The 62,292-nt window shown below is 34.1% G+C and overlaps 3 protein-coding genes and 1 pseudogene across 21 annotated transcripts; all 4 read left to right on the top strand.

Moving 5' to 3' along the window:
- The first annotated feature begins 4,858 nt into the window (after positions 1 to 4,858).
- LOC132301625 (uncharacterized) lies at positions 4,859 to 14,854 on the top strand. Of its 8 annotated transcripts, none has more exons than XM_059798876.1 (15): positions 4,882 to 5,228; positions 6,417 to 6,607; positions 6,716 to 6,776; positions 6,941 to 6,989; positions 8,499 to 8,553; positions 8,630 to 8,717; positions 9,515 to 9,569; positions 9,657 to 9,733; positions 10,913 to 11,038; positions 11,514 to 11,639; positions 12,416 to 12,502; positions 13,421 to 13,575; positions 13,716 to 13,758; positions 14,219 to 14,336; positions 14,483 to 14,854. In XM_059798876.1, exons 1-9 carry the CDS (start codon positions 5,036 to 5,038, stop codon positions 10,918 to 10,920), a joined length of 777 nt encoding a protein of 258 aa, XP_059654859.1. In that variant the 5' UTR covers positions 4,882 to 5,035; the 3' UTR covers positions 10,921 to 11,038; positions 11,514 to 11,639; positions 12,416 to 12,502; positions 13,421 to 13,575; positions 13,716 to 13,758; positions 14,219 to 14,336; positions 14,483 to 14,854. The 8 variants fall into 8 exon arrangements, with proteins under 8 accessions (XP_059654872.1, XP_059654859.1, XP_059654850.1 ...); XM_059798867.1 differs by having other exon boundaries at positions 13,652 to 13,758; XM_059798889.1 differs by lacking the exon at positions 14,219 to 14,336 and having other exon boundaries at positions 4,859 to 5,228; positions 6,752 to 6,776; positions 13,652 to 13,758.
- Positions 14,855 to 20,898: 6,044 nt separating this feature from the next.
- On the top strand, positions 20,899 to 30,199 carry LOC132301616 (wall-associated receptor kinase-like 8). The gene is made up of 3 exons (XM_059798858.1): positions 20,899 to 22,151; positions 28,017 to 28,199; positions 28,857 to 30,199. Exons 1-3 carry the CDS (start codon positions 21,179 to 21,181, stop codon positions 30,050 to 30,052), a joined length of 2,352 nt encoding a protein of 783 aa, XP_059654841.1. The 5' UTR covers positions 20,899 to 21,178; the 3' UTR covers positions 30,053 to 30,199.
- Positions 30,200 to 34,783: 4,584 nt separating this feature from the next.
- Positions 34,784 to 36,052, top strand: LOC132301606 (wall-associated receptor kinase-like 1; annotated as a pseudogene).
- Positions 36,053 to 42,350: 6,298 nt separating this feature from the next.
- LOC132301565 (uncharacterized) lies at positions 42,351 to 55,508 on the top strand. 12 transcript variants are annotated; one of them, XR_009480639.1, is made up of 13 exons: positions 42,354 to 42,608; positions 43,789 to 43,952; positions 44,061 to 44,121; positions 44,286 to 44,334; positions 47,366 to 47,420; positions 47,497 to 47,584; positions 48,792 to 48,910; positions 49,387 to 49,512; positions 50,278 to 50,371; positions 51,320 to 51,474; positions 51,551 to 51,658; positions 52,119 to 52,295; positions 52,428 to 52,778. XR_009480639.1 is itself a non-coding variant. In XM_059798830.1 (12 exons), the coding sequence occupies exons 1-11, from the start codon at positions 42,416 to 42,418 to the stop codon at positions 51,630 to 51,632; spliced, it is 1,122 nt and encodes a 373-aa protein (XP_059654813.1). In that variant the 5' UTR covers positions 42,354 to 42,415; the 3' UTR covers positions 51,633 to 51,658; positions 52,428 to 52,775. The 12 variants fall into 12 exon arrangements, 6 of the variants coding, with proteins under 6 accessions (XP_059654805.1, XP_059654813.1, XP_059654793.1 ...); XR_009480641.1 differs by having other exon boundaries at positions 51,615 to 51,658; positions 52,428 to 52,777; XR_009480637.1 differs by lacking the exons at positions 51,551 to 51,658; positions 52,119 to 52,295 and adding an exon at positions 55,045 to 55,308 and having other exon boundaries at positions 52,428 to 52,588.
- Positions 55,509 to 62,292: the final 6,784 nt, after the last annotated feature.

Genomic DNA, 62,292 nt, shown 5'->3' with positions numbered 1-62,292 from the left:
TGGATGGAACTCAAATGCCAGTTCAAATTTCAATGATGAGGAAGGCAAGGGCTCTTCCATGGACTTGGAAAAAAAAAGAAAAAAAAAGAAGGAAGTTCAAGTGCCAAAAGAGGGTTTGTATATGGGTTTGGGATGGAGTGCTACTAAATGGCTTCCAATTTTGTGCACATAAAGATATAGGGGCACTTGATCCAAATGTTTGTACTTCTTTTCTTGCTTCCCATCTTGTCGCTGGCTCAAACTTTGGATGGGCGGGCAATAGTTGTCAGTTATATTGGTAGTACGAAAAGTTCCATGACTTGTTTGCAATCACCCTCAATGACTTTCTTGCTCACTCATCGTTATTGAATGTACTAAAAAAGGAGTGTCCCTGAGGCTAGACTGACAATAAGCCTTAATCAATTCCATTATCATATTGATGATCTTTTTCATATGGATTTTCAACCAGATCAGAACAGACTGGTCAGCTTTACGATGACGCTGTAGAAGGCCTAGATCCCAAATGGGCTATTCAAGATGGAAGTCATCGCCTATAATCCCTTTTTTCAACTCAATTTACAAGATATTCAGCACAAAAGGCATGGTAAACAAGAACCAAACTACAGAGAATGACAAAATTTTAGCTCCATTATTCTGAATCTTGCTGAAGATTCGCTCAGAATTAAACAAATCATCATCCTAAGAACTAAATCTTAAAATCTTATGCAGACTACCTAAAGGAAGTGATTGAAATTGAATGGCTATAAACTCTGAAATCATGAAAAGGGTATACAAGAAACTCATCAAATCATCCTCAGAACAGGGATTCAGTTTCAATTGGGATCCATATATGTATATTAATAAATATATAACCACACACACATTTCTTCAAAAATAAAACTTTTTAACCTAAATGCTCAGTTCGGTAGGAAGGAAGAAAGAGGGGTGAAAAGAAAATAGGAGAGAACGAACAAAAAATTTTCGTTGGATAGGAAGGAAACACGGAGGGTAAGGATAATAGGAGGGATGTCTTATCCCTCCCTCTTAACAAATTTTCATCCGTCCAAATTTGGGCGTAAGACATGAGAGAAAACAAGTGGAGCTATTATAATACTATTAAATTACAATATTATACTTTCCAAATATTAAAAATTAAACCCTACACATCTCATCTCACGCAAAAATATATATATATATATGGATTGTTTGTTATATAATTTCCTTATTAGTAAAAAAAAAGGATTCAGAAGAAAAAATACATAGTCTACATAAAGAAAAAATACACAGTCTACATGATGAAATATGATTATATATATAAAATTAAAACAAACAATAAATTAGAGTGAAATTAATGGTACTATTTAAATGAGTAGTAAAGATGATGGCTATTTACCGGGAAAAAAATAATAATTATGAGGTATAATGATTAAAATAATTTTAAATTCTCCCTTCCCTTCTCTCTCCATAATCTCTTTCCTAGAGATGTTTCATCCTTCCCTTTTACTCTCCCTTCCATCCAATTTACTTCCTTCCTAACGAACGGAGCCAAAGAGATGAAATATATAGCAAGAAAACAGTCGCAAACATAAAATTAATAGTTTCAAAAAGAAATTGATAAAATAAGCTGTTGATTCCTTACTGACCTTAAATTCAAAAGTGGAACTGAGCTGAACAGCAAAAAGAAGATGAGGAATGCAGATAACACGGAAATATGTCCCAATCTTCTATTTTGGTTTAAATAAATTCTGAGATTTTACATCGTGTAAGCGACGTGGGAACTAATAATCTGAGGAATAATTCATTAATAAATTTATATTCGGAATATTAATCGAATATTCAATCCGTTAAGAGCTTTTTTTAAAATATATATATATATATATATATATATATATATATATATATATATTAATAATAATGTGAAGGGAGGATCCACAAACAATGATTAAAATAAATAAATAAAACATGAATAAATAATTGGTAAATGTAGATCGTGTCAGTTAAATTGGTATTTTTTTAGTTTCCTTTTGCTAAATAATAATAATAATAATAATAATATTGGTATTTTTTTAGCCCCTTTCACATTTTGTTGACTTGTCAATAAATTAACACTAACAAAATTGGGCACAACGAATTGATTTATTTTGATGGGACAATTGACAAACTCTGACAGAAGAGTGCGGTGTAATTTCTAAAAAATATAAGAGAATTTTTTATAATTAATGCTTACATGAGTAGAGTTTAGTATAATTTTTCCAAAATTCAAAAACCTTTCCATTTAACTTCATAGCTTGCACTGGTGTTCTTTTTGATTTACCATTCGTTAACAAATTTACCCCTCCATTGACTTCTTATGTTAGTCAACTTCAATTTTTACTAAATTAAAATTTTAAAATACCAATCTTTTTATTAAAATGTTTGTAACAGAAATGGAGGCTAATAAGCCCAACAATGAAAGAAGTTGCAATAGAGTTGGAAGCGATTAGAATGCCACATAGAGCATCTACTATTCAACAAAACTATGAAGAGGTTGAATTTGTGGTAGCTGACCACATTGGGCCTTGGGATGTTGCTTCAACTTCGACAAGCTTTTATCAAGATAGTAATGTAACATCATCGTCAGATGTCCAATATCTATTGTCAAAGTAAATATGGTGGCTAAGGTTTTGTTTTTTCCGTATATTACATGCCCTTGTTTGAATAATTGTGTAGAAGCACTGAAAGATGTTCCTACTTCTGGTGTTTAAGAAATCATGATCAGCAAGAAAATTTTACTGTCCTCTATATTATTTTCCATCTTGTGTAAACTACACGTGCTGAGAAATATGCTTAACATATGTTTCTGTGAAGTATTTATGGATATCATTTTGTATCTAAACTTGAATTCTATACAATGCTTTTTTTATTGGTTGAGTACGATACATCTCTTCTATTGTTTTCTGGTGCTCCAGTTAAGTCATGCCCTTTCTGAATAAGAATGGATGCATTCTCTTATTCAGGATCCCTATATAGACCAATACGGTAGACACAATACGGATGCACCAAATTCTACTATTTCCGAATCAACCACCCAAAAGAGATGGTCCAAAGACATTCTCCATTTGGCCATATCTAAGAAAAAAATAACATATTATGATTATTAAGAACTCAACGGGATCTTCTCCCTCAAATTAGACAAACACAGAAGGGAATCCCTTTGAATTCTTACATTGTCATGTATCTATGTTTATTTTCCTATCAGCAAGAGATAGATGATACAAAAGAAACAGCTCACAATCAAAATCTATTCCAAGAATTCTTACGTTGTCATGTATTGGTCCCCATCAACTCCGTGCTTCATCCATATAAAGGCAAAATGGCGCTCAGATGTGACATTGAACGCATTGATATATCTAAAAGGCTGGAACACCCTCGGATAATCAGTTATACGAGATAGCTGAAAATCAAAACACAGAAGTATGGCAAGGGGGAAAAAAGTAAAAAAAAAAATGGAAGGAAATTAGAGCACCATTTGAAATACTGCTGTACTCCAAATTTAGTGCAAGGATAGCAGATTACAATTATGTTTCAATCATAGGATTAATCATAATCTATTGAGAACGAAAAAAATGGAGTTAGATGAACTCAAATGACAGTTAAGAATTCAATGATGAGGAGGGTAAGGAAAAAGTCTTCCATGGACTTGCGAAAAAAAAAAAAACCTGAAGTTCGAGTGCAAAAAGAGGTGTTGTATATGGATTTGGGAAGGAGTGCTACCCTAATGGTGAAGGGACTTAATGGCTTCCAAATTTGTGCACGTAAAGATATATATGGGCACTTGATCCAAATGTTTATATACTTGAGGGCATGATTCAACTCAATTTACGAAAGGTAAGATTCAAAATTTGGAATGATTGAACCAAACAAGAACCAAAACTACAGAGAATGACAAAAGTTTAGCTCCATTATGCTGAAACTTGCTGAAGATTCACTCAGAATTAAACAAGTCAATATCCTAAAAACTGAATCTTAAATACCGGAAGGAAATGACTAAAATTGAATGACTATAAATTCTGAAATTATGAAAAGGGTATGCAAGAAATTCGTCAAATCGTGCCTGCCCTAATCCTCAGAAGACGGGCATTGAGTTCCATTCTGTCTTGGAACTCGTCTCATCTATACACGCAAATTAATATATAATACACAAATTTCTCAAGATAAATTAATGGTTTCAAAGAGAAATTGATCTGTTAAGAGCATATTTTTAAAAATAATAATAATAATGTCAAAAGAGATCCACAAAGTTACAATGATTTAAAAAAAGAAAGAAAAAGAAAACACAAGACAAATAAAACATGTTTTGGACTTTTTGTGTTGCTTCGATTGCGCAAAATATTAATAACATGCTAGTAAATATACTCCATAATCCGTACAATGTTACAAAAACTTAAAAAGAAACTGTTAAAATATATGTAGTAAATAGTAAATACTGAAACTTTGTTGACTTAAAATGAACAAAACTACTGAAATTTTAGAATATAATAACATTTTCTCTAGAGGATTTAATAATATTTGTTCATATTGAAATTTGGAAAATATTGAAAATTTACATTATTTATTATTTTGTTTTTAAATTTAATTTAATGTTGATTTTATAATGGGATTGATTATAAAACAGAGGGATATTGAGAAATCTAACCTAAAGTAAGTAAAATTTATTCAAAAATAAATTATTCAATCTTAATCTTATTTTATATAAATAATAGCTTTTAAAGAAATATAAAAAATACTCAACTTTCTTATAATCTAAATTACTTAAGTTAGTGAAATTTTGCCAAATGATAAACTTTTTTGGAAAAATTTAAACTCTTTTTCTTGACTGTGTTCATGCTCTTAAACGAAAATAAGAGTATTTCGACTTACCTTACAAAACGTACTTCAAAAAAGAAAAGAAAAAAAGAAAAAAGAAAAGAAAAGAAAGAGAGTTCACAAGAACAAGTAAAAAAATGACCAAAGTCATAGCAACACATCTGATAGACTGCAATTGAATTGAAGATGAGAGAGAATTGAAGTGTGAGAAATGGAGGAACACGAAGAGCCATCGTCTCCAGGAGTCAGTCCAGTACAACTCAAAGAATGCATAGAGGAGGTGCTCAACTTTACACTCGCGTCCTCAATCGACGAAACCCTAGGATTCGATATAGGCCTTTCAAACGAGTACTGTTCTAACCTCCTCAAGAACGACCCTGCAAACCCTAATTGCAATCACACCGGTACTTGTTTGATCATCAAAATCAAATCTTCACTATCTACAGTTGCACAAAACTCATTACTCAACACACACGCACACACACTTCTTCCCTACTCAAGTCCCCAGCTATAATGTGTAGTATGTGTGTGTATAATTCAGTTAATTTTGTAGAGCTTGTGTTATTTAGAAATGAATGACTGATCTATAGCTTAATTACTTTGTTAAGGTAGTGATTCGTGAAGCTTGTTGTGTCCATTTATTTATGCATGCCAAATTCAGAAGGGGTGGGGACGTGGTTTGTAAGTTGTGAATCTGTGGGCAGTTTGGAGGCCAATTCTGAGTCTGAATTTGTTTGTATTATTGAAATTATCTGAATTTGGACAATTGGATTATTATTATTTTTCAATTTTAGGCAACATAAATTTGGCCGAGCTTCTGTATAGTTAACTCAATTTTGAAATGAATCATTAAAACAGTACTAATCCGATTGGTGATCCAAGCTGAGGTACATTTACATACATACATGTGCTGGGCTGAATGTCATTTGGTGTGTAGTTGATGTGGGATTTGGGCAGGAAAAAGAGTATTGTTTTAGTAACTTGCTCAAATAAGTGAAGTCGGATAGAAGCCGAAGAAGAAGAGAGTAGGAATGAAAAAGAGGCAAACAATCTGAGACATATTTAGTACAAATCAAACTTGTGAATCCTTTTGTACTGTGGACCTTAATTATAAACCATTGGAATCTTTCTTGGCAAGTTAAAGAACTTTCAGAATCTATGCAGCTATACTAACCAATATAAGAAACAAGCAGCAATATTTTTTCTAAATAAATTATTAAGTTTGTTTATATTCATGATTTTGGAAGTTCTATGAGGCTAATTTTCTGTGGTTACAGTCTTTATTTGCAAGCCAAATATGAGTAAACAATATAAAAGTAATATCCTCTCGATCTTCGGCTTTAGAATGTTTTGGAGCTTGTCAATGTAAACACTCAGAGATGTGCATTTCATTTGTTTGCAAGTATATATGGATATGCAGTTCTAATGCTACTGGTGTGTGGAACTTGCCATGCACGTGGTAGGAAATGAAGCATTGGAAACGCCTTGTGTTGTGCTAGAATGAAGCTTAATTTTGACAATAGATTACACAAATCTGGTGGCCAATGCATTTATGATTAAGAAAAGACATTTTTCATTCACACTTGTTACAGATTTTTCCGGAGGAGTTTCTCAATATCCTCTACGCAAGCCTCTAGCATCAGCTTTGTACCAGTCTATATCTTCTGGAACTTTCTGCGGGACATATAAAGAAATGGAATTGATCCATGAAGACAGTTCCATGAAGCAGAAAGAAGAAAAGTGGAATCAATTGGTTCTAGCAAAGGGGTCTGAATTAGTAAATGTAAGTTAAACGTGATGATGTCAATCATTTTCTGTTTTCCTTCTTATTATATTTATTTATGATACATTGGTGTCATTGTTGTTAACATATTGTATGCCCTTCTATCAGGTGTTGAAAACTATAGACTTTGAACTTCATGTTCAGGAGCCTTTCTTTTCCCAGCTCAAAGGTATTGTGTGTTTGTATTAAGAAGTACATGGCGGCCCATAACTGGATTATATATTTTGATACTTAACTGTGGAAGTCCTAATTGCTTTTGAGCTTGATTTCTTGATAAATTGTTTCTATCTGGTGAATGATTATTTATTCATATTAACTTGGCATTGCTTGCAGATGGCCTAAAAACAACTGAAGGAAGATGTGCTGTTGGTGACTATAATAAGTATGGATTATTTTAGTCCTGTATATAAATTCTGTAATAATGCACTTTGCTGAATTTTTTTACGTTCTTTTTTCACGTTGCTCTCTTCTTTTGTGTCATAAATCAAATACTATGCAACTGTTACAGGTCCTACTTGGGTTGGTTTTGTTTGAAATTTGAATCAAGCTCAACGTAAACCAAGTATTTAGAGTTTCAACTGCAGCTCTAACAGAATTAACTTCTCTGAACCCCTAAATAGACATTCAAACAGATAATCCCTCTGACAACTCTGTCATTATGATTGATCGATGCGACAAATTTGAACTTGGACCTGCCAACGTACCCAAGGTAGATGGGTTTAGATTTTTCATCAAACAAGAGATTTAGTCTGTGTAATACAGAGTTCAACTTGATCGCACTTATTTGGGGTTTGGTTGAGCCTGTTAACTCCATGTATGTGTAAACACTGATTATGCCTCAGTTGTTCACTTCCATAACCGTATCTCCATGTATGTGTAAACAGAAAATCTGTGTGAAATTCCAGTTTTTTGTTTTTTTCTCTGTAAGACATGGGAGTTCAGAGTTCAAACAATACTGTACATTATATGTATATCTTAGAAAAGAAATTGGTTGAAATTTATAAAATACAATAAAAAAAAATCCAACCTTCGCTTAAGCCAAACCATTGGAAGTCACGAATTTAAGCCAAACCATGTAACTGTCTTCAACATTATTAATAAAAAATTTTGGGGTTTGGTTGAGTCTTTTAACTTTAATGGGGCTGTTTTTGTCCTGATTCTAAACCCCCACAACATCACTTGTTTGGAAAAATAGGTACCTTAAGTTACATATAAATCCATGGAGTTGCCACTGCATAAGTTTTATTGCAATGACATGCACAAAAGATGGAAATAGTTAAAAGAAAAAAAGAAGAAAGAAATGATGGAGCAGAGTACTCCAAGCTATAAGATGGAAGAAGGGAGTAGTGGAGTCCAACCCATGTAATAGCTCTTACTTAATTTCTGTGAATTAATACACAACTGAAACCCTATTAACCTTGTCAGGTTGAAGGTGTTAAACAATAACAATAATCTTCTCAGGGCTCAGTGGCTCACTAAGACAAGCATACTTCACTTTTCTTAAAGAGTTGAAAAAGAATGTCCATATAGAAAGAAATAGACTGTAGAAATTTGTTAGTGTTTCTTGTGTTTTCCTTTTGGGTGAGAAGTGAAAAATATTTTCTGGGGAAGATATGATGGGGTCGCAAGATAAAATTAAGTTGAGATTGGACAAGGAGAATAGTTGCTGTGGATGTGTTTGCTGCCTATTTTTAACCTGAAGGATTATGCTTCTCTTCCTGCTTATATAGTGTATCTAGTTCTCCTGTCAGGTTAAATCTGTTTCCCTGGTGTCAAACTAATAGCCTTTTATTTTTGAATTAGTGAATAATAATTAAGATTACTTAAGTATTCTTTATTGGGCTTTCCTATTCATTTTTTCGCTTTAATTTTGCCTTAATTTGATTATCAGAATTGGATCAGGAGCACTGCTTCTCTTCAACAAGTGTTTCGTGCTTCAAGTTCAGGTGATCAGATTTTCTTGCAGTTCATCTTTACTTTCTTCATATGCACTTCTGCACACATAGCTTTAATAGTTTTCAGGATGTCATCAGGTATGCTTTGTTTTCTGAGATGTTGGAAGCAGAGAGGCTAACAAAAGTCCTTACTGGAGTAAAAACCACAGAAGAAGGTAACAGCCTCATATTTTATTAGGAATTCAATTCAGGCTACTTTTTGATGTTGCTACTAATTGTAAATGATCCGCAATAGGGCTGCAAATGAGCTGAGCTATTCATGAAAAGCCTGGGCTTGGCTTGATTAAAGCTTGGCTTGAGGTTGTTTGATAAACAAGCCGATCCTGAACAATCCATGGTTCGGCTTGTGAACATGTTCATGAACAAGTTCGATAAAGGTTCGTGAACATGAGTTGTTTATTAGAATTTGTTTGAATATATAGTTATTTCTTCTTTCAAAGAATCTTAAATCTCAAAATATATGCAAAAGTACCTAAATTTCAAATGGACATTTCTTCTATCCGGAACATCCCAAATGATTTTTCTTTTTTTCCTTAAAACAAAGTACAGGATTGTGGACCTACTGCTCTAATTTTCAAAAACAAATCAGAAGGTACAGACACAGGCTGTAGGAATTTGTTAGTGTTTCTTGTGTTTTCCTTTTGGCTGAGAAGTGAAAAATATTTTCTGGGGAAGATATGATGGGGTCACAAGATAAAATTAAGTTGAGATTGGACAAGGAGAATAGTTGCTGTGGATGTGATTGCTGCCTATTTTTAACCTGAAGGATTATGCTACTCTTCCTGCTTAGTGTATCTAGTTCTCCTTTCAGATTAAATCTGTTTCCCTGGTGTCAAACTAATAGCCTTTTATTTTTGAATTAGTGAATAATAATTAAGATTAATTACGTATTCTTTATTGGGCTTTCCTATTCATTTTTCTCTCTTTAATTTTGCCTTAATTTGATTATCAGAATTGGATCAGGAGCACTGCTTCTCTTCAGCAAGTGTTTCGTGCTTCAAGTTCAGGTGATCAGATTTTCTTGCATTTCATCTTTACTTTCTTCATATGCACTTCTGCACATGTAACTTTAATAGTTTACAGGATGTCATCAGGTATGCTTGGTTTTCAGAGACGTTGGAAGCAGAGAGTCTAACAAAAGTCCTTCCTGGAGTAAAAACCACAGAAGAAGGTAACAGCCTTATATTTTATTAGGAATTCAACTCAGGCTACTTTTTGATATCGCTACTGATTGTAAATGATACACAATAGGGCTGCAAATGAGCCGAGCTACTCATGAAAAGCCCGGGCTTGGCTTGATTAAAGCTTGGCTTGAGGTTGTTTGATAAACAAGCCGAGCCTGAACAATCCATGGCTCGGCTTGTGAACATGTTCATGAACAAGTTCGATAAAGGTTCGTGAACATGAGTTGTTTATTAGAATTTGTTTGAATATATAGTTATTTCTTCTTTTGAAGAATCTTAAATCTCAAAATATAAGCAAAAGTACCTAAATTTCAAATGGACATTCTTCTATCCGGAACATCCCAAATGATTTTTATTTTTTTCCTTAAAAGAAAGTACAGGATTGTGGACCTACCACTCTAATTTTAAAAAACAAATCAGACAGATACAGGCCCTCAGGGATATTTGCACTTCTGAAATAACACCATAAAGTGGCCATCACCTGAATCTGGTGAGGGAGAAGATTTATAATTCTGCATTCAAACCTAACTTTTAAAAACATTTTGATGACTGTTTGTACAGCCTGATGTTAGCCAATATTGTGATGAACCTGGCAGTTACTGGTTTGCTACCGATAGGCCTTTCTCTGGTTGAAAATTTTCAAATATAATAAGCAGTTATACAGTGTGGAATCTGAAAGGATGGTGAACTGTTGAACTGCAGAAACTTTCAGGGAAGCTTATCAGAAAGCAAAAGGCAAAGAGATAGAAGATTCAATTTTTTTTATCCAAACCTGATGTTAAGAAGAGTGAGAGGAAGAAGTGATATGATAGAGGACTCTTTTATAAGTTAAACACTAAATGAGTTGTAATGAGCTCTAGTAATTAAGCAAATGAATTCGTGAGTATATGTCCTGAGCGCCCCCAGCATTTATAATGTCACGCTTTATTTTATAATGTCATGCTTTATTTTATTTTAAGTGAAGTTTAGAGAACATGCTTATTTTTTTAACCTGCTTGGTCAGAAATCATATCCTCTTCTTGTTGCTGCTTTGTTCTAAGTTAATCCTGCAATCACTTAACTTAAATGAAAGAATTACTGATGACCACTAGAAGCCTGACTTTGAAGTGATTTATAAAACTTATTATACTTGTAGCCCACAAATAATGGACATTCAACCTTTTCAGGTGTGTAGATTTACCGGAAGTTTTACACAGAAAAGAAGGAAAGGTCAAATGGAGTCCTTGCAATTCGTGTTACGATTCACGAAGCCAGCTGCTCAGCTTTACATTCCTTTGGCTAGCATACTTTTGGTAAGTGTATTTGCAGTTAAGTAACATAGATGTCTGGACATGGAACAGAATACTACACAAATGTGCAGAAACAACAGATGCTAGAAAAGTAGGATATTGTCAGGATGAAGACAAGAATATGAATATAATTTTTTGTTTATATACGTTTATTATATAAGTGACTATAGAATCTTGACTAATTTTCTATTTTTATTATGAGAATTGTATAATGTGAAAGATGAAGTTAAAGAATTATCAGATTATTATATTCTATATAAGTTGCTGCTCCACTGTTACATTTTATACTCCTATATCGTATGCATTTATATGCACATAATATGGTCAGGTAAGAATCTGCTTTGATTTTTTGCACGTGCATATAGGGTTCTCTTGTCTTCATTTAATTACCAAACATCTATATTATTTAGAGTAGAGATGTACGTTATAGTAGAAGGATCCTGCAGTGGTATGTTAAACTATTTTCATGTCTATCCAGGGATTGAGTTATGAGGGTGTTCAGAGGCTTTTGGGTCTCACTCGTACAGCAGGAACAATTCCAGAGGCGCTTCCTCCGCCAAGATCGACTCTGCTTTTGTCATTTTTGTTGCCTCATAATCCAGAGGTATAATGGTGACTTGTAATAATTATCTTATTAGTTATTATCTTTTCATTTTATTTGTAAATACAATTTTCCTTTTAATTTTTTTTAGTTCTTGATAGTGCAAATTTTCATGTTATTACAAGGAAAAAGGAAAACGGAGAGAGAATTGGGTTTGTTGATGATGTTTGGATTGTATTTAAAAGGTTTTATTTGGCTAGGAGGATGAGTAAGCTATTTTGCATTGTCTGCACCTTAGACATAGCACTTACACTGAGGAGGTAGGTCGAACAATTTGATGGGTCTCATGTAGAAGAAATAAAAATCTGACTTCCAGTGTGTCCTCTGGAATGTACAGTCAGAAATATATTGCAGAAATCTATATAGTGCGGATGGTACATTTCATCCAATTGCACTGACGACTTGACGAGTGACATCACTAATGATACCTACCGTATTGGACCTGAAAAACCCTGATCTGTACATTTACAGACTTGTGACTTGATATCCTTTACCCAAATGGTGGTGCACTTGTGATCTATATTTGTATTTTATGAATTCACATTGGGATGTCTGTTTATCAGAGTGATTGGAAAAAAAAAAAAATTCTTTGTATTGACATTGAGATGTTCTGTTTATCAGAGTGATAGGAAAAACATTTTCTTCTTGAGAGTTCTTTTTTATTTTTATTTTTATATACAAAGTTTATATGTTTATTTTCTTGAAGTCTTTAGGAGAATGATGATATGGTACCTTTTTCAGTGCTTAACTATTCTCATTTTCTTGTCTTCGGGTTAAAGGTAGCATCTTGACTGATGGAGCTAGGGCCTTAGCTAAGCACATCAACAGGAGCAGTGATGGATACTGGGGTAGTTTCAATGGAAGTGGTTGGTTCCTTTTTTTTGATGTGACTCTTCAATATAGATACGTTGTTTTTATTGCATGTAAACATAACGCTGATCGTTCTCATGCCTAATAACATGCTATTAAGAATAAAAGTTTCTTTCCTAAAGGAAAAAGGTGTGATGTCTTTGCTTATTCTTTTGGGCTGCTGACATACTCTTTATGAGCACCAACTTATTAATATAGGCAACTTGATCTCTAGTTTAAAAAGTTCACAATGAATTACTGTTTTGTTTGGAAAAAGAAATGTTGATGGGAACACATATACTCTCATGAGAGAAACTATATTGGATGCATATGGGAATGACCATGAGTATTCCCCCCTCTGAACTTGATTGTATAAGCCTAAAAAGGTCTTAAGAAACCCATCGTATCATTACGTGGAACAGCTAAGGGAGGATAATTAATTGAATGGTGGCTATCAAATTCCACACATTTGGGAGCATGACTTTTTAAACTTTTTAAAGACAATAGCAAATTTACCTCAATAATAGAATCCTCCATTTTGGTTAGAAATTTGTTGCAGATAATACGTAATCACCTTGTATTTAGTGGTTGGGGTTGAGGGAGGATAATTAATTGAATGGTGGCTATCAAATTCCACACATTTGGGAGCGTAACTTTTTATACTTTTTCAAGACAATAGCAAATTTAACTCAATCCTCCATTTTGGTTAGAAATTTGGTGCAGATAATACGCCATCACCTTGTATTTAGTGGTTGGGGTTGATATGATGGTGGATTCACCTTTTAAATGCTAAGGTAGTGTTTTTTTAGGATAATGATTAATGACCATTGTACATTTTATAAAAAGAAACGAAAAAGGTTTTTCTTAGTTAGACTCATCACTCTAATAAGAATCTTGATTGATCTTTTGTTGCTTTTTCTTTTTTCCTCCACTAGATTCCGATAAAAACAGACTTGCTGCTGATGTCATTAGTCGTTTAATAGATCATTGTTGCTGGCAAAATATGCATATTGTTCCTCCACATGGGGTGGTCTTTGAGATAAGGATTGTTGATGGTTATGGCGCTCGATGGTCTGAAGATAGAACAAAGGTATTAATGTTCTTTTTATATGCTTTTTAAATTATAACTAAAAGGACGGATTAAAATTTATGTGAAACTTCTACAGGATTTGCGGCTAGAGAAAAGCTAGAATTTTAAATAACCTCAGACTGAATCTCAATATTGTGCAGTTAAAATCAGATCTTGACAACCCAATCTCCAAAGAATTTGCAGGTTGTTTTTCTTTTGCATAATTAAGATTTTAGAAAAAAGATTAGAATGTTATTGCAATGGCATTTTGGTTCTGATTGTAACTGAAATGAAATTAATAATAACTTGATTTTTTTTTTTTTTCAAAATTGCTTTGAATTACTGCCATTTTATATGGTGGAAAATTTGAATTTTGAAAGTGACTTAAATCAAGATGGACTTTGTAATATTTTTAACTTGGTCTTATGAACATTTTGAACAAGGAAATGTTATTTTATATTATAAGTGTTTCTCTTTTGTCTTTTCTTTTCATTGTTTTTCCTCGTTCTCTGTTCATATTTGGGAAAAGCACAATATGGTTATTATATGCATCATTCCTTAGGCTGTGTTTGTTTCATTGCTGAATCGTATTCTCATAAAAAGGCATAAATACCAGTAACTTTAGGTGGCAAGAAGTATGTTAATATATTGCTTCTATCGACAGGATATTTGTGGTGAAAAAACTTCCTATGGATGTTGAAAAAAGTTTTGTCTCTCAGATAACACTGGACAAGACACAGTTTTGAAAAGATTCCCTGTAAAACAACATTGGCTGCCATCAGGTGGACTAAAATTAGCTTGTTCAAAGATAACACCTAGCAAACAATAGGAAATTGTTTAAACAGATAACCGATTGAAAAGGAAGTTTTATGTCAGGATTTGACTTTCTTTGGAAAAAATGGAGCTAATAGTGTTTATATTGTTGCAGTTCATTGGATTTCTTGAACCGTACATGATGGAAGGCCACTCAAAAGGATGGATGCACTGACTTTACTCCAGGAGAAAGTTACTTTTGGCCCTCTCAACTGTAAAAGTGTGCCTTCAGTGGGAATTGCTCTATTCTCACATAGTCATAACTAGAAGACATTAAGTATAAGCACGAGTCTCAACTCAATTTTTTCAGGCTGCATGTATGCTCCTTCCTTTTAAAACTGAAACCGAACATTCATTGTACTGGCAGGAATCCAGGATGTCTGTCCTTGACCAATGTACACCATCACGGTACTCAGTTCTGTAGTTGTGGTGTCGGAAATATGAACTAATCTCTTGTGATTTATATATATTAATTTTTCTGCTTGAATCATCTCTCCTCTTTAAATGCCTTTAATTCTGCAGTGCAACTCCTTTTCTATATTTTCATTGGATTTTATGCCATTTCAGTTTGTATCATTTATCATAGGTTAGTTTCTCTGTGATCAAAGGTAGTGGAAGTGGACTATGAGTACGAGAGCCACAATTTGAAAGATTCTATACGATGTAGAATTTCTCTGTGGTTGTAGCTTAATAGTTACTTCCATGTTTAAGTAATAAGATGTGCAGCAACTGTCAAATTTTCAATCTATTCACCTCTTAATAGTTACTGCCCAGGTTTTGCTACTCCTTGCCCAGGTTTAATGGACTAGTCTGTTTCTAGTCCGCCTAAATGGACTAGTTTGTGTCTAGTTTGGCTCTTTATGTAAAACTTAAATTTCCTTTCTGGCGAATACGGTAATATATTTGATTGTGGTTGTTTTGCGTATGTTAATCCCGTCAACTTCTTTGGTCAAAATTTGACGAGTTGGTTTTGTTTCTGTTAAGCTGAATGCTCTCTCCTGTTCTAGTGTAATATTACAGCTTCAGATCACAGTAAAGCACCCATCAACTAGTTTGAATGGAATACATCGGTCAGTACTCACTACTGAACTCGGATGGCTCACTCCCTTGGGCAAACGATCTCTTCAACCTCGATTTTCTTCAATAGATGACACAAGGTAAAGTAGACTGTCACTTTGAGGTTTCTCTTTGACACTTCGTATGCAATTAAAACAGGTGCACTTTCATTTTAACTATGAAAATCACATTTCTGTTAGTAGAAATGCATTTGGGACCAATGTGCTACTAATATATTCAGTTAGTCACTACATCCACTATCATATAATTTTTGAGAATCTCCGTATCGCACCATTACCAGTGGCCCCATCTTTCACTTCTTGTTACTGCTTCACCACCAATCTATCATTGCACTAGTAACTTATCACCGCCACATTTTATAACCATCACTGGCACCATGACCTGACTTAAGCATGACTGGCCAATGCCACACTGTTCGTAATGACTTTGTCAACACTGCATCTATGTTAAACATACCGCGCTTGTTTGACCACCGCCACCACCTAATACTTGCATTTAGGGTGACCATTTCAAAATCATTTTGATTCTAATGACTTGTCCAAATAGTGAAATACTAATAAATGTTTGAAGTCTATGGTTTCAGTTTTCTCTAAGTTGTAAATTGTAAATTTATCCATTTTCAGTTCTTCGTACAACACTTGGCATAGATTAGTTTCCAGGGCATGATTTACTTGTACTAGTTTTGCATTTATGGTACTTCAATTATATGAACTTGTCCATTAAACATAGGGAGTGTTTGTGCATCACACAGTGGTGTTGGTGGGGGGAGTTGTACAGTGGAATGGTGAAAGTGGTGGTTGGTTATGGTGACAACTTGCTCCTTCTCTTTCTCTCTCTTTACTTTTTTTCCCCTTAATTAGTTCCGTGAGGTGCATGAAAATGATATAGCTTGATTATTATTTTCCTTTACTCCACAATCTTGTTGAGAAAACTCAGAAAAGTGCTGCATTCTATTATTATTTTATTATTTTATATTTTCTCTTCTTTTGTCACTAATAGGCACTATTCCTAATATCTTCCTCACATTTTGATTAGTAATCTGTATTTTCTAGTTTTATTCCTATCATCCACCTCGATATCCTATCTCAGTTACATGGATGCATTGTTCTTGTTCATTTTTTGGCTATTAGAAAAGTAGGATTGATTTAGACAAGGGTCGTAAAAAGTTGAAAGTTCATGGTTTTGAATATTCAAAAGGAGGTGAAGCGTCGCTATTATTTGGCTATCTTGTTTGGGTTTTAGTGGTGGGGGAGAAAGTTCAGTGGCAAGGAAACAATTCCTTGCTGATGACTATTGCAATGAGGCATTTAGATGTCATTTTCTCTTTTCCTGGTTGTCTAAAGAATGAGTAGATATTACGTGCGTTTTGCACCTTACATAATTAGTATATTTATTTAATGATAATGTATCATTCCAAAAAATGTTGACCCACCCGCTTATAAAATTATTGATAACGAGATAATATATTATATATGATTGAATAAGTATACTAATGACTGGTGTGCTCAACTTACCAATATTTATTTTCAAAGCAAGGCGGCTCAACTGGCATTGGGGCAATGAGTAAGGCCCCACTTGAGAAAGACTCTTGAGCTAAATAACCTTATAAAGTATTGGTAAGTTGAGCACACCAAGAGGATTTTATTGCGGAGAACACAAAAGACATTGTATTTTGTGTCTTGTAAAGTATTGGTAAGTTCACAAACATATTGGTAAATTCAATCCAAGAGGATTTTGTTGAGCTAAATAACCTTATAAACACTTGAGAAAGACTCTTGATCTAAATAATTGGTAAGTTCAATCCAAGAGGATTTTACTGTCGAGAATACAAAAGACACTGTATTTTGTGTCTAGTCCCTCTGGGGTACCAAAACTCCACCTAACATCACGACTAAGTTTTTCAGAAGAAACGTCACTATCAAAACCACTATCAAAACCACGTTCTCCAACACATGAGATTTTTCAATTTTGCTATAAAATAGAAATTAAATGACCAACCTAATGAATCTAAACAAATATAACAATTATATACATAAAAAGTACAACATAAAATATATATATATATATATATATATATATATATATATAACAAATTAAAAAGTAATACAAAAATAAATCATACAACTTTGTGGAGAATCGATTGCCTTCTTAATATTACTTCTTTGTTTTATCCTTCCTTCATTGCTTATAACATATAGCACTCGATATGACTCACTATAGCTCTCGGCTAGCATAAAATTTTCATTAACAAAAATCATTTTGACAAAGACTTAATAGACACAATATAACACATTCATATATTACTTCACAAACTTAGTTCCAACTTCCACATAGTTTAAATCATGTACCTCCATTTAATTTTTGTACCAGGCTACCAGCTTTTGTTAAAGTTGTCTTCTTTGCTTTTGGAAAATGTACATTAATAAAGACTTCTTGCTTCAGGCTTTGAAACTTTTTTTTTTTTTTTTTTTGGTTCTATACAAACTTTTTTCAGCTCTATATAAAATAAGTTGCAACCATGGGATGAAGTCATTGGTTAAATAAAAGTTGCTATCGTGCTTCAGAGTCCAAACCCAGGTTCATGGGTTAAGTAAAATTTATTACAAATTACTAATAATAATAGCTACAATGAGCTTGTTGTGGTCCAGTGGGTTAAATTCATGGCTTGTGAAATTGGTACGTCTTGGGTTTGAGTCGTATTAGTTTCATTTTCCTTTTCATTAAATAGAACCTCCCCGTTAAGTTGGTGTTTAACTCAAATTCGTTGCGAACAAGATGGTTGGACGAATCATGTTATACACATCTTTTTACAGTATAATTCGATAGGTTTTTAAAGATTTTATTAAAATTTTTAAGGATTATATTAGGCAAATAATGACCCATTACTAATTTTTAAGTATACTAGCTGAGTTCAGTTTTCGGCCATTTGATAACTTAATTAGAGCTTGAGTTTCATGAAAGAATTTCTGTTCATTGAATCATTCATTAATTACGGTTTTTTTTTTTTTCTTTTTTTCTTTTTTTTTTTTTAAACCACATTAATTATGGTTCAATTACGGTTCTTTTATTATTTATGGCACAACACATATTCTGTGTCCGAGCTGACATAAATGGTGAATCTAGGATTAAGTATTAGTATTATTTTTAATAATAATAGACCAATAATGTTTTTTTTTTTTTCGTAAAAGACCAATAATGTTATACCAGTTTAAAAGCACAAGGTTAAGAGGAAGAAAAAAAATGCACCAATAATCACGTTTTTTAATTGTAGTAGTTAAAAATAAAAAATAAAAAAAAAGGAAGTTCTTGCTAATATTGTGAAGAAGTTGTGCTCTTCTGCGGCTCTCTCCTTCAAGAGATTCAATTGGTGAGTGGACAAAAATGTTAAAAAATAAAACCTGCAATCTCAAAAAAAAAAAAAAAAAATTAAGAGGGAGGCTTAAGAAATATTGTTACAAGTCAGGAAGGTTGTATGCAATTCACAATTTTTTTTTTTTTTTTTTTATTTAAAAAACTTACATTAAAATTCTGGTTTAAAAATTTAAGAAAACTACTTCGATTTTGATAGTAGGGAGTATTATTTGGATGAATTTAGTGGTCATTACATTCTATGCATAACAATCATAAGCTTCGGATAATAATTTCTCAGAGATTGTGTTATCCAAAACTTGTGTGGTTGTTTTTTAAAGATTGTGTTATCCAAAGCTTATGTTTATATATATATAAATATATCCTTTCCTGTCGGTGAAAAAATAATCTTCCACTTCCTATAAACTCATTTATTTATACCCATTCAAATAATACTGATTTTCAAAACATTTTCTATATTTACAAATCTTTTTATGGTATCTACAATCTCCATCCAATAATGCAAACAACAAAAACAAAACAAACTAAGGACCCTTTTTTACTTTACTTTAGGTCACATCACCCGTGATACATGCATACAAGGTGTATTCAAAGTTTCAAACCATCTACAATGATTTATTTAAATTTTAAACTTTGGCTTGAGCTCAAGGGAGATCCAAGAATTGTATACTTGTAATATTTCTTCATTTTTTGGGGTTGGACTAAAATTGCCGTATGTTTTATTTATTTATTTAGTGTGGGCTCAAGTCCATTTGAACCGACCCTTAAATCTGTCATTACTTGAGCTCATCTAAAACAGAATATATTTATACTTTGCCTTGGAGCTTATCTAAAGAAAATTAACATTTTTAAAAAGAAAAATAATATTTATACCTTACCACATGTAAAGTTTAAATATTAATAACGAGATCAATCTGCACCCGAAGACCAAAACGTATGAGCAAGAGGATAAGGATCCGACATATTGGGTCCAACTGCTTTAGTAAACTTACTTTCAATAAAATTACTTTACTTTTGTGGCTTTTATAAAGCTACTTAACCTTTAGTTCTAATCAATCAATATTTAATTTTTATATAGTACTGGACCATTAATTCTAATCAATCAATATTTAATTCGAAAGCAAAAATTGAATAAAATTGATATAACACTGACCCATTTATTTACAGCTAGTGATAGAAAGAAAATTGCAGATTTAATCCAATTTCGTTTGAACTAGAAAGAGAATTGCAGATTTAATCCAATAGGAAGCTTGATTAAGCTGGTTGCTGCTTTATGGCTCTTATAGCTTTTATAAAGCTACTTTACCTTAATGAATACTTTACTTTTGTGACTCACGATACAGATGTTAGGTCCTAATAATTTCTCAAACTTCTTCAATGAATACTGTTTTTAATTATTATTATTTTAAAAAACTGATTCTTTCACATTTTGGATGTGTCATGTGTTGAAGAAACAACCCCCACACAATTGTCGATTTGGGCCACTATTTTTCCGTCTAAAGCGTAAATAGGTTGGTCAACAAACAAAATTTGAATTATTCATATATATATATATATATATATATAACAAGTAGATACGAAGACCAAACAAATCTAAAAACTTAATGTAATTTTTAACAAAGATTATAAACAAATTCAATGTACAATAAATTAAGATTTAAAATTATAGAACATAAAAAAAAAAAAAAAAAAAAAAAAAAAAAAAAACTAGAATTAGGGTTTAGGTTGTTCACATTAACCCAAATTCAATCCTAATTAAATTCAGCTTAGATATTTAAGTTCAAACCTAACACAAATTGTAGAAATATTTGTCTAAACTCGTGAAAATTCAGGTTGAGCTTAGGATAGATTTGGGTCAATCCGTCCAAATTGCACCCATATGCAAATGAAAGGAGGGTTAAACACGAAGATTTTTCGCTTTTAGTTTTGGGTACTAAAATGCAAATTTAATAAATAAATAAATAAATTTATAATATAATTACCAAGGGGCCTTGTAGCTACTCCCCCATTCTGGCCCCATAACCATTTAACCATGCTCATAATCATTCCAACAGGACATAATATTTTGTCATACCTACTCATGCCTATAGCCCTATGAGGCTTGAAACATTTTTTTTATTTTTATTTTTTAATTTATAAAAAACCTCTTATAAATGCACAAATTAGATAATTGCCTCAATGAACAATCCAAAGCAAATACAAAGTAATGGTAGGCTCCAACTTTGGAATAATGGTTTAATGACTCCACCATTGACTAATAGGTAGTGGTCTTCGTCTTCTTCCTTTTTCATTCTTCCAAAAGCACACCCACAGAGAACAATTATTTAATCGGTGATTGCCTCAATGATCAATCCAGCCTACTTAAATGACTAATAGATATTTGTCTTCTTTCTTTCTTTCCCTCCCATCTTCCAAAAACACAGAGAGAATGGCTATTCAATTGGTGCTGCAAATCGCAATATTGTTGTGGCTAACACTAACAGAATCATTAGCTGCATCACTAGCAAAGCCTGGTTGTTCAGACAAATGCGGAAATATTACCATTCCATACCCATTTGGTATTGGACCCAATTGTTTTGTTAATGTTGAGCCTGACTCGTATTACTCGTTTGAGATAATCTGCAACAAATCTTTCACCCCACCCAAACCATTCATCACTAGCAGTAGGATAAACCTTGAGGTGCTTGAAATCTCATTGACAGAAGGCACTGTTCGTGTCAACAACCCGTTGATCACTTCTAATTGTAGTAACAGGGTTAATAATCAAGCTGTGGACTTGACTGGTACTCCCTTTTCCTTCTCAGACACCAACAACCGATTCACGGCCATGGGTTGTGACAACCTCGCCTTAATCGACTGGGCAGGAATGGCCATAGGGTGCGTGTCCAACTGCAATTTTACTTCAAGAGATAAAAGCTGCTATGGCATCAACTGCTGCCAAACCACAATCCCTCCATCACTCCAGTATATCAATGCATCATTTAGAAGCATAGATTCAAACAATCTCAGGCCCAGAAATGAGTGCAAATATGCCTTTATGGTGGAGCAAGATTGGTTCACTAACCTGACCGACCCCTATGATGTGCAGAAAATGGAGGTGGTCCCTGCTGTGCTGAGTTGGCGTACATATGACATGTGCAAATCATTCGGATCATTATGCGGTACTAGAGCTTATCAAAAATGCCTCCTTGGGGTGTCTAATAGCTCACAAGTGTCTAATACCTCATTATGCGGCACTAATGCTTCCTGCAGTTCCAATACCAATCAAGGCTCAAGCTCTCTATGCCAATGTGACCGCGGCTATGAAGGGAACCCATATCTGCCTCATGGATGCCAAGGTAAAAGTTCTGCAATTAATTAGTAAATTTGCACCGCCAATTGTTAGTTTAGTTATACAATACTGGAATATATAACTTCATCACTTGATTACCAAGAGCAGCAAATACCTAGCCACTAGTCTGTATTAACTTTTAACACCATCTACACTCTTGGGGGCGGCTCAATATAATTTGAGACCTTAAGAGAAAATTATAAAAGTGACCTCTTAATATATTAATAATATTATTTTAATGAAACTGTTTGAGAGTAGGACAACACAAATCTAAGGAATAATATATATATTTTTTCACTATTGTATTATTTTTAAATTATTTAGATTAGGATAGAATTGTAAATTTTGATAGAAAGTGAAATGAAAATTTTAGAATTAATCAAATTCTTTAGCTACGAAGAGTATAATAATAAAATAAAATAAAGACATCTATAATATATTGTTAACCCGATATATATTATAAATAATAATAACGATAATAATATACAGTAAGAAAGTAGTAATTTTAGGGCCTTACAGGGAAATAAAATTTTTAAGAAGTCTAATAAAGCAAGAAAATTATAATTATAGGGGTCTTCTTATTGGCTCGACTATCTAATACTGCCAGGAAATAAAAATGTTTGGAAATAAAAATAATAATTTTAGGGTCTAACTGATAAAGGAAATAAAAATTTTAAGAAGTCTAAACTTTCAATCCAAATTGCAGATTTAATCCAAAAATTGAATAAAGTTTATATAACACTGACCCATTTATTTACAGCTAGTGATAGAAAGAAAATTGCAGATTTAATGCAAATTCGTTTGAACTAGAAAGAGAATTGCAGATTTAATCCAATAGGAAGCTTGATTAAGCTGGTTCCTTTATGTGTGAGTGATTTTGGTGGTTGTAAACTTTCAATCAAAATTTATTTACCGAAAAAAAAACAATTTAATCAAAATTTGAATATTATATAAGATTTGTTCTTTAAAAAAGATTTCATATTTATGATGTTTTCAATTCCAACATTTTATTTACTACGTTTTCAATTATGTGGGTTTGGTCAATGATTATGTTTAATGTTGTTTGTATTGGTATAATTAATTTGTTCTTAAATAAGTGACTGCTAACAAATTTTTCCAAAGATTTTAAAGGAGCTAATTTACCGAAAATATTATTTTGGTCCTCTAAAAAGGACGGTGAATTTATTGCACTTCTGGACGTAGAAGAACTTGACAACCTCTCTCAAGTTTATCCACAAGAAAGATCTGGTATTTTTACAATTTACCGTTATTATTAAGGTTAAAAGGGTATTTGTATTCAATAAGTACAATATTGACATTTAATAATTTTAAGGGATGACTCAAGGGGTAAGTTTACATTTTTAAAAATAGTCAAATGTTTTATTTTTTTTGCAATATTACCAATTTAAACTTCACCTATAAAAAGTAAACAATTACGTAAATGTGGATTCACTAAAGATAAATTTGATAATTTATTCACTACTAATATAATACAAAATAATAAAAATTATTCTATTAAAAAGTTAAATTATCAATAGGTCCGTGGTCTAGTAAAACCAGATTCTTACTTTCTAAAAGGATGTCAAAGGCATGCTTGATTTGTAATTCTGAAAATAGTTTTCAGATTTTCTAAAACTGAACCAAACAAAACTATTCTAAAAATTACAAACTAAGCAAATCATTACTAGTATATTCTAAAAAACGTACTTTTATTTTTAAATGAATAAAATATATAATTTATTGGTTGCTAAAAACCAAATCATTAAAATTTAAGTGTTAATGAGGATGGGGGTAGGTATTCAAAGTTTCAAACCATATACAATGATTGATTTAAATTTTAAACTTTGCCTTGAGCTCAAGGAGATAAAAGAATTGTCAATGAGATACTAGTAATACTTCTTCGTCTTTTGGGATTGGGCTAAAATTGTCGTAAAAATTTTTATTTTTCATTTTTTTGGTGTGGCCTCAAGCCTAACGGGGTCCATTTTTAAATCCGCCCTTGCTTGAGCTCATCTAAGGCCAAATATTTTGAAAAAAAATAAAAATTAATATTTATACTTTACCACGTGTAAAGTATAAATATTAATAACGAGATCAATCTTCACCCGAAGACCAAGACTGAGGAGTGAGGACCCGACGCATGAGCAAGAGGATAAGGATCCGACATATTGGGTCCGACTGCTTTCGCAAAAGTACTTTTAATAAAATTACTTTCCTTTTGTGGCTTTTATAAAGCTACTTTACCTAAATGAAAACTTTGGATGTTGTTAGGTCACAATAGAGAGGACTTGTGGGAGAAATTTTTATAGAGAAGTTAGGTCACAACGGAGATGTTAGGCCGCAATAATTTCTTAAATTTCTGCAATGAATATCGTTTTTCTATTATTATTTTTAAAAAATTATTCTTGCACAAATTTATTATAGTGAATTGTCATATCTAATTTTTTTAATTAATCCATCTATAAAACAAATAAGAAAATAAGTTTCTCCACTTATTTATACTGTACATAAATAACTAATCAAAAATATTAATAATTTATTAAAGTACATTCACACACCTTCCACATATTGCTTCTCACCTCTCTTTAAAGAAGAAGAGGCGATAGCATTCGACTAATGAATGGTCATTATACTTGGACGTCTTTTACGCACTGTCTTTTGCCTTTCAAACAATGAATACCACGCGAATTATTTGCACATCTTTAAATCCATTTTGGATGTGTCATGTGTTGAAGAAACAACCCCACACAATTGTCGTTTTGGGCCACCATGTTCCCCGTCTAAAGTGTAAATAGGTTGGTCAAAAAACAAATTTTGACTTATTCATATGTGTATACATATATATATACACATAACACGTAGATATGAAGACCAAACAAATCTAAAAACTTAATGCAATTTTTAAAAAGATTATAAACAAATTCAATATACAATAAATTAAGATTTAAAATTATAGAACATAAAAAAGAAAACTAGAATTAGGATTGAGGTTGTTCACATTAACCAAGTTCAATCCTAATTAAATTCAACTTATATATTTAAGTCTAAACCCAACCTGAATTGTAAAAATATTTGTCTAAATTCGTGAAAAATCAGGTTGAGCTAGATTTGGTCAATCCGTCCAAATTGCACCCATATGCAATGAAAGGATGGTTAGACACGGAGATTTTTCGCTTTTGGGTACTAAAATACAAATTCAATAAATAAATAAATTTATAATATAATTATAAAGGCCTTGCGGCTACTCTCCCATTCTCGCCCCCATAACCATTTAACCATGTTCATAATCATTCCAACAGGGTGGGGTGGAAGGATATACCCAACGGGACAAAATATTTTGCCATACCTACTTGTGCCTATAGCCCCATGAGTCTTGAAACATTTTTTTATTTATAAACATATTAGATAATTGCCGCAATGAAGGCAAATACAAAATAATGGTAGGCTCCAACTTTGAAATAATGGTTTAATGACTCCACCATTGAGTAATATTGAGTCAATGACTAATAGATAGTAGTCTTGTCTTCTTCCTTTTTCATTCTTCCAAAAGCACACCCACAGAGAATGATTATTTAATTGGTGATTACCTCAATGATCAATATTCCAGCCTACTTAAATGACTAATAGATAGTAGTCTTCTTCTTCTTCTTTCTTTCCCTCCAATCTTCCAAAAACAGAGAGAGAAAGGTTATTCAATTGGTGCTGCAAATCGCACTATTGTTATGGCTAACTCAAGTATCATCGGCATTAGCAGCATCACTAGCAAAGCCTGGTTGTCCAGACAAATGCGGAAATATTACCATTCCATGCCCATTGGGTATTGGAGCCAATTGTTTTGTTGCTAATGAGTCGCGTTACTCGTTTGAGATAATCTGCAACAAATCTTTCACCCCACCCAACCCATTCATCACTAGCATGAACCTTGAGGTGCTTGAAATCTCATTAACAGAAGGCATTGTTCACGTCAACAACCAGGTAATCACTTCTAATATATTGTGATAACAAGGGATGCCTACTCCTTTTTTCTTCTCAGACACCTACACCCGATTCACGGCCATGGGTTGTGACAACCTCGCCTTAATCCACGACTGGCGATCGGGAATGGCCATAGGGTGCGTGTCCAACTGCAATGTTACTTCAAGAGATAAAAGATGCTTTGGCATCAACTGCTGCCAAACCACAAACCCTCCATCACTAGACTTTATCAATGCATCTTTCAGAAGCATAGATTCAAACAATGATAATAAAGGGTGCAAACATGCCTTTATGGTGGACCAAGATTGGTTCACTAACCTGACCGATCCCTATGCCGTGCGGGAAATGAAGGTGCATGGTCCCTGTTGTGCTGCGTTGGGGTACATATGAGATGTGCCATTCATTCATTGGCTACAAGTCTAGTAGTTCATTATGCGGCACTAATGCTTTCTGTTTCAATCGAACTTACGGACGTTCTAGCCTATGCCAATGTCACCAAGGTTATGAAGGAAACCCGTATTTGCTTCATGGATGCCAAGGTAAAGTTCGTCACCAAGAACAGCAAACACCTAGCCACTTGTCTGTATTAAATTTTAGTATAAATTACACTGACCTCCCCTGAAATTTGAGAGAACCAACAGGCAATTCAAATGCAGCAGTCAGGAGCAGATACTCTGACTCTTCACGAGATGGTGAAGGTGATCATGAACGTGGAAGTGGAAATTATGTTGCTGATGATTCTGATGAATGTAGGGATTGTGATGATGAATGATGTTAGAGAGAGAAAGAAGTGGATGAGAGTAGATTTTAGAGAGGTAAAAATAGGTAAGGAGATGTTAGATTTTAGAACAAGTTGTACACAAATAGAAGTAGGTCGGGAAAATAGAACAAGTTGAAGGGAGAAATAGATTAATATTAATTTATTTAAATATAATAAATTTGTATGTCTATATATATATATATATATATATATATATATATATATTAAATTAATTCAATTTAATTAGCAAAAAAAACTATAACTTTTTTGGGTAAGGTCCATACAATTACTCCAGTATATGAGTGTATATATATATATATATATATATATATATATATATATATATATGCATTGATGTAGATTACATAGAATTGTAAGGTAATTAATGTCTTCTTGCATAATATAAGGGTTGTTTAGGTACTATATAAATATTTTTAACTATTTCTAATAGTCAAATGATAGAAGGGTGGTTGAGCGCACACACCAAACCTCAAAGGAAATCAAAGTAATAATTAATAAACTCCAGATGCTCTATATATATATATATATGCATTGATGTAGATTACATAGAATTGTAAGGTAATTAATGTCTTCTTGCATAATATAAGGGTAGTTTAGGTACTATATAAATATTTTTAACTATTTCTAATAGTCAAATGATAGAAGGGTGGTTGAGCGCACACACCAAACCTCAAAGGAAATCAAAGTAATAATTAATAAACTCCAGATGCTCTATTAGCATGTAATTTGACAAATTAAGCCATAGGAGATCAAGTGCAATTTATTCTACTAGCTCAACAAATTAATGTCTTCTTGCATAATAAAAGGGTAATTTAGCTATCATATAAATAATTTTTAACGATCCTAACAGCTAATTAATTGGTGAGAGGGATAGTTCAGCACACACACCAAGCCTTAAAGGAGGTCAAAGAAATAAACTCCAAATGCTCTATTAGCGTGTAATTCGACAAAATCACGTGGAATAAGTGTAATTTACCCTAATTTTAACAATATGTACACAAGTTATAATCTATTGTTACTTTTCTGTGTATGTCTCTACTACTATGTATGAAGTCATGTGCAGCTGCGTAGACAAATATGTTAATAACTTATTAATTTTTTGATTTTGTATGTCAGATATTGATGAATGTGCGAGGAGAGAGACCAATCGCTGTGAAAAGATCTGTGAGAATACGCCTGGAAGTTACAAGTGCCGTTGTCCACCTGGGTACTTATCTATTGGAGCTGGTCGATATAGTTGCTATAAAGTACCCAAGGTTATTGAACCCAAGCAAAACAGAAATGTGATCATTATTCTAGGTATGTCCTTTCCACCACAGCGTAAACACACACTCAGATAACAAAGCACATATGTTGAGGTATTGATTAGTGCTTAATCAGAATCATTACAATTGATCGATTTAGTTTGAGGCCATATAAAAAGGAACAAAATTTTGAACCAAACTGAAGTAAAAAAAAAAAAGCTAGAAATTTTAATCAGTCAATATGATTTTTTTAACACAAATAGGATTCAACTTTGCAAACCTTGAATCCCTTCTGACAGTACAACTACTATAGGAAACATGGTAGCAATTATGTAGCTCCGAAAAGTAACCAAATAGCCTAGAATCAAAATTGTGGACCAATAGCTTCAACTCAAAGTCAAGCTTAATTTAATATGGCTAATTTAATTCAGTAGAGTTGGTTCCTAATTTCTATCGACAATTTCAACCAACTAGTTCTACGCTCACAAAAAAACCTACCATGTAGCAAGGATATGGTCCCATTGACTCTAACCATACAACTGGCTAAATTTTATTTAAACACTAGAATACTGGGAAAGGACTTGTCTTTCTTATGGGAGTAGAAGGGATATGAACGAACGTAGGAAAAATTAGCAGATATACAAGTATTTTTTTCACTCAATCATAAAATTGTTAGGTTGAAAAGGTGATTCTTTCATATTGAGTTTTGCAGGTACTGGAATAGGTCTCGGAATACTATTTTTAATTGGTACATGGTGGATGATTAAACTGGTGAAAAGAAGAAGGAAAATTAAGCTCCAGCAAAAATTCTTTAAACGAAATGGGGGTTTGTTACTACAACAACAATTATCTTCAGGTGAAGGTAATGTTGATAAAACCAAACTCTTCTCTTCAAAGGAGTTGGAAAAAGCCACTGACTACTTTAATGAGAATCGAATACTAGGGCAAGGAGGCCATGGTACTGTTTACAAAGGCATGTTAATAGATGGTAAGATTGTAGCGGTTAAGAAGTCCAAAATAGTGGATAAAGACCAACTTGAACAATTTATTAATGAGGTGGTCATTTTATCACAAATTATCCATAGAAATATAGTCAAGCTACATGGATGTTGTTTGGAGACTGAAGTACCTTTGCTTGTTTATGAATTCATCCCTAATGGAACTCTTTTCCAGTATATCCATGACCAAAATGAAGAGTTCCCTTTATCCTGGGACATTCGTATTCGGATTGCTATAGAAGTTGCAGGAGCTCTTTCCTATCTACACTCAGCTGCCTCCATACCCATTTATCATCGAGACATCAAGTCCACAAACATATTGTTGGATGATAAATACAGAGCAAAAGTGTCCGACTTTGGGACTTCAAGATCACTTGCAGTTGATCAAACTCACTTGACCACAAAAGTACAAGGGACCTTTGGATACTTGGATCCTGAGTACTTCCAATCAAGTCAGTTTACAGAGAAAAGCGATGTTTATAGCTTTGGAGTAGTTCTTGTTGAGCTCTTAACAGGGCAAAAACCTATCTCATCAACCATATCTTTAGAATGTCGAAGTTTAGCAACATTTTTCCTATTGACAATGAAGGAGAATCGTCTGTTTGATATTCTTGATGCTCGAGTTGTGAAAGAAGGTGGGAAAGAAGAGATCATGCGAGTTGCTAATCTTGCAAAACGATGCTTGAACTTGAATGGGAGGAAAAGGCCAACAATGAAAGAAGTTGCAACAGAGTTGGAAGCGATTAGAATGCCACATGGAGCATCCAATATTCAACAAAACTATGAAGAGGTTGAATTTGCAGTAGTTGACGTCACTGGGCCTTCAGATGTTGGTTCAACTTCGACGAGTTTTTATCAAGATAGTAGTGTATCATCATCGTTAGATGTCCAATATCTATTATCAAAGTAAATATGGTGGTTAAGGTTTTGTTTTTTTTCCATATATTACATATCCTAGTTTGAATAATAGTGTATAAGCACCGGAAGATATTCCTACTTCTGGTGTTTAAGAAATTATGATCAGCAAGAAAATTTTAATGTACTCTATATTATTTACCATCTTGTGTAAGCTAATCATGATGAGAAATATGCTTGACATATGTTTCTTTGAAGTATTTATGGATATCATTTTATATCTAAAATTGAATTCTATACGATGCTTTTTTTATTGATTGAATATGATACGTCTCTTCTGTTGTTTTCTGGTGCTCTAGTTGAGAATTGTCCATGTATTCTTAATAAGAATTGATGCATTCTCTTATTGGAGATCCCTATATAGACCAATACAGTCGACATAATACAGATGCACCAAATTCTACTAGTTCATTATCAACCACCCAAAGAAGATGGTCCAAAGATATGCTCCATTTGGCTATATCTAAGAAAAATATATATATCATGATTATTAAGAATTCAACGAGATCTTCGCCCTCAAATCAGACAAACAAAGAAGGGAATCCCTTTGAGGTCTTCCGCTTTCATTTATCTATGTTTATTTTCCTATCAAATGATTATCTAGCTACTCCCTAGGCCCTTATATATCAGCAAGAGATAGGTGATACAAAAGAATAAGCTCAAAATCAACATTTATTCCAAGACAAACTCTCTTCCACGAGACTTTAGCCATAATGATCCTATGTCAACTCAATTTACAAAATTATGGAGAATTTAACAAGTCAACATCCTAAAAACTAAATCTTAAATTCCCATTGTTTGGGTCTGGCTTATAGATTAAAATCTTAGGGCAGTTGAAAAATACATGCAGATTCAGTTACAATTGGGATCCATACATCCATATTAATATATACACATAAATTTCTTCAAAAAGCATAATTTTTTATCTAAAGAGATGAAATATATACCGAAAAACAGTTATAAACATACAATTAATGGTTCCAAAGAGAAATTGATAAAATAAGTTGCTGATTTCTTACTGACCTTAAATTTAGAAAAGTGATACAAAATAGAGTTGTATTCACTGGAACAAAACTCAACAGTGAGGTAAAACTGAATGCAAAAGGGAGATGAGAGAACAGAGATAATTTTCACCAAAAAAAAAAATTTAGACCGTGTCTTCTTTTGAGAAATATTTTTTTGTGCTTGAGTACATTGGACGTATCCAACCATTTATTACCTTACCTCTAATACATTAACGGTCCAAATGCTCCCATTTACAAGGCGAGCAAGTAAAATTTTCTCCTTTCACAGGAGTCAGGCTATTCTTCTATGTAATGAGACAAACGTGTAAGCAATGTGGGAATCGGTCAAACAACACTTTATTACTATACCTATAAACTGACCAGATTCAGTTTACAATATTCGTCCCTGATTCGAATCTCTATCTGATTCAATAATCTGAGAAATAATTTATTAATAAATATTTGATTGTTATGGTCTGTTTTTAAAGAAAAAAAAAACGGAGTAATTTCAAAGGAGATTGGCAAACAAAGATTGAGAAAAATAAAAAAATAAAAATTAGATTTTTAATTTACTATTTGTTAAAGAGAGAGAGAGAGAGAAAGAGAAAAAAAATAGATCTTTAATTTACTATTAGTTGACGAAGAGAGAGATGAACGTACTGTTTGATAAAACTGAAAATTAAACTAAAAATTTCAAGTACTGAATTTTAAGCATTGAATATATTAATCTGTAAACTTATTTAATATTATATTAATTTTAAGAGCTGAATTCATTAAGATTCTTTGTTAAATGCAAAAGCTGAAATCTAAATGTTGTATATATTACATTTTGCTTGAATATCTTCTACATATAATATTATTATAAAAGATGTTATATTAAAACATAAACATATATATAAAATAATGAATTTCACCAAAGAAATATATTAATTTAACGATGGATATTCATGTCAAAACTGATCATAAAAATTTCAAAATCAACGTATAAAATGAATAACTTATGAAAATAAAATATTTATGAGAATGCGATTAGAATTCACGCATAAATCATTCGATTTTTATTTATATAGTAGATTTTTATCATAACAATGGTGCAAGAGTTTCATTACATGATTGTTGATTATAAAGTTTAGTGAACCATGCAGTGTTTATATATATATATATATTGATTTATTTATATTTTGTTGAATATTAAAATCACTTACTGTGATTTGTGTCATTCAAAATTTTGGCCTCAGGCCCGAAGACTAAAAGCATATTGTATATTATATTCGGTGATTGATTTGGATTCATTTAGCTAACAAGAATTCGGATCAAATGTCTATCAAATTAAATCTTACCAATTTAATTCGACATCTTTTCCATAAATGCATCTTGAAGGCCAAGATTATACGCTTAAATTTGAATGTTTCAAAAATGGTTATAACTTATCAAATTCTTCTCATATTTTTATAGAACAAATATATATATATATATATATATATGACCGATTATATCCAATGATTACTATATACGGTGTGAATAGCATTTCTTGTATCTAAGTGAACAAGAGATCACCACTATATATATATATATATATATATATATATATATATATATATATATATATATTGATAATTGTAAATTTATAACTAGACCGCCACCCATGAACAATGAGAGTCCAATCCAATTGAGGAATTAAAAGGGAGATAGGATTCAAGGAATTAATTAGTAAACTCGTAGAGAATATACAAATTAAGTGAACCTTGATACTCACAAAAAGACACTAATCTATATGATAATGGCTCCACTCAAGCTACATGGTAACATAGATTAGGGCAAAAGAAGTTACTACAAGTGGTCAGACCAAGTCACCCCATTAAAAATAAATAAATTGTTTTCCAAGACAAAGAATGGCAAGAAAATGCCAGAACATTGATGTCAATGACTCAATATCATCCATTCAACATTAATTTCTGATAAGCACTTTATCACAATTGACAATAAGGTAATGCTAAACATTATGTTAAAAATGGTCAAGAATGGATGAATGCCTCCAACTTTGGAATAACGATTTACTGACTTTGCCAAATGCCATCAACTAATGTCCAATAGATTGTAGTCTTCTAATTACTTATTTCCCTTCCATCTTCCCCAAAACTGTGTGTGTGTGAGAATGGTTATTCAATTGGTGCTGCAAATCACACTATTGTTGTGGCTAACACAAGCATCGTCAGCATTAGCAGCAACACTAGCACAGCCTGGTTGTCCAGACAGATGTGGAAATGTTATCATTCCTTTCCCTTTTGGTATCGGAGCCAATTGTTATTATGAAGAGCCATTTGAGATAAGCTGCGACAAATCTTTCAACCCACCCAAACCTTTCATCACTATGATCAACCTTGAGCTGCTTGAAATCTTGTTATAAGAAGGCATTGTCTGCATCAACAACCCTATAATGACTTCTGATTATGAAAACAGGACCAATAATCAAGCTGTGTCCTTGATTGGTGCTCATTTTTCCTTCTCAGACACCTATAACCGATTCACAACGTTGGGTTGTGACAACCTTGCCTTAATCAGCTGGCAAGGAATCATCATAGGGTGAGTTTCCAATTGCAATTTTACTTCAAGAGATAAAAGTTACTATGGCATCAACTGTTACCAAACCACAATCCCTCCAACAATCATGTTTATCAATGCATCTTTCAGAAGCATAGATTCAAACAATGATAATAAGAGTGCAAATATGCCTTGATGGTGGACGAAGAATGGTTCACTAACCTGACAGACCCCTATGCCGTGCAGGAAAGGTCCTTGCCGTACTGAATTGGTATGCATACGGGATGTGCCATTTATCCGTTGTGTATACATATGGGCCATCATTATGCGGCACGAAAGCTTCCTGCACTTCCCCTTCCAATAATAGCTCAGGTTATCCATGCCAGTGTGACCGAGGCTATGAAGGAAACCCATATCTGCCTAAAGGATGCCAAGGTAAAATTCTGCAATTAGTAAATTTGCACTGCAAATTTTCAATTTAGTTATGCAATACCAGAGCATATCTTTATCAATTGATTACCAAGAAAAACAAACACCTAGCCACTTGTCTTTATCACTCTTCTGTGTTTAGCACAAAGCATATGCCTCAACTACTATGTGTGTAGTCCTGTGGGCTGTGCCGGTGCGTAGACAAACATTTTAATACCATATTTTGTTTGATATTGCATGCCAGAGATCGATGAATGTGCGATGAAAGAGACCAATCGCTCTGAGATGAACTGTTCGAATACGCCAGGAAGTCACGAGTGCTATTGTCCACCAGAGTACTTAAAAGTTGGAGATTATTCTTGCTATAAACTCAGGGGTAATGCAGGCAATAGAAATGAGATCATCATTATAGGTATGGTAAACTGAATTCATTTGATTTGGTTCCTAATTACTGTTGACAGTTTAATTGGGTAGTTCTGCACTCACAATAAAACTATGTAGCAATGATATAGTCCAATTATATATATATATATATATGATAAAGTCCCATTGTGGCACTCTAACTTTACAACTCGCTGCCTTTTTCAACACTAGAATACTAGAAAGCGACTTATCTTTCTTTTGGGAATAGATGGCATATGAACAAACTTAGGAAATATCAGCATATAAAAGTATTTTTTGCACTCAAGCATAAAAGTTTTAGGTTGAAAAGGTGATTCTTTCCTATTGAATTCTGCAGGTACTAGCACAGGTCTCGGAATATTATTTTTACTTATTGGTACATGGTGGATGATTAAACTAGTGAAAAGAAGAAAGAAAATTAAGCTCCAGGAAAAATTCTATAAACGAAATGGGGGTTTGTTACTACAACACCAATTGTCTTCATGAGAAGGTAATGTTGAGAAAACAAAACTCTTCTCTTCAAAGGAGTTGGAAAAGGCCACTGACCACTTTAATGAGAATCGAATACTAGGGCAAGGAGGGCAAGGTACTGTCTACAAAGGCATGTTAACTGATGGTAAAATTGTAGCGGTTAAGAAGTCCAAAATAGTGGATGAAGGCAGACTTCAGCAATTCATTAATGAGGTAGTCATTTTATCACAAATTATCCATAGAAATGTTGTAAACCTACATGGGTGCTGTTTGGAGACAGAAGTACCTCTGCTTGTTTATGAATGCATCCTTAATGGAACCCTTTTCTAGTATATCCGTGACCAAAATGAAGAGTTCCCTCTTTTCTGAGGCATTCATATTTGGATTGCTATAGAAGTTGTAGGAGCTCTTTCGTATCTACACTCAGCAGCTTCCATACCCATTTATCATCGAGACATCAAGTCTACAAACATACTATTGGATGATAAATACAGAGCAAAAGTGTCCGACTTTGGGACTTCAAGATCAATTGCAGTTGATCAAACTCACTTGACCACAAAAGTATTGGGAACCTTTGGATACTTGGATCCTCAGTACTTCCAATCAAGCCAGTTTACAGAGAAAAGCGATGTTTATAGCTTTGGAGTAGTTCTAGTTGAGCTCTTAACAGGACAAAAACCAATTTCATCAACCAGACCTGAAGAATGGTGAAGTTTAGCAACATATTTTATAGTGACAATGGAGGAGAATCGTCTGTTTGATATTCTTGATGTTCAAGTCGTGAAAGAAGGTGGGAAAGAAGAGATCACGCGAGTCGCTAATCTTGCGAAAAGATGCTTGAACCTGAATGGGAGAAACAGGCCTACAATGAAAGAAGTTGCAACAGAGTTGGAAGTGATCATAATGCCACATGGAGCATCTACTATACAACAAAACTATAAAGATGTTGAATTTGCGGTAGCTGAACTCAATGGGCCTTGGGATGCTGCTTCCACTCCGACAGGATAGTAGTGTATCATCATCGTCAAATGTCTAATATTTGTTGTCAAGTAAATATGAGGGTTAGGGTTTTGTTGTTCCATATATTACATGTTTTTTTTTTTTGAATAATAGTGTATGATCACTGAAAGATTCTCCTACTTCTAGTGTTTAAGAAATCATCATCAGCAATAAAATTTTGTTGTCCTCTATCTCATTTTCCATCTTGTGTAAGCTAATCATGATGAGAAACAATCTCAATGCTTTTTTTTAGTAGTTGAATACAATACATCTCTTCTGTTGTTTTCTAGTGCTCCAGTTAAGTTATGCCCATTCTGAATTAGAATTGATGGATTCTCTTATTTGGGATCCCTATATAGACCAATATGGTCAACACAATACTGATGCACTAAATTCTTCTGGTTCAATATCGACCACCCAAAGGAGATGGTCCAAAGGCACTCTCCAGTTGGCCATATGAAAAAAATAAAATATTATAATTATTAAGGACTCAACGGGATCTTCTCCCTCACATCAGACAGACAAAGAAGGGAATCCCTTTGAGTTCTTACAATTTCATAATTTTATGTTTATTTTCTTATCAACAAGAGAGAGATGATAGATACATAAGAAACAACTCAAAATCAAAATCTATTCCAAGAAAAACTTTCTTCATCAACAACATTTTGGTAGTGTATTAGTCTCCATCAACTCCATGGCGCTCAGAAGTCACATTGAATGCATTGATATCTAATAGGCTGGAAAACTCTCACATGGTCAGCTAGATAGCCGAAAACCAAAACACGGAAGTATTCCAAGATAGGATAAAAATTGTTAAAAATGGAAGGAAATTAGAGTAGTATTTGAAATACTGCTGGACTCCAAATTTAGTGCAAGGATAGCATATTGCAGTTATGTTCCAATCATATGATTAATCATAAACTATTGAGAAAGAAAACAATGAGTTGAACAGAACTCAAATGCCAGTTCAGATTTCAATGATGAGGAAGGCAAGGGACAACTCTTCCACGGACTTGGAAAGAAAAAGAAAAAAAAAGGAAGTTCGAGTGCCAAAAGAGGGTTGTACATGGATTTGGGATGGAGTGCTACTAAATGGCTTCCAATTTTGTGCATATAAAGATATAGGGGCACTTGATCCAAATGCTTGTACTTCTTTTCTTGCCATTCCCATCTTGTCGCTGGCTCAAAACTTTGGACGGGCGGGCAATAGTTGTCAGTTATATTGGTAGTACGAAAAGTTCCATGACTTGTTTGCAATAACCCTCAATGACTTTCTTGCTCACTAATCGTTATTGCATGTACTAAAAAAAGGAGTGTCCCTAAGGCTAGACTGACAATAAGCCTGAATCAATTCCATTATCATATTGATGATCTTTTTCATATGGATTTTCAACCAGATCAGAACAGACTGGTCAGCTTTACGATGATGCAGTAGAAGGCCTAGATCCCAAATGGGCTATTCAAGATGGAAGTCATCGCCTATAATCCCTTTTTTTCAACTCAATTTACAAGATATTCATCACAAAAGGCATGGTAAACAAGAACCAAACTACAGAGAATGACAAAATTTTAGCTCCATTATTCTGAATCTTGCTGAAGATTCACTCAGAATTAAACAAATCATCATCCTAAGAACTGAATCTTAAAATCTTATGTAGACCACCTAAAGGAAGTGATTGAAATTGAATGGCTATAAACTCTGAAATCATGAAAAGGGTATACAAGAAACGCATCAAATCATCCTCAGAACAGGGATTCAGTTTCAATTGGGATCCATAAATGCATATTAATAAATATATAATCACACACACATTTCTTCAAAAAGAAAACTTTTTGACCTAAAGAGACGAAATATATAGCAAGAAAACAGTCATAAACATAAAATTAATAGTTTCAAAAAGAAATTGATAAAATAAGCTGTTGATACCTTACTGACCTCAAATTCAGAAGTGGAACTGAACTGAACAGCAAAAAGAAGATGAGGAATGCAGATGACACGGAAATAACGGATGTCCCAATCTTCTAATTTTGGTTTAAATAAACTCTGAGATTTTATATCGTGTAAGCGACGTGGGAACTGATAATCTGAGGAATAATTCATTAATAAATTTATATTCGGCATATTAATCGAATATTCAATCCATTAAAAGCTTTTTTCTAATAAAAAAAAAAAATTAATAATAATGTGAAAGGAGGATCCACGAACAATGTTTAGAAAGAAATATAAGGAAAAAATAATAATAAGAAGAAAAATAAAACATGAAAAAATAATTGGTAAATGTAGATCGTGTCAGTTAAATTGGTATTTTTTTTTAGTTTCCTTTCGCCAAATAATAATATTCGTATTTTTTTAGCCCCTTTCACATTTTGTTGACTTGTCAATAAATAAACGCTAACAAAATTATGGGACAATTGACAAACTCTGATTGAAGAGTGCGGTGTAATTTCTAAAAATATAAGAGAAATTTTTTTAATTAATGCTTACAAGAGGAGAGTATAGTATAATTTTTCCAAAATTCAAAAACCTTTCCATTTAACTTCATAACTTGCACTGGTGTTCTTTGAGATTTATGATTCGTTAACAAATTTTCCCCTCCATTAACTTTTAATGTTAGTCAACTTCAATTTTTACTAAATTAAAATTTTAAAATACCAATCTTTCTATTAAAATGTTTGTAACAGAAATGGAGGTTAATAAGGCCTACAATGAAAGAAGTTGCAACAGAGTTGGAAGTGATTAGAATGCCATATGGAGCATCTACTATTCAACAAAACTATGAAGAGGTTGAATTTGCGGTAGCTGGCCACATTGGGCCGTGGGATGCTGCTTCAACTTCGATAAGTTTTTATCAAGATAGTAGTGTATCATCATCATCATATGTCCAATATCTATTATCAAAGTAAATATGGTGGTTAAGGTTTTGTTTTTTCCGTATATTACATGCCCTTCTTTGAATAATAGTGTATAAGCACTGAAAGATGTTCCTACTTCTGGTGTTTAAGAAATCATGATCAGCAAGAAAATTTTACTACCCCCTATATTATTTTCCATCTTGTGTAAACTAATCATGATGAGAAATATGCTTAACATATGTTTCTGTGAAGTATTTTTGGATATCATTTTGTATCTAAACTGGAATTATATACAATGCTTTTTTTATTGGTTGAGTACGATACATCTCTTCTATTGTTTTTGGTGCTCTAGTTAAGTCTTGCCCATTCTGAATAAGAATGGATGCATCCTCTTATTCAGGATCCTTATATGGACCAATACGGTAGACACAATACGGATGCACCAAATTCTACTAGTTCAGAATCAAACACCCAAAGGAGATGGTCCAAAGACATTCTCCATTTGACCATATCTAAGGCCATATCTAAGAAAAAAATAACATATTATTATTATTAACTCAACGGGATCTTCTCCCTCAAATCAGACAAACACGGAAGGGAATCCCTTTGAATTCTTACGTTGTCATGTATCTATGTTTATTTTTCTATTAGCAAGAGATAGATGATACAAAACAAACAACTCACAATCAAAATCTATTCCAAGAAAAACTTTCTTCCACAACATTTTGGTAGTGTATTAGTCCCCATCAACTCTGTGCTTCATCCAAATAAAGGCAAAATGGTGCTCAAAATTGACAATAAACGCATTGATATATCTAAAAGGCTGGAACACCCTCGGATAATTAGCTATACAAGATAGCCGAAAACCAAAACACAGAAGGATGGCAAGGGGGGAAAAAATGGAAGGAAATTAGAGCACCTTTTGAAATACTGCTGTACTCCGAATTTAGTGCAAGGATAGCAGATTGCAATTATGTTTCAATCATAGGAATAATCATAATCTATTGAGAATGAAAAATAATGGAGTTAGATGGAACTTAAATGACAGTACAGATTTCAATGATGAGGAGGGTAAGGAAAAAGTCTTCCATGGACTTGTGGGAAAAAAAAAAAAAAAAAAAAAACAAAAACAACCCCAAGTTCGAGTGCCAAAAGAGGGGTTGTATATGGATTTGGGAGGGAGTGCTACCCTAATGGTGAAGGGTCTTAATGGCTTCCAAATTTGTGCACATAAAGATTTATATGGTGACTTGATCCAAATTATTATACTTGAGGGCATGTTTCAACTCAATTTACAAAAGGTAAGATTCAAAATTTGGAATGATTGAAGCAAACAAGAACCAAAACTACAGAGAATAACAAAAGTTTAGCTCCATTAGTCTGAAACTTGCTGAAGATTCACTCAGAATTAAACAAGTCAACATCCTAAAAACTGAATCTTAAATACCTAAAGGAAGCGATTGAAATTGAATGGATATAAACTCTGAAATCATAAAAAAGGGTATGCAAGAAACTCGTTAAATCATGCTTGCCCTAATCCTCAGAAGATGGGCATTGAGTTCCATTCTGTTTTGGAACTCATCAATACACGCAGATTAATATATACGTAGTAGTAATACACAAGTTTCTCAAGATAAATTAATGGTTTCAAAGAGAAATTGATAAAGATAAATTACTGACCTCAAATTCAGGAGTGGAACTGAACTGTGAATGACAAAAGGACGACGAGGGAAAAAAAATTTACTCCGAGGAATAATTCATTAAAAAAACAACAACAACAACAAACTGAGGAGTAGGGTTTAAGGAGTATTTTCAGTCAAAACATAACCCTTAAACAGACATCAGTTAAAATACCCCTCAGGGGTGATTTTCTTTTAAAACAATTCATGGGGGGTTTTGCTACCAGGTGAAAGTCGAAGGTGGTGGGTCTTTTTTTTTTTTTTTTTTTTTTTTAACTTACTCTCCCTAACCTCTCAATCTCCTCCATTCCACCATCGCCATCATAACCCACCACATAACATTGAGACTTCAATTTTAATGAATTATGCTCCTAAACAGTTCATGAATGGCTCAAAGGTGGTTTCACTAGTTAATAAACCATCTGATTTAAACTAAATAATTGGGAATTCAAAAGGAATTTTTGATGGGCAAACTTAATAGAGTCTCTCGAGACCTTCATGTTAAAACCTGGGGGGAAACAATCCATTAGTAATTCATCAAAAATCCCAAATCATCCTTAATTATGCCTCTACCTGTAATAAATCCAAGATTTTTCCTTTGGATTTCATCCTATTTCTCTCTCCTCTCACTTGGCTTCAATTATCCATTATATATATAAACTGTGGAATATATATATTTCATCCTGTTTAAGGTGGGTTGTGGTGGCGATTGTGGGATGGAAGAGAATGAGAGGTTAAAAAAACAAAAAGAGGTAACTATTTAAGGGGTATTTTCATCCAAAACATAATCCCTTAAACAAACATCAGTTAAAATACCCTCTCATGATAGTTAAGGGGATTTTTTTGCTAAAACAATTCATAAGGGGGTTTCTGCTAACAGGTGAAAGTTGAGGGAATTTTTTGCAATTTGCCCTTAATAAATTTATATTTGATTATATTAATGGAATATTCGATCGGTTAAGAGCAAATTTTTAAAAATAATAATAATAATGTTAAAAGAGATTCACAAAAAATGATTATTTAAAAAAGAGTAATAATAGAGAAACCGAAAAGGAATTCTTGAATTAAAATCGAATTTGACGTGGTTGGCTATACTTATCACGTATAAATAATTATTTTTTGGAAACTATTTTGGACTTATTCGAATAAATCATTCGGTGACCCTATCATTTTAAGAAAAGAAAGAAAGAGAAAACACGTGACAAATAAAACATGTTTTGGATTTTTTGTGTTGCTTAGATTGCTTAAAATATTACTAGCATTTCGGAACCGTTTTAATAATATTACAACAAAAAAAAATAAAAAAAAACTATTATAATATATGTACTAAATAATGAAACTTTGTAGACTTAAATTTAACAAAACTACTGAAATTTTAGAGGATTTAATAATATTTGTTCATATTGGAATTTGGAAAATATTCAAAGTTTATATTATTTTGTTTTTAAATTTAATTTAATGTTGATTATTATAATTCTGCTTCTAACTTTTGAAAGAAATTGAGTCACAAATTTGGTAAACCACTAACAATAATATTATGTCTCAAAATAATAAAGAGTAAATTTTACTTATTTTCTCTAATGCCACTTTGTTTATTTGGGAACTCTAATCTTTGCCATTTATTTTGAGAGGTATGGGCAATATTATTTAGACCATATTAATTTTTTATTAATTTTTTCTTACTGACATTCGCAAACAACGAGAATTTGTTAATAAATCTTCCTTTTTTTTAATACCTCAACTTTCTTATAATCTAAATTACTCAAGTTAGTGAAATTTTGCCAAATGATAAAATTTCTTGCAGCTTTAAATTACACATTGGTTTGTCTATCTCCATGGCACGTGCCACATATCATGAGTTACCTACTTACCTTAACAAGTAAAAAAATGGAGGGGGATTGGGCCCACCAAGGTCATAGCAACAACACATCTGAAAGACTGCAATTGAATTGAAGATGAGAGAGAATTGATGTGTGAGAAATGGAGGAACACGAAGAGCCATCGTCTCCAGGAGTCAGTCCGGTACTACTCAAAGAATGCATAGAGGAGGTGCTCAACTTTACACTCGCGTCCTTAATCGACGAAACCCTAGGATTCGATATAGGCCTTTCAAAGGAGTACTGTTCTAACCTCCTCAAGAACGACCCTGCAAACCCCAATTGCAATCACACCGGTACTTGTTTAATCATCAAAATCAAATCTTCACTATCTACACTTCCACAAAACTCATTACTCAACACACACACACACACACACTTCTTCCCTACTCAAGTCACCAGCTATGATGTGTAGTATGTGTGTGTATAATTCAGTTAATTTTGTAGAGCTTCTGTTCTTGAGTGTTGTGTTATTTAGAAATGAATGACTGATCTATAGCTTAATTACTTTGTTAAGGTAGTGATTCCTGAAGCTTGTTGTGTCCATTTATTTATGCATGCCAAATTCAGATGGGGTGGGGACGTGGTTTGTAAGTTGTGAATTTGTGGGCAGTTTGGAGGCCAATTCTGAATCTGAATTTGTTTGTATTGTTGAAATTATTTGAATTTAGACTATTGGATTATTATTATTATTTTTCAATTGTAGTCAACATAAATTTGGCCTAGCTTCTCTATACTTAACTCAATTTTGAAATGAATCATTAAAAAAGTACTAATCCGATTGGTGATCCAAGCTGAGGTACATATACATACATACATGCGCTGGGCTGAATGCCATTTGGTGTGTAGTTGATGTGGGATTTGGGCAGGAAAAAGAATATTGTTTTAGTAACTTGCTCAAATAAGTGAAGTCGGATAGAAGCCGAAGAAGAAGAGAGTAGGAATGAAAAAGAGGCAAACAATCTGAGACATATTTAGTACACATCAAACTTGTGAATCCTTTTGTACTGTGGACCTTAATTATAAACCATTGGAATCTTTCTTGGCAAGTTAAAGAACTTTCAGAATCTATGCAGCTATACTAACCAATATAAGAAACAAGCAGCAATATTTTTTCTAAAAAGTACTAAACTAAATATTTAAATTTTGTCCTAGCTTCTCTATAGTTAACTCAATTTTGAAATGAATCATTAAAAAAGTACTAAAACAGTCAAATATTTAAATTTTGTCCAACTTTTTAATCCAAATTTCATGCCAATCCGATTGGTGATCCAAGCTGAGGTACATAATGCTACTGGTGTGTGGCACTTGCCATGCACATGGTAGGAAACGAAGCATTATTGAATTGTAGTTATGTCGTGGAAACACCTTGTGTTGCGGTAGAATGAAGCTTAATTTTGACAATAGATTACACAAATCTGGTGGCCAATGCATTTATGATTAAGGACAGAAAATTTTCATTCACACTTGTTACAGATTTTTCCGGAGGTGTTTCTCAATATCCTCTACGCAAGCCTCTAGCATCAGCTTTGTACCAGTCTATATCTTCTGGAACTTTGATCCATGAAGACAGTTCCATGAAGCAGAAAGAAGAAAAGTGGAATCAATTGGTTCTAGCAAAGGGGTCTGAATTAGTAAATGTAAGTTAAATGTGATGATGTCAATCATTTTCTGTTTTCCTTCTTATTATATTTATTTATGATACATTGGTGTCATTGTTGTTAACAAATTGTATGCCCTTCTATCAGATGTTGAAAACTATTGACTTTGAACTTCATGTTCAGGAGCCTTTCTTTTCCCAGCTCAAAGGTATTGTGTGTTTGTATTAAGAAGTACATGGCGGCCCATAACTGGATTATATATTTTGATGCTTAACTGTGGAAGTCCTAATTGCTTTTGAGCTTGATTTCTTGATAAATTGTTTCTATCTGGTGAATGATTATTTATTCATATTAACTTGGCATTGCTTGCAGATGGCCTAAAAACAACTGAAGGAAGATGTGCTGTTGGTGACTATAATAAGTATGGCTTATTTTAGTTCTGTATACAAATTATGTAATAATGCACTTTGCTGAATTTTTTCACATTCTTTTTTCACGTTGCTCTCTTCTTTTGTGTCATAAATCAAATACTATGTAACTGTTACAGGTCCCACTTGGGTTGGTTTAGTTTGAAATTTGAATCAAGCTCAACGTAAACCAAGTATTTAGAGTTTCAAACAGAATAAACTTCTCTGAACCCCTAAATAGACATTCAAACAGATAATCCTTCTGACAATTCTGTCATTATCATTGATCAATGTGACAAATTTGAACTTGGACCTGCCAACGTACCCAAGGTAGATGGGTTTAGATTTTTCATCAAATAAGAGATTTAGTCTGTGTAATACAAACTTGATCACACTTATTTGGGGTTTGGTTGAGCCTGTTAACTCCATGTATGTGTCAACACTGATTATGCCTCAGTTGTTCACTTCCATAACCGTATCTCCATGTATGTGTAAACAGAAAATCTGTGTGAAATTCCAGTTTTTTGTTTTTTTCTCTGTAAGACGTGAGAGTTCAGAGTTCAAACAATACTGTACATTGTATGCATATCATAGAAAAGAAATTGGTTGAAATTTATAAAATAGAATAAAAAAATCCAACCTTCACTTCTGCTTTTGTCTATTTTTTGCGTTTTTCATTCACATGTATTATACACCCCCATCCATATTGTTTCTAACAAAGCTGTAATACTCAATTTCTTCTTTGGAGGAGAGACTAATACGGTAATACCCCATTGATGACAAGTTTTGTTTTTTTTTTTTTTTACCTTGGCACTTGTAGTGTAGTGGTAGGTTTTCGTCTTTCAAAATAAAAGGTCAAGGGTTTGAGTCTCCTTATAGGGGTATAATTGTAATAGGGGTGTGATTTTCTTACCAAGGTTAAAAAAAACAAATAAACAAATAAATAAATAAAAAATAAAAAACTCATAAAAGTTATGTTATGGTTTTAATTATATTGCATAATAATAATAAAAAAAAACTACATCAATAATTGTGTGTATGTATTGCACGTTTTGGTATAAACTTATAAGGGCTATTAGTTATACAGTTATACTCATAAGAACACTACAGATCATTTTAACAGTTGAGCAAGAAATTAACAAAAAGAAGTCTGGGGAACAGGTATTATCGAATATTAAAACACACATGCAAGAGCGTGCGCACGTATATAATTGTGTGTGTGTGTGTGTGTATATATATATATAAACAGAGGAAATTCCTGGAAAGTTCCTGTTTTTACTTTTTACCTGCAATACCCTAAATGTCAGGCATATTAGTATATGATAAGATGTTGTAGGCATGGTTGTGGTCTAAAAAAGGCGCTTTGATTTTACATGTGTCTCTGTAATTAAATATATTATTAAGTATAGTAATTGTCCACTTTTCTTCTTGGTGGTTCCTTCCATCGGTTTTATTATGTTTCTTTTTTAGTCATCTTTTTCCCTATATGGGTAGTAAGTACATCTGTCCAAATAATTAATAAAAATAAACCTAAAAAAGTGTTTCATAATGAATAATAATGTACCTTGAGTTGCAATTACAGCTCATATTCATAATTTGACATCATGATCATATGTATGCACAGTTATGCATAAAATAGATGGACCAAAAGTACAGTGTGTCTATGCTTTCTTTTTAGGAGTTATGCTACAAATGCCTTTTCTTTTTCTCACAAGTGCTATAACACAGGAACTACATACATTTTCTGTTTTTTATTTTTTAAATGACAAATCAACTCACTTGTTAGTCATTTTGCATTCTCAAATACTCAGTAAATTTCAAATGTACACAATGCCCGAAAACAAATTAAGTATGAACTCCAGTTATTCCATTCACATTAATTTTTGAAATCTTTTCTAAAATCCCTTATTAAATTTGATTTCTTATTTAAAGATTTTGTTATTATTATTTTTATTCTCCTGTAGGTACGTAGAAGACAAGAAAAGAAGAAAGTAGTAATAAACTTAATTTTAAGACTTTAGATGTTTTTTACCAAAATAAATGCACTTGAATAAGATGCAACAGAGACATGCAAGAGCACAAAAGAGTACAGAAAATAAGAAATATGCGTGGTTGGTTTGAGAATTAAAGTTTGTTTCTTGGTTTTTGTACATCTTCATCCATTTAAACTAATTTATGTTGTGTACCTGCATGATGAACAACAATTGGAAGTCATGAATTTAAGCCAAACCATGTAACTGTCTTCAACATTATTAATAAAAAATTTTGGGGTCTGGTTGAGCCTGTTAACTTTAATGGGGCTGTTTTACTCCTAATTCTAAACCCCCACAACATCACTTGTTTGGAAAAATACGTACCTTAAGTTACATATAAATCCATGGAGTTGCCACTGCATAAGTTTTATTGCAATGACTTGCACAAAAGATGATAGTTAAAAGAAAAAAAGAAGAAAGAAATGGAGCAGAGTACTCCAAGCTATAAGACGGAAGAAGGGAGTAGTGGAGTCCAACCCATGTAACAGCTCTTACTTAGTTTCTGTGAATTAATACACAACTGAAACCCTATTAACCTTTGTCAGGTTGAAGGTGTTAAACAATAACAATAATCTTCTCAGGGCTCAGTAGCTCACTAAGACGAGCATACTTCACTTTTCTTAAAGAGTTGAAAAAGAATGTCCATATAGAAAGAAATAGACTGTAGGAATTTGTTAGTGTTTCTTATGTTTTCCTTTTGGGTGAGAAGGGAAAAATATTTTCTGGGGAAGATATGATGGGGTCACAAGATAAAATTAAGTTGAGATTGGACAAGGAGAATAGTTGCTGTGGATGTGTTTGCTGCCTATTTTTAACCTGAAGGATTATGCTTCTCTTCCTGCTTATTTAGTGTATCTAGTTCTCCTTTCAGGTTAAATCTGTTTCCCTGGTGTCAAACTAATAGCCTTTTATTTTTTAATTAGTGAATACTAATTAAGATTAATTACGTATTCTTTATTGGGCTTTCCTATTCATTTTTCTCTCTTTAATTTTGCCTTAATTTGATTATCAGAATTGGATCAGGAGCACTGCTTCTCTTCAACAAGTGTTTCGTGCTTCAAGTTCAGGTGATCAGATTTTCTTGCAGTTCATCTTTACTTTCTTCATATGCACTTCTGCACACGTAGCTTTAATAGTTTACAGGATGTCATCAGGTATGCTTCGTTTTCTGAGATGTTGGAAGCAGAGAGTCTAGCAAAAGTCCTTCCTGGAGTAAAAACCACAGAAGAAGGTAACAGCCTCATATTTTATTAGGAATTCAACTCAGGCTACTTTTTGATGTTGCTGCTGATTGTAAATGATCCACAATAGGGCTGCAGATGAGCCGAGCTATTCATGAAAAGCCCGGTTGGCTTGATTAAAGCTTGGCTTGAGGTTGTTTGATAAACAAGCCGAGCCTGAACAATCCATGGCTCGGCTTGTGAACATGTTCATGAACAAGTTCGATAAAGGTTCGTGAACATGAGTTGTTTATTAGAATTTGTTTGAATATATAGTTATTTCTTCTTTTGAAGAATCTTAAATCTCAAAATATATGCAAAAGTACCTAAATTTCAAATGGACATTTCTTCTATCCGGAACATCCCAAATGATTTTTCTTTTTTGCCTTAAAAGAAAGTACAGGATTGTGGACCTACGGCTCTAATTTTCAAAAAAAAATCAGAAGGTACAGATACAGGCCCCCAGGGATATTTGCACTTCTGAAATAACACCATAAAGTGGCCATCACCTGAATCTGGAGAGGGAGAAGATTTAAAATTCTTTCAAACCTCTAATTAGGTGTTTTGATGACTTTTATTTTTTATTTTTATTTTTGTTTCATTTTTGAGGCATAACATTTTGATGACTGTTTGTACAGCCTGATATTAGCCAATATTGTGATGAACCCAGCAGTTACTGGTTTGCTACCTGATAGGCCTTTCTCTGGTTGAAAATTTTCAAATATAATAAGCAGTTATACAATGTGGAATCTGAAAGGATGGTAAACTGTTGAACTGCAGAAACATTCAGGGAAGCTTATCAGAAAGCAAAAGGCAAAGAGAAAGAAGATTCAACTTTTTTTATCCAAACCTGATGTTAAGAAGAGTGAGAGGAAGAAATGATATGATAGAGGACTCTTTTATAAGTTAAACACTAAATGAGTTGTAATGAGCTCTAATATTTAAGCAAATGAATTCGTGATTTATAATGTCACACTTTATTTTATAATGTCATGCTTTATTTTCTTTTAAGTGAAGTTTAGAGAACATGCTTATTTTTTAACCTGCTTGGTCAGATATCATATCCTCTTCTTGTTGCTGCTCGGTACTAAGTTAATCCTGCAATCACTTAACTTAAATGAAAGAATTACTGATGACCAGTAAAATCCTGACTTTGAAGTGATTTACAAAACTTATTATATTTGTAGTCCACAAATAATTGACATTCAACCTTTTCAGGTGTGCGGATTTACCGGAAGTTTTACACAAAAGAGAAGGAAAGGTCAAATGGAGTCCTTGCAATTCGTGTTACGAAGCCAGCTGCTCAGCTTTACATTCCTTTGGCTAGCATACTTTTGGTAAGTGTATTTGCAGTTAAGTGATGTAGATGTCTGGACACGGAACATAACACTACACAAATATGCAGAAACAACAGACGCTAGAAAAGTAGGATATCGTCAGGCATGAACACAAGAATATAAATACTTCGTATAATTTTTGTTTATATACATTTATTATATAACTGACTGTAGAATCTTGATTAATTTTATTATGAGAATTGTATAATGTGAAAGATGAAGTTAAAGAATTATCAGATTATTATATTGTATATATGTTGCTGCTCCACTGTTTCATTTTATACTCCTATATCGCATGCATTTATATATGCACATAATATGGTCAGGTAAGAACCTGCTTTGATTTTTTGCATGTGCATATAGGGTTTTCTTGTCTTCATTTAATTACCAAACATCTATATTATTTAGAGTAGAGATGTACCTTATAGTACAAGGATCCTGCAGTTGTATGTTAAACTATTTTCATGTCTATCCAGGGATTGAGTTACGAGGGTGTTCAGAGGCTTTTGGGTCTCACTCGTACAGCAGGAACAATTCCAGAGGCGCTTCCTCCGCCAAGATCAACTCTGCTTTTGTCATTTTTGTTGCCTCATAACCCAGAGGTATAATGGTGACTTGTAATAATTATCTTATTAGTTATTATCTTTTTATTTTATTTGTAAATACAATTTTCCTTTTAATTTTTTTTAGTTCTTGATAGTGCAAATTTTCATGTTATTATAAGGAAAAAGGAAAACGGAGAGAGATCGAATTGGGTTTGTTGATGATGTTTGGATTGTATTTAAAAGGATTTATTTGGCTAGGAGGATGAGTAAGCTATTTTGCATTGTCTGCACCTTAGACATAGCACATACACTGAGGAGGTAGGTCGAACAATTTAATGGGTCTCATGTAGAAGAAATAAAAATCTGACTTCCAGTGTGTCCTCTGGAATGTACAGTCAGAAATATATATCAGAAATCTATATAGTGTAGATGGTACATTTCATCCAATTGCACTGACGAGTGACATCACTGATGATACCTACCATATTGGACCTGAAAAACCCTGATCTGTACATTTACAGACTAGTGACTTGATATCCTTTACCCAAATGGTGGTGCACTTGTGATCTATTTTTGTATTTTATGAATTCACATTGGGATGTTCTGTTTATCAGAGTGATTGGAAAAGAAAAAAAATCTTTGTATTGACATTGAGATGTTCTGTTTGTCAGAGTGATTGTTAAAACATTTTCTTCTTGAGAGTTCTTTTTTATTTTTATTTTTATATACAAAGTTTATATGTTTATTTTCTTGAAGTCTTTAGGAGAATGATAATATGATACTTTTTTCAGTGCTTAACTATTCTCATTTTCTTGTCTACAGGTTAAAGGTAGCATCTTGACTGATGGAGCTAGGGCCTTAGCTAAGCACATCAACAGGAGCAGTGATGGATACTGGGGTAGTTTCAATGGAAGTGGTTGGTTCCTTTTTTTGATGTGGCTCTTCAATATAGATATGTTGTTTTTATTGCATGTAAACATAACACTGATCGTTCCCATGCCTCATAACATGCTATTAAGAATATAAGTTTCTTTCCAAAAGGGAAAAAGGTGTGATGTCTTTGCTTCTTCTTTTGGGCTGACATACTCTTTATGAGCACCAACTTATTAATATAGGCAACTTGATAGTTTAAGAAGTTCACAATGAATTACTGTTTTGTTTGGAAAAAGAAATGTTGATGGGAACATATATACTCTCATGAGAGAAACTATGTTGGATGCATAGAGGAATGACCATTAGTATTCCTCCCTCTAAACTTGATTGTATAAGCCTAAAAAAGTCTTAAGAAACCCATCGTATCATTACGTGAAACAGCTAAGGGAGGATAATTAATTGAATGGTGGCTATCAAATTCCACACATTTGGGAGCATAACTTTTTAAACTTTTTAAAGACAATAGCAAATTTAACTCAATAATAGAATCCTCCGTTTTGGTTAGACATTTGTTGCAGATAATACGTCATCACCTTGTATTTAGTGGTTGGGGTTGAGGGAGGATAATTAATTGAATGGTGGCTATCAAATTCCACACATTTGGGAGCATAACTTTTTAAAGACAATAGCAAATTTAACTCAATAATAGAATCCTCCATTTTGGTTAGAAATTTGGTGTAGATAATACGCCATCACCTTGTATTTTTAGTGGTTGGGGTTGATATGATGGTGGATTCACCTTTTAAATGCTAAGGTAGTGTTTTTTTAGGATAATGATTAATGATCATTGTACATTTTATAAAAAGAAACGAAAAAAGGTTTTTCTTTGTTAGACTCTTTAACACGAATAAGAATCTTTTTTTTTTGTTAAAAACACGAATAAGAATCTTGATTGATCTTTTTTGTTGCTTTTTCTTTTTTCCTCCACTAGATTCCGATAAAAACAGACTTGCTGTTGATATCATTAGTCACTTAATAGATCATTGTTACTGGCAAAATATGCATATTGTTCCACCACATGGGGTGGTCTTTGAGATAAGGATTGCTGATGGTTATGGTGCTCGATGGTCTGAAGACGGAACAAAGGTATTAATGTTATTTTTATATGCCTTTTAAATTATAACTAAAAGGACGGATTAAAATTTATGTGAAACTTCTACAGGATTTGCGGCTAGAGAAAAGCTAGAATTTTGAATAACCTCAGACTGAATCTCAATATTGTGCAGTTAAAAATCAGATCTTGACGACCCAATCTCCAAAGAATTTGCAGGTTGTTTTTCTTTTGCAGAATTAAGATTTTAGAAAAAGATTAGAATGTTATTGCAATGGCATTTTGGTTCTGATTGTAACTGAAATGAAATTAATAATAATTTGAATTTTTTTTTTTTTTCAAAATTGCTTTGAATTACTGCCATTTTATATGGTGGAAAATTTGAATTTTGAAAGTGACTTAAATCAAGCTGGACTTCGTAATATTTTGAACTTGGTCTTGTGACCATGTTGAACAAGGAAATGTTATTTTCTGTTATAAGTTTTTCTCTTTTTCTTTTCTTTTCATTGTTTTTCCTCGTTCTCTGTCCATATTTCGGAAAAAGCACAATATGGTTATTATATGCAACATTCCTTAGGCTGTGTTTGTTTCATTGCCGAATCGTATTCTCATAAAAAGGCATAAATACCAGTAACTTTAGATGACAAGATGTATGTTAATATATGGCTTCTATCGGCAGGATATAAGTGGTGAAAAAACTTCCTATGGATGTTGAAAAAAGTTCTCTCAGATAACACTGGACAAGCCACAGTTTTGAAATGATTCCCTGTAAAACAACATTGGCTGCCATCAGGTGGACTAAAATTCGCCTGTTTAAAGATTACACCTAGCAAACAATAGGAAATTGTATAAACAGGTAACCAATTGAAAATTGAAGTTTTATGTCAGGATTTGACTTTCTTTGGAACAGATGGAGCCTATAGTGTTTAATCTGTCACTGCTAATAGCAAAATTTTGATTTTAGTCACCTATTTCTATATCGTTGCAGTTCATTGGATTTCTTGAACCATACATGATGGAAGGCCACTCAAAAGGATGGATGCACTGACTTTACTCCAGGAGACAGTTACTTTGGCCCTCTCAACTGTGAAAGTGTGCCTTAAGTGGGAATTGTTCTATTCTCACATAGTCATAACTAGAAGACATCAAGTATAAGCACAAGTCTCAACTCTCAAAATTTTCAGGCTGCATGTATGCTCTTTCCTTTTAAAACTGAAACCAAACATTCAATGTACTGGCAGGACATGGTGTCAGTCCTTGACCCATGCACGCTGTAATACCCCTAATTTTAAAAGGACAGTTCTGGAATTTAATTTAATTGTTTAATTGCATTTTTAATAATTTAATTGTTTAAATTGCTTGTTTATTTGCTTAATATTTGAATTAACTGTGAATTATGTGATTTTAATAAATTCTTTTTATTTAATGATGTTTATGTGACTTAATTCATTGTTTAAATTGTATTTTATTTTTCTGTAATTACGTTATTTGAATTAGTAGTATTTTCTTTCATGGACATAATTGCTTGAATAAGTTAAATGCGTTAGTTGTAATTTGGGGTTTTGTTTTATGTTCTACGTTATGGCCGACGAGAGTTTAATTAGGGTTTTCAATCTCTAATTCTAAGTGGACTAGGGTTTTCAGAGACGCCTATATATATTCTGATATTAGGTCTGTCTAGGGTTTAAGCTTTCAACGTAGTTCCACGCACAGAGAGTTGTGAGAGGCAGAGAGGAAGCAGGAGTGAAACTTGAGAGATAAACAGAGAGGTTCAAGGAGGACGGGACGGAGTGCTTCTGGGTTGAACAAAGAGCAACAGAGGAGTGGAACGGCAGTGTAGGAAGTGGTCGGAGAATACAGAGACGACGGTTCAAGATTTCTAAACTGAAATCAGAGGCAAGTCTCTATCCTATCTCTTTCCCTTTAACCTGTGTTCTGTGCATGCCTAGGTAGACTCCAGGAGTTTAATTAATGCTAAAACATATCTGTGATGCATGTTTAAATTGTATCTTATTTCGTTGAATTAATCTATTTTGGAAATTCTTAAAGCGTTTAGTTGTATCTCTCTGTACATGTTGTTAAGCCTTGTTTAATTGAGATTGTCGATGCATGTTATTGTATTTAAAATAATCTGGGACACGAAATGAACCTTAGAACTAGTGTTTAAAAGATTACAGAGGCTCTGGGAATTGCCGGAGGCGAGGAAGACGAAGTAGAGACGGACGACGGCTCTTACGGGTGAAAGAGCAGGCTCCTGAAAGGAGGGAGCCAGCTCTCACAAAGCAAGAGCCGGCTCCCACATGTAGGGAGCCGGCTCCCAACACTCAAGAGCCGGCTCCCAAGGGTGGGGAGTCGGCTCTCACTTCAAAAGAGCAGGCCCTCAACTTAAGAGAGCCTGCTCTCGCCCAAAATTGTGTACGGTGGGTGTTTAGGCTGTGTTTGGATTGTGTAAACTATTTTTAGTCCGTTTAAATTGCAGTACATGATGTAGGAAAGTATTGTGGACCTATAAAAATGCAGGGAAACAATAATTCACAAATGGATTAAGGAAGGGACAGTGTGAACTTAGGAAAAAACCCCTACAGGTAGCACTTTGGTTGTTAATCAACTTGCATACTAGAACTTGTAGATTCTTGTATATATGATTTAATACTAGTGAATCATACCTAAACGGAGTTATAAGCATAGTGATATATTTGCAATTAACTATGCCTAGTTTAGATTAAATTGGTATTTAGTTGCTTTTAAATGTATCAATTTATGGATGATTTGGAGAATTTAAATGCTATAACTTATTTTAGCTATTTAAATTGTTGAAGCATGATTTTTAGGTTCTGTAATGAATGCCTAATATTGTTGGATATGTGTTAACTTATATTGATGCATATTTTAGAGTATGATTGATGAGTTATTAATACTGCTTTGTCAATTATACGGACTTGTGTGTTGTATGCACCGGTATGGGACGGTGGCATAGTAGGGACGGATCAGTTAAATACTAAGTCCTACCTATTTGGAAATAAGTTGGATTAACAATAAAAGTTAAGTCCTACTTATGTATGTGTATATGCACCGGTATGGGACGGTGGCATATTAGGGACGGCTTAGTTCAAAACACTAAAACCTACCTATTCTAGGGATGGATTAGTTCAAAACACTAAGTCCTACCTATTCTGAAGTAAGATGGATTAACTATGAAAGTTAAGTCCTACTTATATATATGACAGGTCAATAAACATTTGAATGTTATATCTTGAACGGATTATATATATATATATCTTTATGGTGCCGTGATATGAGCTTGAGTCTCAGGATCATGGTTAGGGCACGTATATCGCCTAGGATGGATAACTGGACAGTAGTTTCTGTTCCCTAGTAGGTCTAGGTACACATGACCACAGTATGTGCAATTTGTATGGTATCTCTACTCAGACTGAGACAGACCTATTGGACTAGTGAAAGTCCTATAGTGTGTAATATATACATATATGGACTACTCTATATATTGTTGAGCTATCTAGGATGTATCTGCGTATCGGGTTTCTGTATGGATCGTAGTAGGATAGGACTTGCATGTGGGCCTGACCCACTCTCTTATTTTTCAGGTGTTCGTCAATTCCAGCGTTAGAGCTTGGACGTGCAGAGCAGATACAGACATTCATTCCTCCAACTACGTAGGACTACTTTCTGTGTTTAGCTTTAGATTTTATTTCAGTTATTTGAGTTGCAGTTTGGGATATTAATAGGGGTCCACAGGATGGATTCCCGAGTTGTATGATTTGGAGGTTTTGGAAAGTTTGGTTTTAATTAATAACTTTTGGGGATTTTATTATTAGTAATTCTTTCAGCCTTTATTATTTATTTTCTTAGTTCATTTTGTAATCCGTGTTCAATTTAAGTATTAATTGTTTGATATTTCCTCAGATTTGTGCTCGGACTTGATCACCCGTGGCTCTAGAATCGAGGGGTATCACACACGCCATCATGGTCCTTCGTTCTATAGTTGTTGTGGTGTCCGAAATATGAACTAGTCTATTGTGATTTATATATTTTTATTTTTTTGCTTGAATCGTCTCTCCTCTTTGAATGCCTTTAATTCTGCAGTGCAACCCCTTTTCTAGATTTTCATAGGTTTCTATGCCATTTCAGTTTGTATCATTTATCAGAAGTTAATTTTTCTATGATCAAAAGTAGTGGAAGTGGACTACGAGTGCTAGAGCCAGAATTTGATAGATCCGCTAAGATGTAGAGTTTCTCTATGATTGTATCTTGGTAGTTACTGCCATGGTTTAGCTATTCACTGTCAAATTTTCAATCTATTCACCGCTACGTGTGCTATATATGCCAACAAGGTCACTCTCTTTATGGTGATTTACTCTCTAGCTGTTGAATTCACTAGTTTGTTTCTAGTCTGCCTGCCTAGCTGCAGATTTGGATCTTTCTCTAAAATTTAAATTTCCTTTCTGGTGAATATGATAATATATATTCGATTGTGGTTGTTTTGCTTATGTTAATCCCGTCAACATCTTTGGTCAAACTTTGACTAGTTGGCTCTGAACGCTCTCTTCTGTTCTAGTGTAATACTACAGCTTCATATCACAGAAAAAGCACCCATCAACTAGTCTGAATGGAATACAACAGTCAGTTCTCACCACTGGACTTGGATGGCTCGTTCCTTGGGCAACAATTTCTTCAACCTCAACTTTCGTCAATTTATGACACAAGGTAAAGTAGACAATCACTTTGAGGTTTCTCTTTGACATTTAGCATGGAATTAAAACAGGTGCAATTTCATTTAAACTATGAAAATCACTTGTTAGAATGTATTTGGGACCGTTGTGCTACTAATATATTCAGTTATTCTCTACATCCACTATCATATAATTTCTGAGAATCTCAGTATCTCAGCTATTAGCGGTGGCCCCATCTTTCAGTTCTTGTTACTGCTTCACCACCAATACATCATTGCACTGGTAACTTATCACAGCCACATTTTTTAACCATTACTGGTACCATAACCTGACTTAGCATGACTGGCCAATGCCACGCTGTTGGGTATGACTTTGTCAACACCGCATGTATGTTAAACATACCACGCTTCTATGACCACCATCACCACCTAATACTTGAATTTAGGGTCACCATTTCAAAATCGTGTTTATTCTAATGACTTGTCCAAATAGTGAAATACTAATAGATGTTTGAAGAGTCTATGGTTTCAGTTTTCTGTGTGTCGTAAATTGTAAATTTATCAATTTTCAGTTTTTCGTACAAAACTTGGCTTAGATTAGTTTCCAAAAAATGATTTACTAGAACTAATTTGCATTTATCGTACTTCAATTATATGAACTTGTCCATTAAACATAGGAGGTGTTTGTGCATCACGCAGTGGTGTTGATGGGAGGAGTTGTACAGTGAGAATGGTGCAAGAGGTGGTGGTTATGGTGACAACTTTCTCCACACCCTCCCCCCCTCAACTTTTTCTTCCCCCTAATTAGTTCCTTGAAGTGCATGAAAATGATGTAGCTTGATTATTATTTTCCTTTACTCCACAATCTTGCTGAGGAAAGTTCTGCATTCTATTGTTATTTTATTTTTCTCTTCGTCACTAACAGGCGCTATTCCTTATATCTTCCTCAAATTTTGATTAGTAATTTGTCTTTTGTAGTCACTCCTATCATCCACCTCGACATCAGCACACCATCCGTATAAGATAGATGATTTAATGTTGTTGTTAACAACCATCTACTCTAAAAGTTTAAGCTGTTAGAGATGGTGTAACTTAAATATTTAAATCTTTCAACACGGCCCCCCATGTGTGGCCTTCTTTTGGTCCAATACGTATTTCAATTTAATTATCAGAGTGACAGTGAGGTTTGAAGATAGGACCTTGCCTGCTATGATACCATGTTAACAACCATCTACTCTATAAGCTTAAGCTGTTGGAGAGGTTGTAGCCTAATGTCACGGGTTTAAAGTTTCAGCATCACTCTAGCTACTCCCGTGCGGCACCAAGACATTGCTTCTATTCTCGCAAGTACTTGGTCAGCCTAACCCCCATACCCACCTTGACCAATGCACTCTCCTCGTGCGCTTACTAGTGTTGTAGTGTCCCTCGCCCTCTCCTCACTTGGCTTGCACACTCACACACACTAAGGCATTTAAGTTGGTAAGGAAAGAACACTTCTATCACTTTAAAGAATGCTTTGTACAAGGCTAGGATGCATCCCAAGACTCAAACTCTCTACAAGGCTCTCAAGATTCACTCCAGGACTTGATCGCTATAAAATGAAGTCCCACTCCTATTTATAGGCATCCCCATCCCTAATGCACGGCTAGGATGTATTCTAATCGATGGTGGAGATCAATTCTCTAGAATCTTCTCCCACTTTCTTCACACTTCCATATATATATCTACAAGTATCTACAATATTCTAGAACTCTCCATATTACTCCACACAACTTCGGAGAACACTAGAATACACTAAAAAATTTGACCGGGGATGGGGATGGCGCTCCTCTTTGCCACTAGCCTTGGACCTCTCTCCATGGTCCTTGCCCTTATCATGGCGTGGGCGTCTCTCTTCATCGCTGCGCTCATCATCACTGGACTTGGGCGAGCCTTCTTTCTTGAAGCGTCGGTCTCCCCCACCTTTGCCGTGGTCCCTCTTGTCATCGAGCCTAAAGTCTTCAAGGCACTCCACTATAGCCATTGCGGATGCCAAGTCTCTAGGCTCCTTCCCCTCAGCTCCGTGGCCACCCAAGACTGCAGCCCATCTATGAACAAACATACGCGTTGTTGCTTTGGCATCTCTGGGATCTCCAGTATCAAGTTGGAATACTCCTTCACATACTCCCTTATACTACCCTTGTGCTTTAGGCGCCTTAGGTTGATCACGGCAACCCACTCGGGGTAGAACTACCTCTTGAACTCCTCCCATGTATTAACCGCTCTTGCGTCCCTACCGATGAAGCGCTGCCTCCACCATAGAGCGGCAGTGTCCGTGAGGTACATGGTGCTTGTCTGCACATTCTCCTTATCATCCTCGATCTCCATACACTCGAAGTACCAGAAGAAATTGTCAATCAGATGCGCGTTTCTTGCCCCATCGTACTCCTTGGGCTCCGGTGCCTTCTTCTTCCTTGGCTTCACCACGACCTCGCGCGCCTGGGAGAACTCCTTTTTGCACTCGGCAATCTCCACACGCAAGTCGTCTACCCAATCATGCAAGTCCCTTTCCTTCTCTCGTGCCTTGATGGCCATGCTATTAATCAGCTCGTAGAGCTCTGTAATATTTCTCTCGAGCCTGTTGAACTTGGTCTCCGTGTAAACCAAGTGTGTAGCGAGTTTTGTTGGGAGAGATGACAATAAACAAACAAAGCGGAATAATTCTTCTCCCCATATGCAAACAAATATAGTATATCTCTACTTTTATATGTGCTGAAAATAATAGAGAACAAATCAATCACACCAAGCCACAAGAACACAAGTAATTTTTTACGTGGAAAACTTCTCCAATGTGAGGAAGAAAAACTACGGGACCTAGTCTAGTTAAAATCTCCACTATCAACCAAATAATGGGTACACAAAATCTTCTCTAATCGCAATTAGAGGTTATAAAACATCTCATCAAAATAGAAACAATCTTGGCAAAAAACAAAGAGAATTGGAGAGAAAAATACCAAAACCCGGTTACTGTTCACGGGCACGAATCACTATTCCCGAGCTCAAAATCCGATCTTCACCGTTCAGATTTTAATTCAATGAGTCGTAAACCTCTCCTCCAAATTTCAGCTCGATCGGACCACGGACGAAGCAGGATAGGACGTTTGATGAAATCTGGGCAGAATAGAAAAACCTGCGTTTTTCTACCAAAACCCGGTTACTGTTCAGAGGCACTAATCACTGTTCCCGAGCTCAAAATCTGATCTTCACCGTTCAGATTGTGCATCACTAAGTCGTGAACCTCTCCTCCAAATTTCAGCTTGATCGGACCACGGACGAAGCAAGATCGGACGTTTGATCAAACCTGGGCAGAATGGAAAAACTTGCGTTTTTCTTCTCTTTGTTTTTTTCACTTGCGGCTAACCTCTCTCTCTCTTTTTATACTAACTTCCTTAGGGTTTTCTTTTCCCTAAAGGCTGGGCTTTGGGCTTTTAATAAAACCCACTTGGGCTTTCCTCCATATAGAAGGAAATAAACCCAACAAATCTCCCCCTTTCCGACTATGTGGAGGGAATCGCCATCCTAGCGATCGAACAACAAACTTCAAGCTTCTCTCTTGGTAATGTCTTTGTCAACATATCAGAGCCATTATCATCAGTGTGAACCTTCTCAAGTTCAAGTAACTTATTGTTCAACGCATCTCTGATCCAATGGTATCGTACATCAATATGTTTAGATATTTCATGGAAACTGGAATTCTTAGCAAGATGAATAGCACTCTGGCTTTCACAAAACAACACATACCTCTGCTGCTTGAAACCAAGTTCTCTCAAGAACTTCTTTGCCCATAGCAACTCTTTAGTCGCTTCCGTTGCTGCAATAAACTCTGCCTCTGTGGTAGAAAGAGCAATACACTTCTGAAGTCTCGATTGCCAACCTACAGCCCCACCTGTAAAAGTGATCAAATAACCCGAAGTAAACTTATGAGTATCCACATCCCCTGCCATATCTGCATCTGTGTAGCCAACTAACAATGGTTGTCCGTTTCCCAAACCAAGTCTCAAACTGGAAGTGCCTCGAAGATATCTCATGATCCACTTCACTGCATTCTAATGCTCTCTTCCCGGATTTGACAAGAATCAGCTAACTACACCAACTGCATGGGCTATATTTGGTCTTGTGCAAATCATTGCATAAATCAAACTTCCTACTGCTGAGGCGTAAGGAACTCTTTTCATATCTCCCTTTTCCTTATTTGTAAAAGGACATTCCTTTGTACTCAGTCTGAAGTGGGTAGCAAGAGGAGAGCTAACCACTTTAGAGTTGTCCATATTGAACCTCTGAAGCACTTTTTCAATGTACTCCTCCTATGACAAATATAACTTCTTGGCATTCCTGTCGCGACTGATTCTTATGCCAAGAATTTTCTTTGCTGGCCCCAAATCCTTCATAGCAAATGACTTACTTAATTGCTTCTTTAACTGTTCAATCCTTGAAGCATTCCTGCTAACAATCAACATGTCATCCACATAAAGCAGTAGAATAATAAAATCATCATCAGAGAATTTTTGAACAAATACACAGTGATCAGAAGTTGTCTTCTTGTAGCCTTGCTTCCCCATTACAGACTCAAACTTCTTATACCATTGTCTCGGTGCTTGTTTCAAACCATATAGGCTTTTCTTCAGCTTGCAAACATAATCCTCTTTCCCTTTCACTTTGAAACCCTCTGGCTGCTTCATATAAATCTCTTCCTCCAAATCACCATAAAGGAAGGCAGTTTTCACATCCATCTGCTAAACTTCCAAGTCAAGACTAGCTGCTAGGCCGAGTGCTATATGGATCGATGACATCTTTACGACTAGAGAGAAGATCTCATCAAAGTCAATACCTTTTCTCTGACCGAACCCTTTGACAACCAATCTAGCTTTGTACCGTAGCCGTGAAGATAACTCATTTTGCTTCTTCCTGTAAATCCACTTGTTTTCCAAAGCTCTTTTTCCTTTAGGTAGCTTCACTAACTCAAAGGTGTGGTTATCATGCAATGACTACATCTCATCTTGCATGGCCTCAACCCACTCTGTCTTTTGTTCATCTTCTATGGCTTCTGCAAGACACTGGGGCTCTCCCCCGTCAGTCAATAACATATACTGCTCTGCTGAATACCGAGTGGAAAGACGTCGGTCTCTGGCAGACTTCCTGGATGGAATCACTGGTGGAATCTCTGGCGCTGTTAACTGCTCATCAGTCTTAACATCTCCCTGAACCTGTAAGGGAACATCCACATCACCTGACACTGGTGGTCATCCTGACCATCATTCTCAACCTGAGATGGCAGATTCTTCAGAGGAGCTGGATCCATATAAGTCAAGATATCACCTTGTTAAGACATAGATTTCCCTGCTTTCTCAATATCCTGAATCGTCTGATCTTCTACAAACACGACATCTCTGCTTCTCACAATTTTCTTCTCAACTGGATCATAAAGCTTATACCCAAACTCATCTTGGCCATAGCTAAGGAATATACACTGTCGCGTTTTCACATCAAGTTTGGACTTTTCATCTTTTGGAATATGCACAAATGCTTTGCACCCAAAAACCGGCAAATGATTATAGGATACATCCTTACCTGTCCAAACTCGGTCTGGCACATCAAACTGTAGAGGAACACAGGGTGTAAGATTCAACACATGAACAACTGTGCTCAATGCCTCCCCCCAGAAAGATTTTGGCAATTGGGCTTGTGAAAACAAACATCTCACTATCTCAACTAATGTTCTGTTTATCCTTTCTGCTACGCCATTCAACTGAGGAGTTTTTGGAGTTATCTTTTGATGCCGGATACCCTGTTGTCTACAATACTCATTAAAAAGACCAGAATACTCTCCGCCATTATCAGTACGAATGCATCTCAGTTTCTTCCCAGTCTGTCTCTCAACTAGGGCTTGGAATTGCTTGAACATTGCCAACACTTGGTCTTTTGAATTTAAGGTATATACCCACAACTTCCTTGAATAGTCTTCTATGAAGGTCACAAAGTATCTAGACCCACTAAGTGTTCTCGTCTTCATAGGGCCACACACATCTAAATGTACCAAATCCAGTATCTCTGACTTTCTCGAAATAGAGGAATTCTTGAAAGAGACTCTGCTCTGCTTCCCTGACAAACAATGAGTACACCTTTT

The sequence above is a fragment of the Cornus florida genome, unplaced genomic scaffold (assembly GCF_030987335.1).
Source record: "Cornus florida cultivar Cherokee Brave unplaced genomic scaffold, ASM3098733v1 CherokeeBrave_3.0.0_Hap2_Chr01, whole genome shotgun sequence".
Taxonomy (NCBI): domain Eukaryota; kingdom Viridiplantae; phylum Streptophyta; class Magnoliopsida; order Cornales; family Cornaceae; genus Cornus; species Cornus florida.
Note: the sequence above shows the minus strand (reverse complement) of the source record. Positions and strands in the feature narration are given on the sequence as shown.

Excerpts from the sequence above, each read along its gene's own strand:
- LOC132301625 (XM_059798872.1), top strand. The coding sequence starts at position 5,036 with ATGGAGGAACACGAAGAGCCATCGTCTCCAGGAGTCAGTCCAGTACAA. Across the intron at positions 6,608-6,715 it reads AGGGGTCTGAATTAGTAAAT|GTGTTGAAAACTATAGACTT; the intron begins GTAAGTTAAACG and ends CCCTTCTATCAG. Across the intron at positions 8,554-8,629 it reads GTTTCGTGCTTCAAGTTCAG|GATGTCATCAGGTATGCTTT; the intron begins GTGATCAGATTT and ends AATAGTTTTCAG.
- LOC132301616 (XM_059798858.1), top strand. The coding sequence starts at position 21,179 with ATGACTAATAGATATTTGTCTTCTTTCTTTCTTTCCCTCCCATCTTCC. Across the intron at positions 22,152-28,016 it reads TCTGCCTCATGGATGCCAAG|ATATTGATGAATGTGCGAGG; the intron begins GTAAAAGTTCTG and ends TTTGTATGTCAG. Across the intron at positions 28,200-28,856 it reads AAATGTGATCATTATTCTAG|GTACTGGAATAGGTCTCGGA; the intron begins GTATGTCCTTTC and ends TGAGTTTTGCAG.
- LOC132301565 (XM_059798810.1), top strand. The coding sequence starts at position 42,416 with ATGGAGGAACACGAAGAGCCATCGTCTCCAGGAGTCAGTCCGGTACTA. Across the intron at positions 44,122-44,285 it reads TTTCTTTTCCCAGCTCAAAG|ATGGCCTAAAAACAACTGAA; the intron begins GTATTGTGTGTT and ends CATTGCTTGCAG. Across the intron at positions 51,475-52,427 it reads GGTCTGAAGACGGAACAAAG|TTCATTGGATTTCTTGAACC; the intron begins GTATTAATGTTA and ends ATATCGTTGCAG.